At 43.1% G+C, this 63,025-nt stretch overlaps 1 protein-coding gene across 2 annotated transcripts; it reads left to right on the forward strand.

The window, feature by feature from the left end:
- The first annotated feature begins 8,318 nt into the window (after nucleotides 1-8,318).
- TTLL6 (tubulin tyrosine ligase like 6) lies at nucleotides 8,319-51,343 on the forward strand. 2 transcript variants are annotated; one of them, XM_054014045.1, is made up of 16 exons: nucleotides 8,319-8,347; nucleotides 15,141-15,371; nucleotides 16,354-16,394; nucleotides 17,333-17,451; nucleotides 17,573-17,703; nucleotides 18,425-18,581; nucleotides 20,273-20,416; nucleotides 20,958-21,043; nucleotides 22,585-22,810; nucleotides 23,579-23,760; nucleotides 25,034-25,222; nucleotides 25,633-25,789; nucleotides 26,552-26,854; nucleotides 28,835-29,201; nucleotides 29,517-29,730; nucleotides 51,283-51,343. In XM_054014045.1, the coding sequence occupies exons 4-16, from the start codon at nucleotides 17,431-17,433 to the stop codon at nucleotides 51,323-51,325; spliced, it is 2,220 nt and encodes a 739-aa protein (XP_053870020.1). In that variant the 5' UTR covers nucleotides 8,319-8,347; nucleotides 15,141-15,371; nucleotides 16,354-16,394; nucleotides 17,333-17,430; the 3' UTR covers nucleotides 51,326-51,343. The 2 variants fall into 2 exon arrangements, with proteins under 2 accessions (XP_053870020.1, XP_053870019.1); XM_054014044.1 differs by lacking the exons at nucleotides 8,319-8,347; nucleotides 15,141-15,371; nucleotides 51,283-51,343 and adding an exon at nucleotides 31,323-35,238.
- The last annotated feature ends 11,682 nt before the right edge of the window (nucleotides 51,344-63,025 follow it).

Raw genomic sequence — 63,025 nt, forward strand, 5'->3', positions numbered from 1 at the left:
CAGCTCATGGAAATCAGCGTAGCTCCATTTACACCAGCTAAAGATCTGACCCTCTGTTTTTAACTTAATTGGCACAGAAGATCTTGGAAAAAGGAAAGATTCCTGTTGTTAGCTGCCTTCTTAATATGGGATCCAAACCGAGCAGATTGAAAAAAGGAATTTTGATCCTGTGGGAAACTCAGTATTTTGACATTTTGTTTTCATCCTCAATTGGGACAAAAACTTGCAGTAGTAAGACTCCTTGCCCAATGAAAAGTTCTGAAATTTTTGAGTTTGAAATGTCAACGTATTTCATTCTGACATGATCAAAATGAAATCTCAAGATTCCCCAAATGAAATGCTTCATTTCAATTTTCCCCAACTGAAAATGTCACCAAACTTGTTTTTTCCCCCACAGAAAAGATCAACGAATCCCCATTTTCTAGTGAGAAACCATTTTTTTCCCACCAGCCCTAGTACCAAGTTATTTTTTGCTTCCTAGGAAACCCTCCATTTTTACAGACACATGGCTATGATACAGACAGATATAGATGTTATTAAAATCCTGATATCAGCACGTGCTCCTGTTAGACACAATTACCACACCTCTTTTCCCAACTACACTTAGGGTGACCAAATATCCTGATTTTATAGGGACAGTGCCAATTTTGGGGTCTTTTTCTTATATAGGCTCCTATTACCCCCCACCCCCATCCTGATTTTTTTTACATTTGCTGTCTGGTCACCCTACCTACACTGTGGTTAAAACCTGCTTTAGAATCCGAGTTCACAAACCCAAACCATGGTTATTTGAGGTTAGATCCATGGCAGGAATCTGTCTTATGCCCTTTATGCTGTTGATGCCATGAACTGTGCTCCTAGTTCGCCATTCCCTCCCTTTTACACTGGTTGCTGTCACCATCATCTTCCTTCTTGCATGCTCCTGTCATTTCTGCAGGTCTCATCACCTAACAGCGCCTGTGCCATTCCAACAGCATGCAGAGACAGTGGATGCCCAGCAGGGGGGGTTAGACGGCTGGAAGTCTCATGATGGAGCTAGTAGGACTTTTCTGCAGTAAGAAGAACAGGAGTACTTGTGGCACCTTTCTGCAGTAGTGGCACAGATTCAGCCCCGCCCCTGTACAGAGCACAGTAAGGTGCAGCATGCATCTTCTCTATCCTGGGGTAATTTGGCCCCTGCACAGTTTAGGGTATCCATTTGCTGACCTGTAATGTACAGCCCCATTTATATCACCAGTGAATGGGGCCCACGGAATCCTCTCTGATACACTGGTGTAAATTAAGAATAACTCCACTGGCATATACAGTAACTCCTCGCTTAACATTGTAGTTATGTTCCTGAAAAATGCCACTTTAAGCAAAACGATGTTCAGCGAATCCAATATCCCCATAAAAATTAATGTAAATGGAGGGTAGGTTCCAGGGAAATTTTTTTCACCGGACAGAAAAAATTATATACAGCATAAGTTTTAAATAATTTTAAACAATTTAATACTGTACTCACCAACGATGATTGTGAAGCTTGGTTGAGGCAGGGGCGTAGCGGGGTTGGGGCACAGGGGCTTTCCCCACTCCGCCCACCTGGTGCTCCTGTTGGGGGCAGGTTCGGGGGCTTGCCCGCTCCCTGGTTTGAATGCCAGGCAGGTAGAGTGGGGCGAGCCCTGACCCCCGGCTGGAACGCCGGGCGGAGCGAGATGAGCCAAACAATCTTATAACCGAACATTGCGCAACTTTAAACAAGCATGTTCTCTAATAGATCAGCAACCTAATAACAAAACAGTGTTAACCAGGATGACTTTAAGTGAGGAATTACTGTATGTACTTTCTAATTTTGGAGGTGTTCCCTTATTACATTGATAGGTGTTGAGTAAGAGCCTACAGAGAGCAACCCCAAAAAGGCAGAGGAGGAGTTTTCTGCCTGTGGCAAAGTTTCCACCCCAACACGGCCTCTTAGCTGGGGCTGTGGAAACTTTTGTCTCAGTTTCCCACACCGTCCCTAGGCCTGCTCCAGGCATAAGAATGTCCTAGCCCTCAGCCAGACTACTTTACAGAGTCCCTCACTAAAGTCCTAAAGGAATGTATACAACAACCAAATCTTCAGCCCAGCTGGGCTTCGCTAGTAGCCACCTCTCTACAGGTGCTGACATCACACTACCATGATAGTTTCTTTCCTGTACCTGTGCAGAGTTCAGCAGGGTACTTTTATGTCCAACTTTGGTTATATCCTAGAAAGGGAAGGGTGTTTATTTGAAATTTGACTTGGAGTTTGCGGGTCAAATCCACAGTGGGTATAAGTCTGGTCAGCTCTATTCATCTCAATGAATCTACATCAATGTACTGCAGCTGAGGATTTGGGGGTCCAATGATCTGTTCAGGGTAGCAGCTCCTGTAAACCAAGCAAGCCACCCACATGAATGCAGCAATCACCACAGGAACCTAGTGTCAGTATCCCCGCCATATCTCTCTGCCCCCAAAACAATCTCTCTTTGCCCTATGAATGAAATAAAAGTATCCCTCTATCAATTCACATGCTGCACAAATTGTTAAAACCCCCCCCTCCAAAAAAAAGTACAGCAAAACAACCCTAAAATAAAATCAGCGTTTGGCATTTAAAACCTAACCACAGCCACATCTAGAAAAATAAGACTACATCCTTTTGTCCATGCTCCCAATGGGCTATGAAATCCTGGGCATTAGCAAACTGGCCAGGTTTCCACCCCGCCCTCTGTTCTTGCTCTTTTAAAGTTCCTCCTATCTGAATATACAAATAGATTCAGTTTTAACACATATTAAGTGTGCCTAGATGCAACACTGATGAGTATACTATAAATATGCTATACTGTGAGCTCACTGGAGCAGGGACTATTCCTTCCTGGATGTGTGGAAAGAACCTTGCATGTTGTAGATGTGGCCATAAATTATTAAATTATTGTAACAAACATTGATTATTAATAATCAGGGGTCAAATCAGTGATAAGTGATTGAGCTCTGCTTATGTCCCATTGGTCACATCCCCTTCCCTATTGACTCCTCCCCTTTCACCTTTTGTCTGTACGCCTCCACTTCCCCCCGCCGGAGGTTTTGTCTCTCTGTGTCTTTTCTTCCATCTTCCCATTCCCCTAATCACTGGCCGTAGCTAGAAAGAAACAGTGACACTTCTTGGAGGAAGCAATGATGCACACGATGTTGGTGGTTTGTGAGAGTAAGGGAGTGAGGCAGGCAGGGAGAGTATGCCAAAACTTTTCTTCACAGCCCTACTCCAGTGCCTGCAGTCCCCTTCTGGGCATGTCTGTTCAGCCTGAGAAGGCCCTTTTTCCCTGCTTCACTGGGAGTTCTCTCCATCATTTTATTTCTGTTTGTCCTACTCTTTGACTTTCTCCTCTTTCCTAGTCAGTTCTGTCCTCTCCTCCTTGGTCTTTCGTTGTCCTGTTCAGACACACCAGAAATGTATCTGTCGTATTTTCAGACAGCTCATTCCATGGTGGAACATTTCCCAATTTGCATACAAAAAAAACTTTGCTCAAAAATAAAGGGTGCATATGTGCAGTGATCGTTGTCACAAACACTCAAAAGCCAGGAAATAAAACAGTTAAGTCATTAAATGCTAAACTCCATCAACAGCAGCAACATGCTACTAACCCTAACTGTGATCACAGAAAGCATCACACGCTCAGTGATCTCAATTCTTTCAAGAGGGGCCAGAGTTTTTCCTTTATCAAGATACTCTTGGTGCAGGAGAGAGGGAAGGGACCATCAGAAAGCCAGTTGCAGCTTCCCTGATTCTCAAACTCACCTTAGTCCTCATATAAGTTAGAGCAGCCTAAGGGCTGCTGTGATTTATGGCTGTGGTTAAGGTTCTCTAAGGGATCTTACCATATGCTAGCAGAGAATTGCTGTAGAGGGACAGAACCCTGCACCATCTGCTCCGCCACAACATACCCCTATGCTGGAGTGGGGAGGAGAAGAAATTTAAGAGCCAGCTCTGCCGGCTTTATGCAAATTGGGAATTCAAATCTGCTGGAAGACTTCTCAGATGGCCAGCTGCAGCCACATTACATTCCCTTTATGCTGCTTAAGCCATGTAGAGAGGATGGAAATGGGGCTTTGAATCTGGCCCAAATTTCTTATTAAGCAATACACTATATTATCTGCATCAAAAGAGGGAAACCTATTTTGTGCTTACTGTACCTCGGTCACAAAGCAAGCATGTTTCTCTAGAAGCACAATACATTTTTCATAATTTCTATTTCAACAATACTAGCAGACAGAATTAAAAAGAATCAAGGTAGCAGTTAAGGCCAACGTGATAGACGGAGCAATTTGTATAGGTATAACCTATGTTTGGTAAACTAATGTTAATGACTTATATGGAGTTGGTTTGCTTGTTTAGCATCTTATACATATGTGAAATTAATAGTTTATTTCCTGGCTTTTGAGGGTTTGTGTCAAAGGTAGTTGCATGTGGACATCCTACATTGTTGGGGAAACACACACGCACCTTTATTCACCACTGACTTGCACTTTCAGTCATTAATTACTCTTGTGCAAATTGGATGTTAAATGCTACAAAATCAGAATGGTAGCATTTTATTACACTTGCTTTGCACAAGTGTAGGTTACTATGGAAAGTGTAGGAGAGTGGAAATCAGACTCTGTCAAATTTTCAGAAGGGCCTAAGAGATTAAGAGGGAGAGCTGTATGAATAACTGATTTCTTGGTTTGCTGGGAGTTCCGGAAAGAAAGTAGTTTGGAGTCAACCCAAATCAATTTTTTTTTTTCAGAATTTCTAGCAAATTGAAAAGTTTAAAAAAAAATGTTTTGGGTCGAAGAAAATATTTTTTTAAGCTTAAACCAAAATGTTTCATTTCAATTTTGAGCGCTTTTAAATTTTTTTATTTTATTTTAAAATCAAATGGAAGGAAATTTCAAAACAAAAAGTGGTTTTGCATTAAAAAATCAAAATGATTTCAGAATTTTTGTGGGTTTTTTTCCAACTGAAACAATTTGGCAAAATCAGTATGAATTTGTGGAATGTTTGGGTCGATCTGAATCTGCATTTTTTATCGAAAAACGTTTCGGCCAAAATATTTCACCCAGCTCTAGTTAGCAGCCTAAGAGCCATTTTCAAAAGTGACTTAGAGGCAGATTTGTAAAGGTATTTAGATGCCTAAAAATGCAGATAGACGTCAAGTGAGATTTTCAAATACGCCTAAGCAGATTAGGTGCTGCTTTTGAAAATCTCGCTAGGCACTCATCTACATATTTAGGCACCTAAATACTGTCCCTTTGTAAATCTGCTCCTTAAGAGTCTTCGTCCTGTGACTCTGCCTCCTAAGTCACTTTTGAAAATTTTACCCTCTGTGTGCATAGTTATCTATTATTCTTCTGCATATGGTGAAAAACATTCACATGTCACTTTTTAAACATAGAAATGCTCCTGCCACAAGCAATGTAAATAGACAAATGCAGGCAAACAATGGGGGGAAAGGAAAGCAACATACCAGCAAGTGATTGAGTGGTTATGCTAGCCATTCAGCTTGACAGTTCCATTTTAAGACACAGCAAGAGAGATGGTCATTTCTTCACAGTTTTGTATAATATACATCCTCATGCTTAAAGCGATATGATTATTAGAATGCTTATTTCAGGGATCATTTCTATTCTGGTTATGGTAGCTATGTTAGAGATGTACCCATATTTTACCTGCCATTTTTCACAATTCGGGCAAAATGTTGGGTATTGTTGTTCCAAAAGCCACTGGGCATTGGATGTTAAAGGTTCGGAAACTGTTACAGGAAGAAAATAAATCCTAATTTGCCTATGTAGAATTTGGAAAATAAATGAATAAAGGCAGAGATTCTTACTGCTAATGCAGAGCTTCCCCCCCCCCCCCCCCATATTGTTTTCTAAGTACAGATCCCTTTTTTGTTGTACGTCTATGCATTACTGTGGAGGTCCCAGCTGGCACTGAGAACCAATTAAAGTCAACCAGAGCCTGTTTCTCCGTTATCCCGCAGCTCATATTGTCATGTATATCAATGCAAAGTGGGCGTAAATGCCACCAGATCAGAACGGCAGCATTGTACACTCACTTTGCATTGGTATGAACGATGACATGAGGTGCAGGCATGGCAGAATCAGACCCTGAACGTTTGGTCAATGGGAGCAGGAGTGAGTCCCAAATGAAATCAGTTGTTTTCACCAACCAGTTGTTGGGCTCCTCCATTATACTAACAGAGCTGGTTTCTCATTTGTTCCAAACAGCATAATTGAAGCAGAATGGTGCCTAGGCCTTGGACATTAGGAGCACTGTTGGCCCTGTCGTAAATCACAGGTTGTCAAGGATTTTAATGGAAGCCCTCTGAGTGCTGTAAATTTCTGCAGTTTTGCCTGCATTCCCTCCCTCATTTCCATCACAATATCACTCCAGTGGGACTGCAGCCCTGCAGCATGTGCCAGGCAGCCTAGATTGGTAGGGCACAGGGGAAGAAGGAGAAAAAAAATGAGAGAGAAGGGGCGGGGGATTCAGAACAGTTGGTATTGCAGAAGCATCTGCTGGGTGGCCAGTTATAGAGTCACCTGGTCCCCTAGTGGGGGAAGGGCAATTCATCCAGGGGATTGGAGACCGCGGATAATGTAACCATGGAGGCTGCGGGAATAAAGACAGATGTGCTGCAGTTTACACGCCGCTCCCTCAGTCTGCAAAGCAGTAAATCTTAGGCAAACACAAGGCCTCCTCCTTAGCAATGGAGTTTCTGATCCGAGTTGGTTTGGCAGAGTTACTGTATTTGTACTACACATCCTATCTCCTGCTGTTTGTCAGAGAAGGCTTTTCAAGAGGGATCCTTTTACCAGGTTATCCTCCCATAGCCAACCCTAGCTATCGTCAGTGGAAATGTAGGGCCGTATCCTGGTCCCAGTGACAAAGTTCCCCTTGGCTTCCGCATGACCAGGATTTAGCCTTTTAGGGATCGTATTTTCACACAATTGCCACTCTGGTGTGGAGACTTCAAAATACAGTGAAATCCTTAGCAACACAGACCCTAATCTGCAGAACCTGCTGTGAAATACGGCTCGTTCTTTGCCCTTTCCCTCTCAGGAGCTCAAAACACATTACATTATTGATGAATTAGGCCTCACAATTCTGCCTTTCCTCCCTCCTCCCCAGGGACATAGAATATTATCCTCACAGAGCTGAAGGGAGTTGAGCAACGTTGCTCCGAAAGTTTGTGGCATAAAAAGACCTCAGATCTAACATTTATCCTCTTTTTTTTCTTCTTCTTCTTCCCCTGTGCCCTCCCTTTTGCTAAAGGAGAGCGCTGGGGTGAAGGACAAAGGGATTGATGCCACAGTCTCTTGGTTTCAGAGTAACAGCCGTGTTAGTCTGTATCCGCAAAAGGAAGAACAGGAGTACTTGTGGCACCTTAGAGACTAACACATTTATTAGAGCATAAGCTTTCGTGGAAGTGGGCTGTAGTCCACGAAAGCTTATGCTCTAATAAATGTGTTAGTCTCTAAGGTGCCACAAGTACAGTCTCTTGGGAGATTTTAACTTTTCTATTGGTGATCCCGGTCTGAAAAATCTACCTGGGCTTTCAGACTATGGCTATGTCTGCACTTTTGTGGCACTTTGTTGCTATAATTTATGTTGATCGGGGATGTGAAAAAAACACCCCTCTAAATGACATGAGTTACATAAGTGTCAGGCTAAGGCAGTGGTTTAGAAATGGGCAGTGGAAGGGATCCAGTCAGGAGGGGTCTCGTTCCCTGGGTCTGCACCCCCTTCTCTCTGGGCAGAACCTCAGTTGCTGCCCCCCAAATCTCTGGAGAGGAGGAGGAGAGTGACTTATATATATTCAAATCAGCCAGTGCCCTCACAGCTCTGATTGGCTGCGGTAGGTTCAAACCGAGGCCCCGCCCCTGCCTCCACACCCGAGGTAGGGCGGTTGGTGGTGACAGTTTGTCTCGAGCTTTTTTTTGAGGGAGGGAGTGGGACAAGGGAGGGAAAGGAGAGTCCCCGAGAACCTCAACTGCGCATAGGCAGGATGGCACGCGCCCTCACTCTCGGGAGCGCGAGGCCAGAGCGTCCTAACGTTGCCGTGACAACCCCTCTTCTCACCCAATCAGAAAGCTGGCGGACGCTTGGACCAATGGGACTGAAGTATGCAGTGATCGAACGGGCCGGGGGAGTGGAGAGGCGGGGCCGTCGGGGTGTGTTTCAACCAATACGGAGGCAGGAGGTAGTAATCAGGGTAGGCGGGGGGAGGGTGCAGGTTGGTTGAGAGCGTTACGGGGTGAGGCGGAGGAGAGTTGGGGCATGAGGAGGAGAGGAAGGGAGCAGGGCCAGGTAAGAGCGGGGCACCTCCCATTATCCTCCAGTGCCCGCAGCCCCCACCTCAGCGTCCCTCCGGCCCTAGCCCCAGTGCAGAGCCCCCCCCCCCGTCTCCCCAGCGCACAGCCCCCACCTCAGTGTCCCTCCAGCCCTAGCCCCAGTGTAAAGCCCCCCTATTCTTCTCAGTGCACAGCCCCCACCTCAGCGTCCCTCCGGCCCTAGCCCCAGTGCAGAGCCCCCCCCCCCCCGTCTCCCCAGCGCACAGCCCCCACCTCAGCGTCCCTCCGGCCCTAGCCCCAGTGCAGAGCCCCCCCCCCCCCCCGTCTCCCCAGCGCACAGCCCCCACCTCAGCGTCCCTCCGGCCCTAACCCCAGTGCAGAGCCCCCGCCCCGTACCCCCAGTGCACAGCCCCCACCTCAGCGTCCCTCCGGCCCTAGCCCCAGTGCAGAGCCCCCCCCCCCTCCGTCTCCCCAGTGCACAGCCCCCACCTCAGTGTCCCTCCAGCCCTAGCCCCAGTGTAAAGCCCCCCTATTCTTCTCAGTGCACAGCCCCCACCTCAGCATCCCTCTGGCCCTAGCCCCAGTGCAGGGCTCCCCCACGTCGCCCCAGTGCACAGCCCCCACCTCAGCGTCCCTCGGGCCCTAGACCCAGTGCAGAGCCCCCCCCCCGTCTCCCCAGTGCACAGCCCCCACCTCAGCATCCCTCTGGCCCTAGCCCCAGTGCAGAGCCCCCCCCCCCCGTCTCCCCAGTGCACAGCCCCCACCTCAGCGTCCCTCCGGCCCTAGCCCCAGTGCAGAGCCCCCCCCCCATCTCCCCAGTGCACAGCCCCCACCTGAGCATCCCTCCGGCCCTAACCCCAGTGCAGAGCCCCCGCCCCGTACCCCCAGTGCACAGCCCCCACCTGAGCATCCCTCCGGCCCTAACCCCAGTGCAGAGCCCCCGCCCCGTACCCCCAGTGCACAGCCCCCACCTGAGCGTCCCTCCGGCCCTAGCCCCAGTGCAGAGCTCCCCCCCTCCGTCTCCCCAGTGCACAGCCCCCACCTCAGTGTCCCTCCGGCCCTAGCCCCAGTGCAGAGCCCCCCCCATCTCCCCAGTGCACAGCCCCCACCTGAGCATCCCTCCGGCCCTAGCCCCAGTGCAGAGCTCCCCCCCTCCATCTCCCCAGTGCACAGCCCCCACCTCAGTGTCCCTCCAGCCCTAGCCCCAGTGTAAAGCCCCCCTATTCTTCTCAGTGCACAGCCCCCACCTCATCATCCCTCTGGCCCTAGCCCCAGTGCAGGGCTCCCCCACGTCGCCCCAGTGCAGAGCCCCCACCTCAGCGTCCCTCGGGCCCTAGCCCTCGTGCAGAGCCCCCCCTCCGTCTCCCCAGTGCACAGCCCCCACCTCAGCATCCCTCTGGCCCTAGACCCAGTGCAGGGCTCCCCCCCCCATTTCCCCCTGCGCAGATTCCTCTCTATTTCCCCTGCGCAGAGCCCACCCTGATGCAGAGCTCTCCCATTGCCCCCCAGTACTGGAGCAGGGTTGGTGGGACCCCACAGGCCCACCCCGCTGCAAGAGTGAGGAGTGACAGGAAGCAATCCCTTACTTTTTCTTCTTTTCCCCTCTTCTGGGAATAGTACCTCATCATTATTGCTGCTTTCCCTACTGCTGCCAGATTTGAATTGTCCCCTTACCCATTCCTCTGACTGGTGACCTCTGGTGGACAGTGTTGTTGTCAGGATAGGGGTGGAGGAAGGAGAGCAATGCTCCCTAGCAAAGGTAGTGATATGGTGGGCACTGCAGACGTAGGGACATCATAAATATTGTACTAAAAACCCCTTGTCTCCCCTAGACAGGGTGGCTATGTATGCAGCACAGTATCTGACTATGTCTTGCCCTTGCTCTGTCCATTTGTTGTCTGGGACTGCTTGCTGAGGGCCACATAAGTGTTCAGAAACTGCGAAGGCCTATGTGTCTTTGTTAGTGAAAGTCTTACTGGGTGTCACTGTTCTTTCCTTGAGCCCAGTGCCTGTTGTTTATACTCAGTCACTCCCTCATGCCCTCTGTCTCTAGTCCCACTTCTTTACCCAACAATATTTCCCCTTCCCATTCTTCATACTCCTCTCCTGAGGAAATGAGACAGAGGGTAAACAAGGACATATATTGTTCGATAATTTATCCATGTTATGCAGTGACTGATAGTGAAATCTGTGTCGATAATACAAGATTACCTATGGTGTTGGTGAAACACCCCCCACTGTCTGATTAGGCAGAAGTGAACTAAAAGCCCTTTATAAATTACATTACTCATAATAACATTTCTAAAAGTAAGTTTGCAAGTTGCTGCTTGAAGAATCTGTAGCTTCAGTTTAATCTACTCTCCGCCAAGCAGGTGGTGGTTCTGCGTGAGCAATGCAGAATTAAAAAATTGGGATGCTAGGAGAAAATATGTAAATATGTACCAATAATAATCATCCTGAATTATGTGTGTATGTTCAGATACCGCAGAGATGAGTGTGGCATGCGGACTCTGTCAAAAGCCCACTGAAAGAAATGGAAGGGCTCCAATTGACTACAGTAGTCTTTGGATTAGAGTAAAAAAGGCCTGGATATAAAATGTTTTAAAAATAGTTTGATTCAATCAGTTATACTCTATATATAAATAAGAAAAAAAAAGGCTATATGTTACAAATACAATAACATTTCCTGACACATTTTAAATTCAGTGGCCCGGCATCTCTACTCCTTTTCACTTGGTGTCATCATTTGCATCTATGCAAAAAGTGTGAAATGAATGTATAATTCTACCAGATCGTTCACTCGCTGGTGGTAGCATCTTTCATCCACTTTGCGCAGATGTGAATGACTACACAAGATTCAAAGCAATGGAGGATCAGGATCAGTCTCTTCAATTACCTTCCAAGGGTTCAATGTTGTGTATTTGTCCTGCAAACATTGATGTCATCACGAGCCTTCAAAACAGAGTATGATTAGTTTTCAGAGTAGCAGCCGTGTTAATTTTTTAGTCTCTAAGGTGCCACAAGTACTCCTGTTTTTTTTAGAGTATGATTAGTAATGGTTTTAGAAATCCTTCCTTTACAACTTAAGCTGGTGGACCAAATTCAACCCTGGTGTAATACCAGGGACTTTAAGGCTGTCTGCACTAGGGGTTTTGCCAAAATTTGCCAATTGTTAATACTGGTTTAACTGCACCAGTGGTAGCTGTAGTAAAAGTGCTAGAGTAGACGTGACTTCTATGGCCATAGGCATTTTTGATGTCTTATGACCCAGGCTACGTCTTATGATTATGACCCTGTTCAAGTCTTAAATACATGACAGTAAAAATACCAGTGGCCCCTGGTCTGCACTAGTACTGCTGTTTGTTATGCAATGGTACTGAACCAGATATAGTACCAGTGCGAATTTTTTGACAGAAAAGTCTGATGTAGACACGGCTCAAGGGAGTTACAGCAGGGATGACTCAGTGTGTTACAGGGACAATGTCAATTGAAAAGAATTTACCGTATATCAAATTTAATAATGTTTTTAATCTAAGGTGTTGCCAGTAACACAGGAATTATATAGAAATTCCTCACCTGTGTTACTGGCAACACTTTAGATTATAAAAATGAAAAGAATATTTATATCTAATTTATTCTTCACTGTTTTCTTTTTGCATTTATTTTGCAGTCAATTTCATTTTTTTATTTTATTTGTTCAGTAGCATATAGCTGCAATAGTTGTAAACTTTGCAGTGGAACATTTGCTTATCTTTTATGTTGTTTAAATTAAAAGCCTGTTTCCATTGGAATTTTTGGGGGAACGATTGAATCGTAGTTTCTCTTTTGTGAAAGATTGCTAATTATTGAATTGTGCCTTTGCTGGTGGGTCAGTCCATGTGGTTAATCTTCCAGGATTGGGGCTTATACCACGCTTTCTCTTGCCAAAAAGCTACTGCATTTATATTATCTAATAAATAAATAAATAAATAAATAAAATTCAAAAGAACTGTACTGATCTAGGATCATTAAGATACATTTTACACTTTCCTTTGAAAAGCTCTATTTTTTAAAATGTGAGACAATACAAAAAACAATATTCAGGGTTCTCTAACTTGACAGAAGCTATAATGATCTATAGTGGAAAGCCAGATCTAGCCAGTTTATCTTCAAGACGTTTGTGTGTTTCAGTATATTGGTCCTAATTCTGATCTCACTTACATGAGGGTGCCCATAAATAACATAACATAATATATTAGTGGGTTGGTGGTCCTTAATTTTGCATGACAGAGTGTTTGTTGCAGTGTTACAAGGGGATGGGTGGGTTTTGAAAATCACCAAAATACGTATTACGTAATTTATGGACAGCCCCCATCAGTTTTACTCCAATGTAGCTCCGTTGACTTCAGTGGAGTAACTTCTGATTTACATCAATGTGAGTTTAGAATCAGGCCCTCCATGTATATGTGAGGCATTGGCATATTTCACTCTTTCATCAATTGGGATTTGTGTCTGTTATTTTGTCTGTCTGTGACTCCCTTACCCCAGAGACGACTACTAGATAAAAACTGTAACATGCTATTTCTTCTCCATGCTGTGGCCAGAGTTGGTGGGAACCCAATGTTCATTCTGGGCACAGGAACTAGAAATCCAGGTCAAATTTTGTAAATAGATTAAGGTTAACATTTAAAAAGATACTGTCAAATTAAAAGTGAAACATGTTTTTTTAACTATAGATTTGGTTGTGCTACTAATAGTATTTAGATGATTAAATCTGAGCACTTTAAATATACATACAAATTTAATCATTCATATGCTCTCTGCACTTAATCCCCTTGTATTATAGGCAGGCTGGTAGTACCCAGGGCCGGCGCTTCCACTAGGCGACCCTAGGCGGTCGCCTAGGGCAGCAGGATGTGGGGGGCGGCATTTCGCCACCCTCTGCGGAATTTCGGCGGTGAGGGGCTTCTTCCGCTCCGGGTCTTCGGTGGAAATTCGGTGGCGGGTCCTTCACTTGCTCCGGGACCTGCCACCGAAGTGCCCCGAAGACCCGGAGCGGAAAGACCCCTGCCGCCGAGAACGCAGCTTCAGAGGAGGAGCTGCCGCCAATTACTGTGGAGGAGCGCTGCCGCCTAGGGCGGCAAAAACCCTGGTGCCGCTCCTGGTAGTACCACATTATTAAGGTTGCTCAACATTTCCCATTATCAGACTCTGTTTTCAGTTGCTTATAACTTTGCCAAACTTTAACCATTTAGGCTGAAATTTTCCATTCTGGGTATCTGCCTCAGGCTGAATTAAAAAAAATAAAATTCAGCCAACACTTTACAGGCATTTCCAAGAACGAGGCTAATGCAAAACATGTCGTTTTGCCCATGTTAATAAATCCTGTCAATCTTTTCAAACATATTTGAAACCCACCGGCAAAGTGTTCCATTCCCCTCTAGCACTGGTTCACATAGAGGATGACAGTTACTTGTTAGCTCAAATGGCAAAGATCCATGTGGTGGGGTTAAAGGTTGCAACAATGCTGATAACCCATATGGATGTCAATACGCTGCCACATGATGGAAATTGTTTTTTCAGTTTTTTTTTTTTTTTAAAAACCTCAAAAATCACATACACAAAACTACATTAAAAGAACATTATTAAAGTTGCACAGTCAAGCGCTCAACGTTAGGCTGTGTCCTAATTCACCTCCCTTGTGCGTATGCATTACAATAAAATCTTTAATTACATGATCATATTCAATTTTTTCCACTGGTCCCCTGCTTCGTTCAGTTCTTTGTATGTAATAATGGAAATAGATTGGTCAATTTAGCTTTTTCTTTCTGATTGGTTTCACTTTCTGGTTCTCAAAAGTTAGTACAGTGTTTACCACTCACGTGGTAAATACTGCAAGGAATTTTTTAAGTGCAAACAAAAATGATGTTTTAAATAAAAAGAGTGAGAACATTTTTGTTAATATAAAGTTTTATAGAGTTTGTTTTCTGAACCACTTGCTATTTATACTTTAAGAGAAAGGAATCCTTACCTCCTGGAGCATTCTATAAATACAACCCCGTGCTGGAAGGGCAGGGTAGAATCTGTAGATATATGAGAAACATTAACTTCTATATAAAGATTGTTAATCTCTCTTTACTTTGCCAAAGATTTCTGTTTACAGCAGACCCTGATCTGTTAGACTAAGGTTTCACCTGTAGATTTGATAGATGCTGATTCATCTCATCCCTCTGATCATGTGTTAGCACTGAGCTGGCATTCAGATTAGGTGCATATCAGTCAGTGCTTTAGCATTGAATTCTCAAGTCTGAGCAAGACTGAACCTTTAGGAAGAGAGAAAGAACAAGACGTTAAGGGAGCACTAACTCTAATGAGACAAAAGCTATTAATCTTTCCACTGTAGTTTCTTGCAGTAACACTAAGGACCCGCACCAAGACAGCTTCCTGATGTTCTATTAGCATAATATCACAGATAGCAGGAGTTTAGAAATATTCGTCAGCATCAAACAAATCTATTTCCCTGTGCGGAGATGTCATTCAAATGGGAATCACTATTGATAAAAGCAGATACATATATAGGTACATACATATAGGTACATATATTTCTTCTGATCCTGTCCGAATTGGGAGAGAGGCATGTAGGGTGGACTCATGAGGAGGGGATGAACATCTCTCTTCCTAACTTGGGAATATGCAGGGAGTTATACATTATTCTGTTTTATCAGCTGTATTTGAGGAAACAGCTGGATCCATGAAAAGGTTGATGGAACTGTTGCTCATCCTTGTACACTGTTCACTTTTCTTCTGGTCTGTTGTGGATGTTTCCACAGGATGATGGCATCAGCTATACTGCAAAAATATGGATCCTTTGAAGAAGTAGAGCAGGAAACAGAAGAGTCGGATGAGAAAGATGTAACTGAACTAGACTTTTTACCAAGAGAACTAGAAAGAGAAGATAATGCCTTGGATACCATAGACCAGGATACAATGGGGTGTGAAGAGAAGAAAAGAAGAATTCAAGATCCTAACATATCCATGAAAAAGAAAAGAAAGAGAAAGAGGTTAGAAATAACTATTGAAAGGACTGTAAAAGTCCTGAAGAGGGCAGAATATGTTTATAGTCGAGCTACTGAAAATAGAGGAGGGTAATGGGGGGAAGAGATGTTGGAGAACAGGGTGTTCAGAGTGGTGCTATGCAGAAGGGGAGGAACACAGGATTTTTGTAGTGAGAGAGATAGATAAGTGTTGTGCTGGAGTGGAGGGGAAATGAAAGTGTTCTGGTGTTCAGAAAAAGTGATGATTTTAAGTTTTGTAGGCTGTCAGCTACTCAGAGGAGGGACTGCCTTTTCTTGAATGTATAGAAAGAACCTAACAGGTAATAGTTACTACCATAATAAATAATAGTAATAATAGTTATACACTAGTGTTCATGGAAAGAACATAGTTCAGTAGAGCTCTCGTTCTGATGTGAAATGGATATGCTAGTAAGGGTTGCAGAATAGCCCAGGAGAAGAAGAACGTGTACGATCTCTGAGCATAAATATTTTCTGTTAATCCCCATTCGCCCTTTGATCACTTGGCCTTTGGCTCATGACTTTGGGGAATCCCATTCATAGGTTGATTCCTAAATAACCAGTCTTGTTGAGTAACTACGATATCTTTTTCTCGCACTGTAACAGAAAGAGTGCTCTTCCTATAAACTTAGTCACATTGGTTCCATAACTACCGTTTTTCTAGTATTCTGGTATTCTAGTATTATTTTTTATTTTATCTTTACAGGCATTTCTGTAGTGCTCATCACTGAATTCTCTTTCTAGATGCGTAGTTATTTGGTTTGTCTCCAGCAAATAATTTTCTAAGTGACCACTGAGCAAAAAAACAGTGATCAGTCCTGGTGAATAGCCTATCAGATGAACATTTAGATAATGCTTTACATAAATTTATGGAAGTACAACTGTAAAGTTCCCAGTGCTTCCCCATAAAGCATAAACTGGTCCTTGTCTGTATGCCTCTGTCTTTCTGCTTTTTTAATTTTTTTTCCAGATGACCTGTGATAAGTCTGACCAACTGCAAGTATGAGAGTGGTGAGTATCTTTCTCATCTTTCCCAAATGTAGAAGGTAAGCCAAAGAATTGTGACCCAGTTGATTCATGTAAAGAGGGGTACATTTTAATTTGCTCTTAAGAAAAAGAGCTCAGTTTAAAATGAAATTTATTTTGTCATGTGACTTGTTAACTGAATTTTAGTGCTTATGAACATGCCCTAATGAAAGCATCATTTAGAAACCTCATGCAGTCTGGGCAAGCATTGTTCAAGATTCCCCTACTAGTGAAACTCCTGACCCACAGCATTCCTGTTATACCACACATTTGGCACCACATAGCTCTCCCAGCGTATCTCATTATTGACCCACAGCATCCCTGGTATTTTATTACTTGCCCTCTCCAAGCATAGTCTGCTAATGATGCTGAATTGTCTACAGGGACTAGCTTGTGATCATCAAATACGTTTCCCTCATCATGACTGAAGTTAGGCAAGAATTCATATCCATGAACTTTTGCCAATGCAAGATTTGAATTCTTGTCATGGATTTGGAACATGGGGAACCAATTCAAATGGCTCCATTCCACATAAAATGAATCATTTCATGTTTTTATTTCAAGAAGTTCTGCTTTTCACCATTAGTCAGAAAGACCAATGCAACAACAACACAAGCTTACTCCATCTCGCAATTTTTGCTAGCTAGTGTGAAGTTTCTAGCAGCATACTGGAGAGCTCAACTTGTTCAGTAGTCACCAGTGATTGTCCAATTTGTCAGAGAAAATGGATGATTTGGGGGCAGCATATCCATAGAGATTAGAGGACTGGAAGCTGCCACTCAAAGTGGAATTGGGGTCTATAGATGGCTGAGTTGAGTGGTATAACTGAACCACGGTTCAATATCTCCTTCTGAGTCCAAACAGAATTTTCTAAAGTCTACATTTCTAGTATGATTGAAACTGTTTCTTTTCTTACGATGCAGTGCGTCGGGCTGCTCAGCAGTATGGCTTACGGGAAGCAGGTGAGAATGATGAGTGGAACCTCTATTGGACAGACTATTCAGTCTCACTGGATCGGGTAATGGAAATGAAAAGTTACCAGGTACTCAGCTCTGTGAGATGGAGAGGATATTAAATTATTACTTTTTTTTCCCCCCACTGCAAATGAGCTAGAGGCCAGGAAGATGCTTATTATTACGCCTTTTCTCTGGACTTCTTTCCAGAAAATCAACCACTTCCCTGGGATGAGTGAAATCTGTAGGAAGGATCTGCTGGCCAGGAACATGGCCAGGATGCTAAAGCTCTTTCCAAAAGAATTTAACTTCTTTCCCAGGACCTGGTGTCTTCCTGCTGAGTGAGTCTTCCTGACAATGTTTACTGATTGATTTTCCTCGTCTTGCTTCTCTTCACCATCACCCTCACTTTTTCCTCTCATCCTTTATGTCAGCCTTCCTTACTCTGGGCCTGAGTTTCCTCTTACACCAGTGTAAATTGAGAGAAACTTCTTAGAGCTCCATGAAGATGCCCCAAAGTAAAACTTGAGCAAGTAAGAAGAGAATCAAACCCATTATCTTTCTGCTCTCTTCTTTACCCAGAGTAATGGAAAAAGACGAGGAACATTTTCAGAGTAGAATGATGTCGCTTTGAGCTGAATGCAGCAGGAGTGTGTTCATTGGCGATGCAAGCCCCTTGGCAGTGAATGGAATAAAATTCCTTTTACTTTCTGGATGAAGTCCATTGCTGTATTACTCAATGGGATGAGGTATCTTCCCTTGTTGGAAGAGGAGATGATTTCTACATCATATTAAAAGTCTCTTTTCTCTAAAAATCAAGAAAGGGATCATTCCCATAAGACTGTGTGATTCACTCCAAATTTGCGTCTACTGGAAATAAAGGTTTATTGAGAGCTAGAGAACAGGTTGTATTCCTGGCTCTGGAGAGACAGATTTTTTTCTTTGTGATCACTGGTTCTGTAGACATTTGCATTTGTCTGCCAAAACATTTCTAGCATTGGTAGGCTGTGAGACATCAAACCTCAGAATCATGTAATTCTTTCTTTCTTTCCTTCCCTATAGCTACGGAGATTTGCAGACCTATAGCAGATCAAGGAAACATAAGACATATATCTGTAAGCCCGACTCTGGCTGTCAGGGGAGAGGCATCTTCATCACCAGATCTGTGAAAGACATAAAACCCGGAGAGGATATGATCTGCCAGCTCTACATCTCAAGGGTAATCTCCCTATTCCACATACCAAGACTACTGTTCTGTCATTAAACCAGAGTTTAATTCAGCTCAGCCTTGCTTGCCTGTGATCAGCCGGTCATAAACAGCAGTCATTGCCTTTGAATACATGCCCATTGAAATAATCCCTCTTTTGTGTGCCTTTGGGTTCCTAAGTAATTTTTGAATAAGCTTTTTATATAAACTAATTTGCCTTTGCTGGGTGAACCTAACTGGATGAGGGAAATCTCCTTCCTGCTGTAGAGTAAGTTAGCTCTCAAAGATACACAATATTTTCGTAGGCCCAACTGGAGGAGAGAGTGAAGGGATTGTTTGTACCCAGTCCCACAAACCTGTTTATAACCTATCTTACTCAAGAATCTTTTGGTTGACATCTTGGCATTACCCTCTCTTCATAGCGAACATCCACATTCAAGCCTCCAAGATCTCCTGTGTCTTTGGGACACCTATAATCAGGGCCGGCTCCAGGCACCAGCGAAGGAAGCAGGTGCTTGGGGCGGCCAATGGAAAAGGGCAGCACGTCTGGGTCTTCAGCGGCAATTCGGCAGCGGGTCCCTCAGTCCCTCTCTTCCTCTTTGAGCTGCCGCTGAAGAGGAAGCGAGGGCGCAAAGGACCCGCTGCCGAATTGCCGCCGAAGAAGGAAGCGGCACGATTGAGCTGCCACCGAAGTGCCGCCGATCGGCTTTATCTTTTTTTTTTTTTTTTTTTTTTCCCCTCTTCGCTTCGCCGCTTGGGGCAGCAAAAAAGCTGGAGCCGGCCCTGCCTATAATGTTAATACCAGAACCTACGTTTTTACGCTAATATGTTTCATTATTATTCTTTATTACTGATTTTTAAGAGAGATAAAGCATGTCAGCGGAGCTGGGATTCAGAACTACTGGGTTTTATATCTGCTCTTGGTCTGACTCACTGTGCGGCTTTCAGCAAATCACTGTTCCGGGTCTGTTTCCCCACCTTTAAAATGGGGGGAAGCCTATCTACCTCATAGGGTCTATGTGCCGATTAATGAGTCTGTTCAACGCTCAGAACATGTAAAGAACTCTATGATGGATTAGTTTTATTATTATTATAGTGTTGCGGCTGTCCTCAGTACCATAGAATACATTATTGTTCTTATCTTCCCTAATTTCCCAATATTTGAATAACTAAGAAACATGATTTATAAGAGGAAGGTACTCTAGTAAGAATTGATTATATACAGGATACTGGGGTACATGTAAATTGTTGTTTGCATTATAGTAGAACTCGGGACCACAAACAGAATTAGGGCCCATTCTACTGGATGCTATATAACCATATTAAGAACACCTAGATCTATTAAGTGTCCATGACTAGTTCTAATAATGTGATCTTATTAAAATGATCATGCTCTGCATAAGGTTTGCAATTACCCTTATTTGGATGGAATGTCTTAACCTAGATAGTTTCCCAATTTCTAAAATGGAGATAGATAAGGAAGTGTTGTTATCTCCCAAAGGATGCTGTAAGGCTTAATTACTGAATATCGGCCTAGCACTTTGAAGAAGGAAGGTGATGTATATGTGCTAAGTATTGTTATAAGGTTTGCATGTCTTGGTTTTGTTTTTTCATCACCTCAGCCTTGAGTTAATGAGTTACTAATGTTCTTCTTGTACTTCAAACAAACTATAAGCAACTCAGTTTCGTCTTCTCTTTCCCAGCCTTTTATTATTGATCGTTTTAAGTTTGATCTGAGGATTTATGTGCTGGTGACATCATGTGACCCTCTGAGGATATTTGTCTATAATGAGGGCCTTGCACGCTTTGCTACATCAGCCTACTCTGATCCCTCACACAGCAATCTGGTGAGTAAAGAACCCTGTTAACATAAATTAACAGCATTCAAATTCATAACAACAGGAACTAGCTGTTGAAATGAAGTGGCACAGAGAAACAATAATGCTTTGGACTGCTACAATACCTTTAATCTGAGGATCTGCACGCCCTTCACAAACAATAATAATTAAGCCTCACTTCATCAAAGTGATATGGGTAAGGTTATAGATGAATCATCTCACCCACCACTGAAATGCAGCCACCTCTGTGGTAGAATATAGCTAGAGTTTAACAGCACACAGTAACACTACATAATAGTTTCTGGGCAGTTAGGGGCTGATCCTGCAAACACTTACATATCACAATGACTTTACTCATGCAAGTGGTCCCATTTAAATGACTTTAAGACTTTGTTGGGCTCATTAGAGTGATGAGATAAGTACCGCTATTAAATGGCTTGCACTTAAAAAAATTTCTGCATTAAGTAGTGTGACCAGGTATCATCATGTACAGGGAGAGTGAAGAAGGCAGTTGTCTCTCTCACCCTATAACCCACTCGTTTATTTGCAGGAGGATGTCTGCATGCACCTGACTAATTATTCCATTAACAAGCACAGTACTAATTTTGTCCGAGATGAAGATTCTGGAAGTAAGAGGTAAGAGGGAAAGAACATTAATCACAGCCAAGTGATGCTAGTCTGTTCTCATGAATCTTCATATGCATTTCCACACTTTTTTCATATATGTTTAAGAAATATTTCTTTCCATGCAGCCAGTGAACAGTGTATTTTGTGTCATTAGTTATATAAATCATTTAAAGAAAGTCAGATGAGTAACAGTGAGAGGCCAGATGCAGGAGAGAAAAAAGTGAACTCTCCTTCAAATTGGAAATACCAATGCATTTGTTGCAACTGGTGCTTCTGGATTCCATCACTCTGTTTATTGTCCTTGGTGGTTACGTTTCGCTATCTAATGTAGATAAATCTATATATAATGATCAGTCAGGTTTTTTCCCTCTTGCCCACATTTTTCTCCCAGTCTTCCTCTACTTTTCTTTTCTTTTAAACCATGTTTCTAGCTGTTTCTACATAGTACCTTGTCCATTGCACTAGGACTTCAGTGCTATCCGTTTCTTCTTAGCAGTATTGCTCTTTGCCAATAGCTGCAGGAACTCCAGCAGTGCCAATGTTTCTTCTGCAGTGCTCTGTTGGTGCCAGAAAGGCTCCAGTAGAATGAATTGACTTGGAGCAATGCCTTGGTCACTGTCCAATAGTGTATGTCTTCTTTCCATTTCCTATCCTAAAGCCTTGTCTACACATGAAAGTTGTACCGCTCTGACTATACCGATATAGTTAAAGCAGTATAGGCCCCCTAGTATGGACACAGTTATATTGGTATAAAGATGCTTTATGCTGGTATAGCTATTCACATTCAGGAAGGGGGAGGGATAGCTCAGTGGTTTGAGCACTGGCCCGCTAAACCCAGGGTTGTGAGTTCAGTCCTTGAAGGGGCCATTTAGGGATTTGGGGCAAAAAAAATTGGTCCTGCTAGTGAAGGCAGGGGACTGGACTTGATTACCTTTCAAGGTCCCTTCCAGTTCTATTAGATAGGTATATCTCCATATATATATATATATATATATATATATATTATTATAAGGGGAATAATTATACTAGTATAAGGCACCTTTGTACCAGTATAACTATGTCCACACTAGGGCTTATATTAGTATAACTACTATCATTAAAAATCCCACCCCCGCAACAGACGTAGCTATATTAATACAATTTTCAAGCATAGAACTATCCTAAGAACAAGAGGTTAATTAGGACAGTGGTTCTTCTTTTTCATACAGGGAATCCTTTCCCATATATCTGGGATCCTCTCCCCGTCCCTATTAGCAATAGAAAGGCAGGCAGGACACACTTTACTGACATTCATAGTATGCTTGGTTGAGAACCTACGTATTAGTGTGTCTCCCATCCTCAGTGTCTGAGAAGCATTTACACTGATCTATGCAAGAGTTTGACTAACAATTTGTTCTGTTAATCCTTATTTTTTTCTGCGGGTATGTGGATCTCCATGATGCCCAAATTTCTATGCTTAACTTAAGCAGCATGGAAACATACAGAAAAATGCTTACTGTGAACTGATTTGCCATTAATATGGGCTACCAACTTACTTTTTTTCTTCATAGGAAGCTCTCCACCTTTAATAAGTACATGCAGAAGCATGGCTATGATACCGACCAGATGTGGCTGGATATAGAAGATGTTATTATTAAAACCCTGATATCAGCACATCCTATTATCAAACATAACTATCACACTTGCTTCCCCAATCACACTGTGGGTAGCGCTTGCTTTGAAATATTAGGATTTGATATTCTGTTGGATCACAAACTCAAACCCTGGTTGCTTGAGGTAAGAACCACAGCAAAAGTCTCTTAGATCTCATAACATATCCATACCATGAACTGGTATCCTTTTTCACCCTTCCCTTCCTGTGGGGCCAAATTCAGCCAAATGAGTTGCTATCACCAGCCTCTTCCTTAACACCGATTTTTGCCTTTTTCGTTTCTCTAGATCTCCTAACAAAAGTCCATCCTGTAGCATCTCCTACATTATTCCATCAGCTTGGAAAGCTGATGGGTGACCAGCAGAGGGGGTGAGACTACAGATAAGCTAATAATAGTCATTCCCACAGACAGTCACATTGATCTGTAGCCTTGAAATTTAAATCTGTTCCTGCATGTGGGAATCCTAACTTGTGAGGACAGTCTTACTCTTCAGTTCTTTGAACAAAGGAATCTTCCAGGGTTATCCATTAACCTCAATGGGAGCTGCACCTGCTAATACCAGAGCCTGAATTTAGTCCTCACAGCATATCAAATTAATATAAGTTACTGATCTTGCACTGAATAATAAATTGATTCAAGCTACATCACTCTGCCACTTGCACCTGTTTTCTGCCAAATCTATCCCACCCATTATGTCACTTCCAAATTTGACCCATGGAATTCTACTATACACCTGTATCAGACATTGAAGTCTGGCAAGGATCCTTGCCAACGCTGGATTTTGACTGGAATCCCCGGTAATCTAGATTTCAGATTAGTTTAATGTCCTGAGTTGTAATTTCCATTGGATCTCAACTGCAGCAAAGAGATGACATTCTTGTTGTTGTTTCAGGTGAACCACTCTCCAAGCTTCACCACTGACTCCTGGTTAGACAAAGAAGTGAAGGACCAGCTGCTGTATGACACTTTGGTTCTGATAAATTTAGGGGCCTGTGACAAGAGAAAAATCCTAGATGAAGAGAAACGGCGAGGAAAGGAGAGACTCCTGAAGCAATGCCGTTCTCGAGAGACCAGGTGTGTTCTCATACCGCTTCATCTAATTTCCTCAGATTATGTGAGCCATAATTTTAAGGTGACCTGCAAAGAATGTTTTTTAATTAGTTTATTACCCCCCCCCTTTTTTTTTTGCTTCTTCATGGTGTATACAGATGGCCTGCACCGATATTTTTAAAGGTTTTTTCTTTCCTGTTTTTTTAACCTTAAAAATACCAGGAATGTAAAGTCTGGTCTTTCCTGGCTTTGTTGGAGCGCCACTGGGATTTGTAAGGGCTGTTTATTATAAGCTCTTCACAACTGAATTGAAAAAGTGAGGGTGCTGAATGTTTAACAAAATTTTCCTTTATTCCAAATGTTAATTAACATTTCATTGAACAATTCGTTTAAAGTAACAAAAATAACCTGACCAAAAATTCCTTCCCCTCTTGATAGCTCATCTTTCACTTTCTTGGCTGTTCTGATGGCATCATTTCACTCGTTCTTTAGTCATCATAGAGTCTTCCAGCTTAGACAGTTCCCGTATTTTTAATGTAAAAAGCAAGCAAAAAATAAAATACAATTTCAGGCCCTCGTTAACAACCGTAGGGAAACCAGAAAGACCAGCTCATTTTTTTTCCTTTGCAGATAATCTTTAAATGTATGTTACAAGTTATGTAGGAAGATACATGAGAACCGTTCTACATTTCACCAAAACTAAGATGACAGGATTAGGGATGCAATGACAGTGTGAAATGAAAATCACTTCTGCTCTGGAGATTTCTCCGAGCGCTTAAAATGCTGCAGCTGCGCTGCTGTAGTGCTTCAGTGAAGATGCTACCTATGCTGAAGGGAAGGCTTCTCCTGTCGGTGAAGGTACTCCACCTCCCGGAGAGGTGGTAGCTATAGGCTTGTCTACATTACCCGCTGGATCAACGGGCAGTGATTGATCCAGCGAGGGTCGATTTATCGCGTCTAGACTAGACGCGATAAATTGACCGCCGAGCACTCTCCCGTCGACTCCGGTACTCCACCAGGGCGAGAGGCGCAGGTGGAGTCGACGGGAGAGCATCAGCCGTCGACTTACCCCAGTGAAGACACTGCGATAAGTAGATCTAAGTATTCCCCCTCTCCCCCAGTGTAGACCAGGCTTATGTCAATGGGAGAAGCCCTCCCATCGACTGGGAGTCAAGTCAGTATAACTGCGTTGCTCAGGGATGTGAACAATGTAGTTATAGCAACATAAGTTCCTAGTACCAAGCCTGGATCCCACATGATTTGTTAATGGTTATACCTGAATTTTTTTTTTTTCCAGGGCTGAGGAGTATAGGAACTGCCAGGCCACTTGGTTGAAACAAGCTGAGAAATATGAGGAGAAAAACATAGGTGGTTTTCGCAGAATTTACCCCAAATCTGATTTGGACAAATATGATAAGTTTTTCCAGCACAACAATTCACTCTTTCAGGAGACTGCAGCTTCCAGGGCACGAGAAGAACATGCTAGGTAAGGAGGATTTCCAGCTCAGTTTTTATTAGGTAGGGTGGAGGATGCATTCTGAATTCGTGTTAAATAATAATATCCATCACTTACATGGCACTTTACATTAACTGATGGTTCTTTGAGATGGCCCTGTCAGATAGGTAAATGAGTATTATCAATCCTAATCTGACAGGTGGTAAAATGGACACACAAAGGTTAAGTGACTTGCTCACAAATCCATGTCAAAACCAAGATTAGAATTCCAGAGTTCCTGAGTTCAGCGCAGAGCTCAATACTCTGAATCATGTTGCCTCTAGATCTGACCAGACTTGTTCCATATAAGGCAGAATTTGTAGCCAAGATCCAGTCGGTGGGACTGGTATCATCAGAACTATTTTAGAACTGTTAGGACCCATTTGTATCTTTATCTACAGACAGCAGCTACAGGAGCTGCGAATGAAGCATGAGCAAAAAACAGCCCATTTGCGAGAGAAGAAGATAGAGCTGCTGGGGGAGTCTGGATCTGAGAAGATAAAGACTTTCAAACAGAAGTTAGCGAGCAGGGCAGCTACAGCACAAGGATTAAGACAGGTATGATTTAGGGGGAAGATTCCGTTGATTTTTCACTAATTCTCCTGCTTCTTGGGCATGGGGAATAGAAGCCTGAAGGTCAGAAATAGAACATCCACAAGAAAACTAATGAGATGGGATAATAATGGTGATGGGCATATTATATATAAAAAGACTCCACTGGTGTTCACAGACTTTCAATTTTCTCCACTCAAGCAGGTGAGGGACCCCAGGCTAATCATCTACAGTCTTTTCATGTAGGCAAATATGTGCATCCTATAAGCAAATATTGTCACCTAGATCTGGTTGTCACCTTTTGTCAGACATCAGAAGTGTTTTCTAAAAACACTGCTGAAGTCAAGATAACTGGTGCTCAATTCTCCCCTGTCTCTGAGGTCAGCCCGACACTGAGGAGGTCCACCAGGGGTGTGGTTACAGCATCAATTAGTGTGGCCTGTGTGTTTCTCTAACTTTATTTCTGGCATAAAATCTCTGAGGACTTTATGCCAGTGGAGGATTGGTGCAGTGGAGCTCTGCTGTGCCACACCACCAAAATATTTCCTCCTTCCCTCAGCAGCTCACCTATACCAGATTGGTGAGGGGTCATCTGGCAATGGACATGCCTCCCCTAGGCTTATACAAATGGAGAGTTCCCCTCCATAAGGGGAATTCTCCACTGGCCATTTACGGCCAGAATATGGCCCTTTTGTGCCGTTTGGCTCTTCTGGCAACAGTGTTGCTCTTTATTCATATGAGATTTAATTTATTTTTTTCCATTCTCAGCATTATCTGTGTTCGGAGTCAGGACCTGGCGCTCGTCTCCTGCTTCACAGTTTCTCAGGTGAAAAAGAAACAAAAAAAGAATTGGTTAATGGGGAATCAAGCATCCCACCAAAAGAGCACCCCAACGCTCACGAGTATTCAAATGCACCTGAAAAACAAGCGGTACAGCACTGCAGCTCCATGCCAAACTTGACAGTGCAGAACTCAACTAGTGCCCTGAACCAGTACAACTCCAACCGTGACCTGAGGGACCGCACAGTACATGGTCATCACTCTGCAGCAGATATGGACATCAGATTAATAGTAAGTAGCAGAACACTTGTAAGTACGTATTTGTAGTAGTTTGCCTATATTTCTATCTCCAGTCCATTCAAACATCCATCTCAGACTGGAAATGACACTTAATGTGGGCCCCAGAACCAGCCTACAAACTGTCTATTGCCTACTTTGCTTCAGGCTCACTGAAGAGGTTAATGTGAGCACGTGCTCAACTCAATCAATATTAACAGGGGAGAAGGACTGCCAAAATAGAGAGAGAACAGATTAAAGAATATTTAGGTAAATTAGATAAATTCAAGTCATCCAATCCTGATGAAAATCATTATATGATACTTAAGGAACAAGTTTAAGCAATATCAGAACTGTTAGCAATTATCTTTGAGAAATCACGGAGGATGGATGAGATCCCAGAGGACTGGAGCAGGGCAAACATAGTACCTACCTTTAAAAAGGGGAACAAAGAGGACCGGGGGAATTATAAACTAGTCAGCCTAACTTTGATAAAAAACCTGGGCTTGTTTAGCCTTGAGAAAAGAAGACTGAGGTGGGATCTGATAAGTCTTCAAATATGTTAAGGGCTGTTATAAAGAGGATGGTGATCAACTGTTTTCCAAGTCTACTTTTGCTAGGAAAAGTAGTAATGGGCTTAATCTGCAGCAAGGTGGATTTAAATTAGATATTAGGAAAAACTTTCTAACTATAAAGAGAGTTAAGTTCTTGAACAGGCTTCCAAGGGAGGTTATGGAATGCCCATCACTGGAGGTTTTAAAGAACTGGTTGGGCAAACATCTGTCTGAGGTGATTTAGATTTACTTGGTCTTGCCTCAGTGCAGGGGGCTGGACTTGATGACCTCTTGAGGTCCCTTCCAGCCCTGCATTTCTATAATTCTGTTATTCTACAAAGGGTATAATTCTAATGGAAACTACTCTATTATATTAAACAACAGGATCAATATACTGCCCATTCTGTTTACACAGTAGCTACACAATCAGTCCTTGTCAGCAATGATCAGATAAGTCAGACGTCAGAGCGGGACAAAAAATGTGGTGGTAGTGTCCAAGCCAGATCCACCCACAATTTCAAGATCCTCCCACAGTCCCAGAATAGCTACGTGTTGCTACTAAAATCAGCAGCAGTGAAATGGTTAATGTTGACATTTAAATTATCATCATTAGAGTACAAAGTCAGCACCCCATTGAGGTTAATGGGATAGTTTACAGCTTACAAATTTTTCTTCCAAAAGTATATTCAACTGTCATTTGCACCTGCTGAGATGGTAGTTGAATCATTCCTTGGTGCTGTCAAGGTGGCCGACATATAGTTTCATGGGCAAGGGAGCACCCCACTGAGGTTAATGGGATAGTTTACAGCTTACTAATTTTTCTTCTTTTTTTTCTGAAGACTCATTCAGACAACACTACATTATATAAGCTGGACGTTATCTCCTCAATCATAAGAGTTAAAAATGTAGACCTTGAATCTCTGTTTCTCCAAGCCTATGCTTCCCAAAGGAATGGAAGTGGGTGCAAACATGACTTTAAGGCAGTACACGCCCCAGAACCTTGGAACAGCTGTTAGCCTGCCTAGCCTCCAGCATAAACATAGCAACCTCGAGGATTCTCCAACCCATGCTCTGGCCACAGCAGCCCCATTTGGGTCCTGTGATAATATCTGGAGAGCAGTATGCTAAGACTGTCCCTTCCCTCCTCCAGTGTGCCCACTTCACTGCCTCTCTCCTATAGAGACAGATCTGCACTGGCCTGGGAACCCCCATCAACTGGGGTATTTCTGCCCCCTTTGTAGCTCCTAAGCTCCACTACAGTAATGTAAAGGGGGTATTAGCATAAAAGAGAATCAGGCCTTTCGTTTTTTTAAATAATAATCAAATTTCAAATCCAGTAGAAACTGCTGGGGCCACTAGAAAAGTTTTGGTCCTAGTTACCACCAGGCTCAATCTGACTCCTGCCCCTCACTAACTCGATCTTTCTGATTTTTCCCTCCAGCTCCAAACACCAGTGGATTGTTCCAGAGTATCAGATAATCCAATTCATTCTTCTTCAAAACCTTTCCCAACATTGGCTCAACCTCGGACTGCAATCACAACAGCAACTGACGTGGTTTACTGTGACAGCACAGTCACTCAGAACTTGGTGCCATTTGGATGCCAGAGAGAGCAACTCCAGCCCTATGTCAGGGAGAACTTGACCTCATACTCAAAAGTCCATAGACCATACAAAAACTTGTTAGAGCCTGACATAGAAAAGAAACCTATCTTGGTGTCAGAATTCTTCAGCAAACTCAGTTTCACACCGGGGGAGAAGGCCCTAATATTCCCTTTTTGCCATCACCCTCCTCTCATCTATAGAACACGTGAGTGTCATCTTCATGGAGCACATTTGTATTCTATCATCTAAGTGCCTAGTGCATCTCTGTGGAAACACAGGGTGAAAGCCCCAGTGTGCCTCAAACGTACATGGTTATTACAACACAGAAGGAAATCTTAGCATACCCACAAGTCTGTGGGTAAGAATACAGTAGATCTGCCCCTATAGTATTCTTACACTCTGTCCCTCTATCTCTTCTCCTTTTGTATCTCAGATTCAGATACATAGCCATAGACTCTAGGAAAAGAGATCTGGGGTGCGTATTGATTGCAGAATATAAATTGGACTTTTGTTTACACAGAAAGTGCTTTCCACTCCAGGAGAATTCATCTGAGTAGCAGAAACTCCACAGACAAGAGACAAACGAAACTTCAGAGTGCTCAAACAGTATTCCAAAAAACTACTTGTCACCAGTTCAGCCTTCAGGACCTTTTGGTGATCTCCAGCCCAGGTCGAGTGGACCCGCGACCTAGGAAAAGCAATACCCTAACTTCAGGGGATATTCCGACGGGCAGGTAATGGATAGAATCACACTGTTATAATATTGTAGAAGCCAGTAGCACTCTGGCCTGCTTCAGGGAATACTTTGCAGTTAATGGACATTGATCGGTGACGGGTAAATTGCAGTGTGAAATTATGCTGTTTAAGTGGACCTGGTCAGTTTATAGATGTGAGATCAGGTTACTGCAGGAAATCATGTTAGTCACATGACTCAGTCAGTGATATTCTTTCGTCTGAATAATCATTGTATTAGTCTCTCTGATGCTCAGGTGTTCTGTGCTTAATGGTATTGGGTAAAATTTTCAAAAGTGCCTAAGTGCCATTTTCAAAGGTGACTTAGGTACCCAGGTCCTTGAAGGGATATAGGCACCTAACTCCCACTGAAATCAATCTAAAAATCAGTGGGAGCTAGGTGTTTAAATAGCTTTGAGGATCTGAGCTTTAAATGCCAATGTCACTTTTGAAAATAGGAATTAGTCTCCTAACTCACTTAGGGATGGATTTTTAAAGGAATTTAGATGCCTGAATATGCAGACAGACACCTAGTGGGATTTTAAAAAACACCTAGGATCTTTAGGAAAATCCCGCTAGGCACCTATAGGCATCTTTAAGTGATTATATACCTCTAAAAATCTGGCTGTGAGGCACTTCTGAAAATTTTACCCAGCATCTTTTGATAATATATAACACTAAACACATGGGCTCAATTAAAATCCCCTGACATTTTTTGTAACACCAGGGGGTGCTAGATCCAGTCTCCTTTCACGCTGGGTCATTACATTCTGCCTTCCTAGATTCCTGCTGTAGTTTCAACTGGATACATTCTTCTTCACTTCCCTACCTAAAGATTATTGGATAGTGTTGCTAGTGTAGAAAGCTTGCGGCATTTCATTGTGGGGTGACTAACGACTATAAGTTTAGCACTTTGGGATCCTTCAGAATGAAATAGGTGTAATCTACTAATATTGTGATTGTTGGCATTGGTCAGTTTCTGGTATAAATTTGCATATAGGAATAGCGATGAACTCATGCAGTGATCTGGGACAGGGAGGCACAACAGAGAAGGTGCATTCCAGGGAGAGAGAGGGCAGATTTGAGGTTACTATAGCAGTGAGTATAGCCCACAGCATAATTTACAGTAACCTCCCTGTCTAAGGCTGTCTCTGGATTGCGCAACATAATCCTTCACAGCACTGAGTGCTACACTACTCCACCTTTCTCTGAGGGCTTTGAGAGGGGTATATAGGGCCTCAGATATTAGCCTGTTATAGCTCTTGTACCCGAGCAATTCTCCCAACACTTGTAGCTTCTTTCTGGGCCCTATACACTGCTGGAGAGGTGAACAGTGGCTGGAGTGGGGGGCAGAATCGGTCCCTAACTGGCATTATGCAGTGTGATATCTGACTCAAAGCTGATCTGTTTTCTTGGTCTGAACTGTAGCTAGTCTGAAAGTAGAATGTTGAAAATGAGGGTGCTGCCTACTCACACTGCCTTCTTCACTTTCACCTATCATATGTAATGTTAGAACTTCTATGAAAAGTGCTAGGATGAATGTATCTCAGTCCACCTATTCAATGTGTGTGCTGTTGTATTTCCTTCCTTACAGGGCCTGAGCAGAACTGTGGCACTGTTTTGCCTCCTGAAGTCTGAGAGATGCTCACTCCTGTAGACAATCTGTTCATCGGGAACTGACAGAAACATTTTGTTGTTTCTTTTCAAATATACTCCTTGGTGATTGCCTCCAGTTATACAGCTTCCATAGCATGAAACATCAATGTGTCACCAATGACATTTGCATTCAAAAAAAAAAAACCAAACCAAGTCAGGCGTTTGTGGGTGTCTTGATGTGAACCTGTCGTACTGGAACTTGATGTACATCTCTTCCCTTTGGCCATGTCTGCTTACTGCCAACTCTTGTTTTAGTTTAGTGAAAAATTCTTTTATAAGAAGAATTCCAGTGTGATGTCTGCTCTATTCAATTGAACATCAGCCATTAAGGGGAAAATTCCCTGCAGTGAATTTCAGCTGCACAACTCCTAATAATATCAGCTGGAACTGCACAGCTGAATCCTTGCAGCATAATTTGAAAATTTACCCTGAAATGTGCAGGACAAATTTATTTTAGCTAATGTAGAGTGAAGTTCCAGTCCTGACTTTTAACAAGAGTTCAAAGGAAATAAAAATGGGCAGTATAGTGTAGAAGGGCTTTTACTTTTCAGGGCCACAGAAAGCAAAGGCAAAAAGCTGAAACAAAAAGCACAATGGGTACATACTGTGGCAGAGTAGTGAAGATGCTTTCTATATTGACAGAAGGAGTTTTTCCATCAATGTAGATAATCCACCTCTCTGAGGGCTGGTAGCTAGGCCTACATAAGTATTCTTCCATTGACCTAGCTGCGCTACATTGGAGGTTTGGTTGACCTCACTATGTCGCACAAGGCACAAAACTTTTCATAACCCTGAGCGACGTAGCTAGGTCAATCTACATTTTTAAGTGTGGACTCCCCCAAACATGATGCTGCAGGTCTTTAGATTCTGTAGCGTTTGTAGTTTAGATTCTTCCATTCGGAGCCAGTATTTTGCACTTAACGCTCTCAGAGAGTACTCAACCCTCATAAAAATGCCCTTTGTTGGCCCAGTCTCCATCTGATTAGTGGGGACAAGGTCTAAAATCGCTGAGAGACGTTAATTCATTTAACGGGGCTGCTTCTTTTTCAAGTTGTGTTTCTGAACATGCATGTTTGATTATAAAATTCGTAATAGCAATGGCTACTCAGATCATGCTGAAAGCCGTAATACAGAGAGGATGGATGAATGTGGTATGGGACACGAGGGTGAGCAACGTAAGTGCTGCTAGTTAGGAAATGCATTTGTCTATTGGAGATGTGCTAAGATCTACCACCTTTTCATAATGGAAAGTCTTTTAAATATTTGCAGTTGTGAACAAGGAAATCCCCCTAGTTCATTATTAATTATCGTATATAGTGCCAACAACACTGCAGATCTGCAAGAAGGCTCTCGCCCTTCCCAGCGGGCATACAGTTCAAGCATTGATTTCATTGGGAGTTTTACCCAAGTAAGGAATGCAGGTTTAGGCCCTACACTCACAGGGCTAACTCCTCTGCTCTAAACCACCTTCAAGCTTGCACTGCTCTCCAGTGGGGCCTGTAGTGACCTCCAGCACAAATTAAAAAAAAACAAGGGCTGCTCTAAGTTGCATCAGCTTGTAATAGCCCCCAAGGTTCATTGGAGCACACTGCATTTAGGTCTTGCCCTGTACTCGGGGAGGCATGCGGGCCCTGGCATAGAACCAGCTAGTCTAGCTGTAAACCATCTGAGGATTGCTCCACTCCAAGGGAATCCCCAGACCCATCAGCTTTATACCAACTGAGGATTCCCACGGGCCAACGGAATCCCTACTACACAGCTTTAAGATCTCTTTGGACCATGTTCCAGGATTGGTCCCATAGCAACCAGTTCCAAATTATTTCACACATTTTCCTCAATCGGAACAGAAGTGTAAATAAAAAGAACAAGAAGATTTCTCCAGAATAGGGAGGAACCTAGTCTGAGCAAGTGAGCTCTAGATGATAACTACTATTCATTATTTTACAGTGCCTAAAGATGTGATAGAGCCGAATACAAGTAGAAAGAGAGAGGTCCCTGCTCAAAGAATTTACAGTATCATATTAGACCTGACAGAACAACTGGGTATATTTAATAGTATGGAAGGGTGGAGTGAGGAAGATCAAGAATTCCAGCAACAAGACTTAGTTTCTTGAATTAGGGTCATGTAATGGAATTTCTACCAGCAGGAGGAAGAGGTTATTTTCTTTCGTAGTTAATATTATTAGAGATTATAAGCTCCTTTATTGTGGGGTATTACAGAAGGCTATTTTAAGCCTACATAGTCTCTTAATGATCTTTGATCTTTTACAGTATTAAAGGGAATGTTTCAAGGGAAAATATTTAACTATCTGAGAAACAATGTTTCTGTTCTTACAATTGGAAACGTTCAGAGGTGGTACAAAGGGGGGAATCAATGTTTTAACTTCTAATTCCCCAATGCCACCCTTCCTTCGCATACGTTCATGGTCTGATCCAGATTGAGATAGCTGTAGGAAAAGAGGCTACAAGGAAAGCAAGAAGGAACTTCTAGGCCATGATCTTTGCAACAAGCAGTTTCTTTAGAATTGAAAACCTGTCTTCTACATTAGGGTTCATTGGGCGGTTGCTCAGGAACAGCGTCACTTCAAAGCAATCTCTTCCTCAAAGGCATCAACAATATGTATTGAGGCCCTTTCCTCTGGGAGAGGCTTGAATTTGCATGGACTTTTAACATGATTATAACAATCAGGGCAGAGCTGGCTCTCATTAAATGTTAAAGATGAAATTGAATGTTTTGAAAAAAAAATATTAACCATCACATTCCATCCAGAGACTAGCTGTGGGCTTAAAATGCACAAATTAAATACATTTTAAAACAAGATCTTTGGAAATCACATTTCCTTGACAAGTTCTGAGTTTGATTCCAGATTTCTCCTACAAACAGCACTTGGAGTCCCAATCCAGCAAACATATGAGTTTGTGACAATGTGTCATTATTTTAGCTATGGATTTACCTCTCTTATTTGGGATATGAAATAATTTTTAATTTGTTTTTACAAAAGCCTCTAATTCACCATTAAATTATCAGTACAAAACCCCAGGACTATATGTTCCAAGCTGTGAAACCATTTTAAACAGAGCTGTTGAATAATATTTATCAGATAATTATTTGTGATTTCCCCCTACCAATCAACAGATAAATGGTGTGAATTTTTTCTCAATGATTTAACCAACTCTGATCATTAGCAACAGACAGATGTTAAGATCTAAAAGCTACTAATAGGGGCATATTAGAGACATCGATTTAGGGCTGCCACAGCTTTAACTACTTTGCAATGAATTAGATTTGATTAGCTTTTGGGAACAATGGAAAAATTCTTTTAGGAGTGACAGAAAGCTAAGTAGTGTTGAGCCTAGGTAATAAATGCGCCTTTGTTTAATTGCTGGACATTAAAATACTCTTGAAACATCCTCTCAAAAACACTTATTGCCATTACCTAACTAAAATTGACCTGGGAAATGACAAAAATACCCCAGTCTGGACAGTCTCTCCACAAAAGAATTAATGGACACAAATCTGACATCAGGAATCATAATACTAAAAAAACAGTGGGAGAACACTTTAACCTGTCTGGCCATTCAATGACAGACCTGCGGGCGGGTATCTTACAACAGAAAAACTTCAAAAACAGACTCCAAGGAGAGACTGCTGAGCTGGAATTGATATGCAAACTAGATACAATCAACTCAGGATTGAATAAGGACTGGGAATGGCTGAGCCATTACAAACATTGAATCTATCTCCCCTTGTAAGTATTCTCACACTTCTTATCAAACTGTCTGTACTGGGCTAGCTTGATTATCACTTCAAAAGTTTTTTTTCTCTTACTTAATTGGCCTCTCAGAGTTGGTAAGACAACTCCCACCTGTTCATGCTCTCTGTATGTGTGTATATATATCTCCTCAATATATGTTTCACTCTATATGCATCCGAAGAAGTGGGCTGTAGTCCACGAAAGCTTATGCTCTAATAAATTTGTTAGTCTCTAAGGTGCCATAAGTACTCCTGTTCTTTTTCCCAGTCCTCCTGTTAACTAGCTGACAGAGACAAAGGAATATTTGCGGTTGAAAGAGCAAGTTCAGGGAGATGCATTTGGTGACAAAGGATTACACAGCAAAAAATGTAGTATAAAATACAGCATTTGTATTTTAAGCCTATAACTGCATGGCATGCTGAGAGTTTGTAGGTGGTACCTGCCCTGTCAGCAGTGGTTTTGGCTTTTTCTCCATCTGTACTCATTAAAGGATGGCTTGCTAAGGCTCTCTTTCCTTCATCTGCTAGTTCTCTATTGATATATGGATTTGTGATGACGTGCCACCCCTTATTTTGTGTTTAGAGACAAGTTTATTAATCTTATTTAGGCCTATATGGCCAATTAAGTAACTGGTCTGCCTATCCACATCTGCCTTCTTTTTCTGTTCCTTATGAAAAGCCAAACTATCTTATTCGCCACTCCTTGAATTACCCACACACCCCACTATCTTTTAAGATGTTTTCAAGATTGCCAGAATTGCCTCTCTTTTTTAATCATGCATGTAGGGAAAGAAATAGCTTTCAGAGAAGAGTATAACCTGATGACCATTATCATGAAAGATTTGGGATAAGGGCTCAATCTGTCGAACTGGGGAGCTGTCGTCTTAAATCAGCAAAGCCCTCAAATACATGAGTCAGCTGTTACAATTAAGCACATGCTGAAATGCTCTGCTGGATTGGGTCCAGAACGCACAGCACTCTGTAGGGCCCTGTCTGAGGATCTCACTTCGCCTGCCTTGTCCTTAAGACTTTGCTCTTGAGACACACAGGTTCATCAGCATCTGAGCCAAAGGATGGGGAAGTTTTTCCACTGTGAATGCTCTTCGGCAGCTCAAGTAGGGAAGCTGTCTTCACAAAATGAGGATGTTCTCAGCCTTTAGCATTAATTCCTCTTATACTCTCCAACAGCGGTGAATCACATGCAGGAGAGAAACTCACTGATGTCAGATTTGTTCACAAGTGCCTGAATAATGCTTATTTAATACCAGAAAACCAGGAAAATTACACTGTCTACATAATATCTATACAAAAGTTCACTGGCCTCTGATTGCACCTCCTCACCTGTCTGCCCCAGTATATTGCACTATATGAGTTTGCAATATAAAACAATACACCTCTAAAAACAATGTTTTTAAAAGGATCAAAGCCTGCATTGAACATCAATGGGAATTAACCCAGATTGGGAGTTTAGGCATGTAAATGCCGTTGAGGATCTGGGTTCAACCCCCGACCTCACATTTATGCCTTTGAAAGCCTTCTCTGACATTCCTAGCTTTCTGTCTTGGATTTAATTCTATTTTAGGCTGGGATCCTTTCTGAGCCAATACGCTCTCCCATGCAATGAGGAGGGGACATTTTTTAGGCACTGAAAAATCAAAGACACCCCCCCCCCCTCCACACACACACTTTTTTTGGTGTGTTTATTTAAACAGTAAGCAATTGCCTACTATGGTTAAATAGACTGAGACAAATGTATCACTGCTGCTGTAATTCCACTGATCTCAGCAGCATTAAACCAAGGATGAATCTGGTCTATGCCATCCATCAAATGTTGAAGCAGGTGGAGTTACAGCTGTTCAGCCTGGTTGTGAGACAGATGACAGGGTCTGAATGTCAAGGAAAAAAAACTCCAATCCAGAGCCCACCTAAAACATTAACCTTTTTAAATTTATAATACAGACTGATTCAATGTAATTTTGCTACCCTGAGCTTTTCCTAGTTCCTGTATAAAAAATTTATAGTAGAATACCTGTGCCTGGAATTGTCTTTCCTTCCCACCCTTCTTCCCCCCATACATGGAGTTTGTCATCCTATGGCAAGAAGAGAGAGGTGGAGATGAGGGTCATTACAACCCTTGAGGGGACCACTGAGTTGCTTTCTTGATCCTTTCCAATATCTTGAGTCTCAGTGCAATAATAGATGGCAGGGTGAGCTCCCAGTGACTGGTAAAGAGAGGGATATCTGAAATTGGAGAGGACATCAGACCTCAGGAATGGTGGAGGAAAAAATCTGATGTTATCCAAGGGCCTTAGAAATGTCGGGAAGATACTTGAGTACAAAGGGACAGGCATCTGAGACGGTAGAGGGTATGAAATATGGGAGCTCTGGCTCATGTAGCTATATAAAACAGGGCCCAAGAGGGGAGGCCAAGGCAGAGAGTCTCTCTTCCTTTTATCCTTCATCCTTTGGTTCTGGAACCAAACCTGTGTGAAGAAAATGTTTGGGCTTTGCACTTCCCAAGCACTTTCCATGCAAAGCACTTTGTAAACAATAACTCAGCCCCTGCTACGCCACTAAGGAGGGAAACAAGAATTGCTATCAATTTTACAGGTGGGGAAACTGAATCATGGAGCAGGAAATAGCTGTCATGGGGGAAGGGAACCTCAATAAGATGCACCTTATGGATAGAGAGGTGGGCCTAGATCCTCAAAGGTATTTAGGCACCTAACTACAGCTAAAAGCAATAGAAGTTAGGCACCTATAATATCTTTAAAAAAGAACAGGAGTACTTGTGGCACCTTAGAGACTAACAAATTTATTTGTTAGTCTCTAAGGTGCCACAAATACTCCTGTTCTTTTTGCGGATACAGACTAACACGGCTGCTACTCTGAAACCTATAATATCTTTGAGGATCTGGGCCTAAGTGACTTGCTCCATGTCACACCAGTCGTGAACAGAGTGAGGAATAGAACCCGGGTCTCTGGATTCTTCTAGTATCAGGTAATCCCTTGGATCAGCTCCCACTTCGATTTGGGTCCTGCTCTGAAATACCCATGTCATGGGATTTAATCAGTTAATAAACAAGGTTGTCCCTTAGAAGTGATATCAGTACATACTGGTTCCTAGACAAGACATGAGATCCCAATCTTTTCCTCTCTAGGGCCTTAGCCAGACCATTCCTGTCTCAGAGCATACCAGGGACAACAGTTTACCTTGATGGTGCATTCGGGTAGATTCAGAGCACCAGCCAATTTGTACCTCCTGGCCCTGGAAAGGTAGCTCTCCTTGGAATATTCCTGCTCCAATGTCACCAGTTGCTCCCGCCTGAAAGCGGTCCTGTGTCTGCGAACTGGGTCAGCCTCTGCAACTGGGGGAGGCAGCTTCTGGGCCAAACCTTTCTCAGTTGGTTCAGCATCACTGGCTGGGTCTTTGTTTAAAGTCACTCTGGTTTCTCATCAGTGATCCTGGACAACAAACCTGTTCTCTAAAGGCCAGGTTTTAAAAAGTGCTCACCTCCCATTTAGGCCCCTGAATAAAATGGTCAGATGTTTAAAATGCCCACCAAACAGTAGCTCCTGTTGTTGCCAGCTGCCCGGCGGGCCAGATTTTCAGGAGAATTCACTATGCTGGGCGCTGAAATCTTTTGAAAATCAGGCCATGATGGGGGGTGTTGGGAGCTAAGCACCTTGGCTTTTATTGAGGCACCTAAATGGAGCATTCTTGAAAATCTGCCTCCCGGGGGGATGCTAAACACTTCAAAATCTGCCCTGAGCTCTACCGAAAGTTTGGCTCGATGAGAATCACTAAAACAGATCCCCGTGGCGGGTTCTGAGTACTGCTGAAAATCTAGCTACTTCATTTAGCTAGAATTAGCTTCATTTAGAACGAGAACTGGTTTCTTTAAAACCCTATCAGAGACGGTTAACTGCCCCTTTTATTTAACTGGAGGAGAATCAGCCAAGCTCATATTGAAAAGGGAAAAAAAAGCACCATTCACTTGTCTCTGGCTGTAGAGCACATTTTCAATAAGTTTCTGCTCTAACAAGCTGCATCAGTTTCATCTCACTAGTTCTGATGGTTATTGAACAATGTTTAATGTTCTGAAGGGGAGGAGGACATCATTGTTTTTTACAACACTGTGAAATGAATCAGGATGAAATTAGTGTCACTGGGCAGAGTCCCTGCCCTTTAAATTACTTGATCGGCGGGTTAATCAAAAAGGAAATAAAGTTTTGAGGCTGCCCTTCAGCTAAGGGCGAGCGGAGGAATCGGCTGCCTCACTGCAATTGGCAACAGAAAAGGCGGTTTAGAATCTTCCTGCTCACACATGTGGGAGTCCGTCCTGGTCAGTTTCCCAGCTGTGGAATCTGGAATGGAATAAACGTGCTGCATCCCTTTCAAGTGATCTCCCCTTAAAACCAGTGCCAGGAGAAGCTGGTGCCACTTCCAGTTTGAACCTCCTGCAAGGTCTGAGTCAGTGAAGTTTGGGGTCGTGGGAAGGCTGGCCAGTCTGGCACTGCAGAGTGGGTTTTCCAGGAAAAAGGGTTTATAACAAGGGGAGGAGGGTGCTGCCCCTGCCCTTTTAAAGCCCAGAGCGCAATCCACATCCCTCCCCCTGCGCTGCTTGGGCTCTGGGCTGAGGAGGTGCGAACTACATCTGCCAAAATGGCCCAGTTCCCCCACCATTGCCTTGGAAATCAGCCCCCACCTCCTTCTTGATTTCTCTTGTATAAAGTGACTCCCTGCGGCGATAAACCAAACCTCCATTGTGCTGGTTCCTTTGATGTGTGTGTTTTGGAAACAATTCCTATAAACTTCTCTGCCTCAAAAGGCTTTTAAGTCTTGCTATGTATAACTATTGCCTGGTTCTGGCCATTCACCAAAGCAGTTTTATTGTTTTTTGTTTTCACTCCATCAATATGTGTGTGTGTGTGTATATATATATATATATATATATATATATATATATATATATATATATGTAGGTAGGTTGTAGTGACATTTATTAGCTGCCATGTTCTTATAATATCTTCTAGCTGATGAATTATACCAATAAGTGAGTTGGGCAAGACAGAGAGATCATAAGCAATAATGTTCATATGCAGCAATGCTGTCAGCTACACACTCTGAGGCCTTGTCTAGACTAGAGAAAGTTGGCACTGGTGTAACTACATATAAATACCTAATGTGAGCACACTGCCTTGGTAGGAAATAATGTTTAGGCCTTGTCTACACGGGTTTAATTTAACTATTTTTAAATGGATATAGTTAAGCTGGTTTAAATTTCAGTGTGGATGCTCTTAAACCAGTTTAAAGTCTTGTCTTTACTAGGAAAAAAGGTGTGTCCTTACCATCGGCTGGTTGACACGTGGAACCAACTGGAGGTAAATTCCTAGTGAAGACAAGGCAGTTGTAGTTTTAACACCTGTTAGCAGGTGGCAGGAAGCCCTTGGCTCACCCCCTGGAGCTGGGCACTCACATGAAATTACATCTTTGCTAGAGTGTTTTCTTTTTTCCCCTGTGGAGTGGCTTCTTATGGTTTAACTTAAACCTGTTCCCAGTTGACTCTGGCTATGTTGTCACAGAAAAATATGTGTGTTTTTACATTGAGATAACTAACTTGATGTAAATTTCTAGGGAATCATAGAATCGTAGGACTGGAAGGGACCTTGAGTGGTCATCTAGTCCAGTCCCCTGCACTCCAGGCAGGTCTAAGTATTATCTAGACCATCCCTGACAGGTGTTTGTCTAACCTGCTCTTAAAAATCTCCAATGATGGAGATTCCACATCCTCCCTAGGCAATTTATTCCAGTGCTTAACCACCCTGACAGAAGTTTTTCCTAATGTCCAACCTAAACCTCCCTTGCTGCAATTTAAGCTCATTGATTCTTGTCCTATCCTCAGAGGTTAAGAAGAACAATTTTTCTCCCTCCTCCTTGTAACAACCTTTTATGTACTTGAAAACTGCTATCATGTCCCCTCTCAGTCTTCTCTTTTCCAGACTAAACAAACCCAATTTTTTCAATCTTCCCTCATAGGTCATGTTTTCTAGACTTTTAATCATTTTTGTTGCTCTTCTCTGGACTTTCTCCAATTTGTCCACATCTTTCCTGAAATGTGGCGCTCAGAACTGGACACAATACTCCAGTTGAGGCCTAATCAGCACAGCGTAGAACGGAAGAATTACTTCTCGTGTTTTGCTTACAACACTCCTGCTAATATATCCCAGAATGATGTTTGCCTTTTTTGCAACAGTGTTACACTGTTGACTCATATTTAGCTTATGATCTACTATGACCCCCAGATCTCTTTCCTCAGTACTCCTCCCTAGGCAGTCATTTCCCATTTTGGATGTGCGCAACCGATTGTTCCTTCCTAAGTGGAGTATTTTGCATTTGTCCTTATTGAATTTCATCCTATTTACTTCAGACCATTTCTCCAGTTTGTCCAGATCATTTTGAATTTTAATCCTGTCCTCCAAAGCACTTGCAACCCCGCCCAGCTTGGTATCATCCGCAAACTTTATAAGTGTACTCTGTATGCCATTATCTAAATCATTCATGAAGATATTGAACAAATCCGGACCCCGAACTGATCCCTGTGGGACCCCACTTGTTATGCCCTTTCAGCATGACTGTGAACCAGTGTCAAGACACTATTGTTTTTACCCAGATGTAGCTAGTGCTCAACCCAGGTTGTTGTGAGACTTTGGTGCCTAACTGATTTAGGTGCTTTAAAAAAAAACATCCTTAAAGGATCGTTAAACTCATTACAAAATTTCACTGGATCTGTTAGAGGAGGCACCATGTGACATTTGCCTATAAGGAGGATAAGAACGTCCCTACTGGCTCAGACCAATGGTCTATCTAGCCCAGTCTCCTGTCTTCCCACAGTGGCCAATGCCAGATGCTTCAGAGGGAATGAACAGAACGGAACGTCGAGTGATCCATCCCCTGTCCCCCATTCCCAGCTTCTGATAAACAGAAACAGAGGGTGAAAACCACTGCACTGCAGTTTGAAGATGCTGTGTTCTGTAGAAACAATATGAGTGAGAAGAACAGGAGTACTTGTGGCACCTTAGAGACTAACAAATTTATTAGAGCATAAGCTTTCGTGGACTACAGCTTATGCTCTAATAAATTTGTTAGTCTCTAAGGTGCCACAAGTACTCCTGTTCTTTTTGCGGATACAGACTAACACGGCTGCTACTCTGAAACCTGTCAATATGAGTGAGAGTTCCAGAGAATAAAGGATTACAGTAACCCCGTCAGGAGGAAACAAAGGCATTTACCAGCAACTCTAAATCTTCTTCACTAAGCAACAATCTCAGCAGTAATAAAATTGTGGTTTAGTAATAAACGGAAGATCGGCGCCATTGATGGGTCCAATGACGATAAACCACCTGAGCTTTTAATGCTTGGAGGCTGGACTCAGAAATGCGTGATCAAATGAAGTCTTCTGGGTAGCAGCATCACTCAGCAACCACTCAGGGCTGGCAATCAGCATTTGTTGGTACTGGGTTTCATAAATGATAACAGCCCTTGCTTGGCCTCTTGTGGTAGGTGACTGGTCAACATGAAACGTGCCCCATGGTAACATTGGAAGGGCTTTGTTTATCAGGTACCATCTGCCTACCAGCTGGGCTTAGCCCATTTTCTGACTGGCACATGATGGACATTAAACAAATCCGTAACAGTGAAACTACAGCTTGTGTAACCCACACACCTCCTGCGTGTGGTGCTCTGTCCCATCTAGTGGCACCGAGACCACTTAGAGAGAGATTAATGAGTCTGCTCTACCGCTTTAGCTAAGGGCCATGTGGCTTTTAGCTCACACAGTAGTCGAGGCTCATGCATTTAGTTCCAGAGGTCCCAGGTTCAATCCCACCTGCTGACGAGCAGGGTCTGCAGTGTTGCATGTGCACCTCCTTATGGCACAATCCAACTGACACATACATGCCTACTAACAGAAAAGGGGTCTCTGAACAGATAGCCCATGATTACATGGAGGGAAAATTACTAGCCAGATAGATTTCTTTTTTGAATAATAAAATACAAATCTCTTGCTCCATGATCCCTTCAACGTGAAAATTCTCCAAGGTTGGAAACGTGACTTAGGTTTTGTGGCAGCTACTAAAGTACTTGGGAGGGTCTGGGGTTTACTGATGATCATCATACATCCTTAGGCAAAAATGTAGCCCTGACCCTGCAGTCCACTTTGCGTGGATGCAAGGAGTAGCTTGCAAGAGCAGGGTCTACATTTGGCTGTAGCCATTGTCCTGTTATTGTTGTGGTGTAGGAACCGGTAAATGTTTCTATTGGTATCCTTTGGAAACGAAATGTCATGTGGGCTGGATTCTGTTCTCTGATGGGGCAGGCGACTTCCATCATTATCAATTATTTATCCCGAGCCCAAAGGGTGGACTCAGGAAAATGAAAGTCATATGGTAAGCTGGCTGGTTCTCCAACTGTTACATGCCACACTAATGATCCGGAAAATAAAAAGGGTGTGGCATGCCTTTTGCTGCATTGAAAAGCAAGCTGCATTGCAAAACGTTGCTCACGTTTTGTACAGTTTCCATGCAGTTGTGTCCTCGCTCAGTCCTGTGAATTGTGAAGTATTTATTACTATTTATTACCATAGTGCAAACATCCTAATCTAGCTGTCTAGCGTCACCATACACTAATTCCTGTCTATCTAATGACTCTCATCACCCTAATATCTGAGCTTCTCCCATTACTTAACAGAAGTCAGTGCTCTCCCCCACCCACCCCGCCTGCAAAAAGCAGGGTTAGGGCTTTTTATTATGAACGGATCTGTGGGAACTAATGTACTATTGTGGGAAAGCCTGAGTCTGAACACAGTTTTGGATGTTCTTAAAATTGGGCGAATTATTAAAGCACCAGCGGATAGTCAGGGGTTCTGGATATTTTTGTCCTGCTATCTGTCCATCTCAGCTGCTTCCACACTCTGAAACTATCTGAGCCTCAGGGATTTTCCAAAGGCAGTGGTCACGTTAGGTTATTGTACCCAGCTACTGCTGTGCCTCCCTGTTTCAAAATATAGAACTCTTCCTGCATTGCTCTTGGACCCTACCACTCAACAAAAGGCCAACTGGGGCCTCTTGGGTGACTGCTGGGTCACACAGACCTGGGAAACATGCAAGCTCTCAGAAATGCACACACTGCTTGGATGAGTATGACCAGTTCATCACATCAGTCACATTGTTCCTGCCCAGAGGAACTGCTAGAGCAGTGGTTTTCAAACTTTGTATTGGTGACCCCTTTCACACAGCAAGCCTCTGAATGTGACCTCCCCCCTTATAAATTAATAATGGGATGTGTGTTAATTTAATTTACTGGAGGCTCAGGGCTGTCAGTCTCATGGAGCTGACAGCTTACGACCCCCAGTTTGAGAACACCTGTGCTAGAGAAACACTGCTGAAAAAGGAATGTGCATCAACTCAGGGTCCTTCACCAGAAATCGATACATTTAAAATAAAAATCCATGCCCACCTTAAGACGCATGCAGTGCTGGCAGCATCCAGGGTCCATTCAACATCACACTCACATTGTGGTAAGTAACTGTTGATCTGCCTATGAGCCCAGGGGATAGGGAGCAGATCACAGTTCTTGGTGTTAGGGGCAGGTACCCAGGACACTCTCCCCTTGTTGCAGGGACACAAACACAAGGACGACAATCCAGGGACAGCACCTGCAGAGAACTCTACTCAGCATTCCCCCATATTTGGGGTTGGGAAGGAATTTTCTCCAGGGTCCGATTGGCAGAGACCCTGTGTGTGTGTGTATGTGTGTGTTTGCCTTCCCCTGCAGCGTGGGCAATGGGTCACTTGCAGGTTTAAATTGGTGTAAACGGTGGATTCTCTGTAACTTGAAGTCTTTAAATCATGATTTGAGGACTTCAGTAACTCAGCCAGAGGTGTTATGGGTCTACTACAGGAGTGGGTGGGCGATGTGGCCTGCAATGTACAGGAGGTCAGACTAGATGATCATGATGGTCCCTTCTGGTCTTAAAGTCTCTGAGTCTACATCAGTGGTTCTCAGCCTATTTACCATTGTGGGCCGCATATGCAGCTCTCTGTGTGTTATGTGGGCCACATCCACACAATATATATGGCCTGAGGATGTCACATGGGCCGCAGATGTGTGTTAACTGGGCTGCAAGCAGCCTGTGGGCCATGGGTTAAGAACCACTGGTCTAAATCAACTGCACACCATGTGCAATGAGACACCAGTCACATATGCCCTGGAGGTTTTTTTTTAAAGGATGGTGCCAGCCTACATCATGGCTTCAGCTGGGGCAGGAGATCGGGAGGTTATTAAAAGATAGACTAGCCATCTAGATACAGCAGAAATATTGCATATCTCAGCAACAAAGACTGGGCCAAGATCAGGAAGAAAATTAGGTTTTGAGATGATGGAAATTTGCCAGGCTATTTCCCCTGGTCAGGCCCTACCACCCACCACCGCATTGCAGACTTGAGTGAATAGCAGAACCAGCCAGGGGTAGAGGATCCGAGCTGAGGATGCAATGCTATTGCTCATTCAGAAAAATGCAGTTGAAGCTATTGTCAGTCCAGTTTGCTTCATTTACAAATCTGTTCTCTGCTTACCTGGTGAATAGCAGGGGAAGGAGGCAGGGGGCTGCTACAGGGAATGGGCCTTTGTTCAAGAACAGAGACCAACAAGTGAGGGAAGAAACTAAAGAGGAACAAGGCACTCTTATTGGATATATGTAAATCAGCCAACATGGAGACGCCCCCTCTCCATTAAGCCAATGAACAAAAGCCTTGTTAATCAGAGACAAAACATAACAAAGCAGAGTGCCCTCCTGGAGAGATGGCTGGGCTGGGGATTCAGGACAGCTGGGTTCTAGTCTCAGCTCTGCCACTGACCTGTTGAGTGACCGTGCCAAGTCTCTGTGCCTCAGTTGCCCCATCTGTAAAATGGGGATGATGAAATTCCTTGGTCGTCTGGTGGTTTTGAGTCAATAGTGCCATCCTGTACATACACAAGACTGTGTAATAAAGGCCTCTACACAAGGAGAAGGGCCGAAGTCACACAATTGGCACATTTTGTTTTTGTTAGGGTACATGTAGCTATTAGTATCAGCCAAGCATCGGCTGAAAAAGGCCTGGTCTAAAACCCCTTAAAGTCAATGGGAGTCTTTCCATTGATTATAATGGACATTGGATCAGGCATTTAGGGCCATATTTTCAAAAGCTCTCCGCGTCCACACTCAGGGTCAGATTGTTCAAAAGTGCCGCATATAGGGTGCTGAGCACTTCTGTAAATAAGCTCCCATTTGCGGGTGCTGAATATTTTGACCTGATTCGGAGCCATTAAAGCTAATGGGAGCTTTGCCTCTGAGAACAGGGCCAAGTCTCTGAACCTGGGCTACTTTGAAAATCGGACCCTAAATTAACAGACACTTCTCATGGGATTTTTAAGGCATAGTGATTTTTGTATGCTATTGATTTTTAGGCACTCTACAATCTATCGTATAGTAAAAAGAAGGGGTTAAAGTGAGTGTTAAATATGTCGATTTTACTAAATGTCATTCAATGAATCAAAACAGACACAGGTGATAAAAGGGTGAAAGTATGTTTTTCAACAATCCTTATGATAAGAGAGTAAATATAAATAATGGCGAGTATTAGTGGAGAATTTTAGGGTAAAAATTGGATGTTATTTCACTAATAGTGTGTTTGGGGCAGTGTTTGAATTCTAAATTGAAAAAGGGAGACATGGGCCATAATTGCAAACACTTTTAGATACCAATATTTTCTTTCTTTCTTTCTTTCTTTCTTTCCAGGGCCACCCAGAGGATTCAGGGGGCCTGGGGCAAAGCAATTTCGGGGGCCCCTTCCATAAAAAAAGTTGCAATACTATAGAATACTATATTCTCCTGGAGGCCTGGGGCAAATTGCCCCACTTGCCCCCCCCCCAGCAGGCCTCTTTCTTTCTTTCTTTCTTTCTTTCTTTCATAATGTACAGTAAATCCAGAGTTTTTAAAAGCTCTCTCATAATTGAAGTCAAATTTTCTAAGGAGGTCAGCTCCCACATAAGCACCAAAATATTGGCCAGATTCTCAAAAGACCTCAGTACAATTCCATACGGTCACAGTGGGTGCTGGGTGTTTCTGAAAGCCTGCCGGTTGCAACTGTGGGTGCTGAAAAGAATCAGATTTCCTTTGAAAATTGGCCCCACCTGTCTCATCGGCCCAGCTATTAAAAATGAACTGTGACACAAGACAATAAAATCCAGCAACGGGGGAATTCTTGAGACAGAATCCTGTACTGTAAAAACGACTCCAGCCAATGTACAAGCACCTAGAAGGATGACGAGGAGACAGGATCACTTGTGTAAGAAATGACCTTGTATAATTACACCGCCTGATTGTCTGTGACTCAGCAAATTGTCATTGTATTGCCCCACCAGAAAGGAGAGGAAATTGGTTACCTTATAGAAGTAACACATTCTAAATAAACTTAAAGCCCCTCCCCACTGCCACTCTGCATACAGCTGCCTTAAAAACAGCACGTTGTATTTCCATGTCTTCTCCTGTCGCAGTTGGTTTGGGTTTTGCACCCTGGCTGTTTTTCTGAATTTAAAAGACAAAGATTTTGTTTCATATCTTAGGAGAAACTCGTCCGATCTCCTTGAAGTTCAGAACTAAAGGATCCTAAACTGGGAACGGGGAAATATTACCGAAAGATGCGTTACTGCATTTCTATTAAGGTTTCAGAAGGGGGTGAATGATTCATTGGGGGAAAGTGTTGAGTTTTCTCTTCTGTGGGGTCAGTCCACTGGCTTTGACCTGCTGGGATGTGAAGGACTGGGGAAAGGGATAGGGGAGAAGGGTAACTCGGAGCAGCGGAGCTGGAAACTGGCTTTGACAGAAATCGGGGGGAACTGGGAAGCGACCCCCCGGGACTCTGTAATCCGGTGTTCGCCCAACCTGCGGCCGTGACCTGTTTGCCTTACAACCGGTTTGGAAGGGAGGCGGAATTAGAAATACGCACCTGGGGTCGGTGACCCCCTTGAGCGCCTCAGCTCTGCCTTCGCTTTGGGTGCATCAGGCTGTTCGTTTCCCCCACTAAATCCATGCTGTGGGCTTTGCTTACCCGGTCGTTATTTTAGCGACAGCGCCTAGCGCTCTGTATCGCGGTGTCTATCCCCTCTCACTTTCCCCTGCAGGGCAGAAAGGTGACACGTTTGAGCCACACAGTAGCATCGGGGTTCGGTGACCCCCTACGAAGGGGGGAAGATCGTCCCTGATTTTCAAGGGAGCAGCGGGTGAAGAAAGGTATTTAGGTCCTAAAGGAGGCGGTTTGGGGCTCCGCCGTATTGCCGTGGGGAGCAGGAGCGAGTGAGAGGCTCGGTAATTAAAAGGCCCCTCAACTCCTGCTTGCTTCACTCACAGAGAAAGTCCCATTGACTTCCACTAGGAATGACTCCAGTGAGTCAGGCAAACATGATCCGACCCAGACTCAAAGCTGCCAAGAGTCTCCCAAAGCAGGGGGGGGGGTTCCTCATGGGGGGCTTGGTTTGAATAATGATAATTCTGACACTAAGTAGCGACTGTGTAGCGCTTCCAGGCAGGAAAGGCTTTTCCCCGTTCTCCCCCAGCCCGTGCATGCTGCGGGTTTCACCCCTTAGTTCAGCCCCATCGGACACGCGCCCGGGCATTGACTGCGGAGCTTTCAAAGCCTCGCAAACAAAACGTGCGGGGAAGAAAAGAGCCGCTTTCAAAGAGCAAAGGAAGGAAAGAAGGAAGGAATCTGGCCATTGGTGTAACTGCAACAGGGTTCCCCCGCGCGCCTTCTTGGCGCTGCATCCCTACTAGACACAGCGACAAGCGCAGAGATGTATTTGGTTTTGTTTCCTCACATACTCTCCTTATTCATTGCTAGGTATACTTCTGTTTATACACACACATCTCTGTGTAAATAAGAGTCCATAAGGCTGACAAAAGAATGTGATTGTTAGTGGCCGTATATCATTTGCACTCATAATTTAAATGATCTTCACACGCACCCCAATCTCTATCTATCCCCATACACATCTATCTATCTATCTATCTATCTATCTATCTATCTATCCCCAAACACACCAAACTATCTCTCTCTCTCTCTCTCCATACACACCCCAATATCTATCTATCCCCATACACACCAAACTATCTCTCTCCATACACACCCCAATATCTATCTATCTATCCCCAAACACACCAAACTCTCTCTCCCTCCATACACACCCCAATATCTATCTATCTGTCCCCATACACACCAAACTCGCTCTCTCTCTCTCCATACACACCCCAATATCTATCTATCGATCTATCCCCATACACACCAAACTATCTCTCTCTCTCTCTCTCTCTCTCTCTCTCTCTCCATACACACCCCAATATCTATCTATCGATGTATCCCCATACACACCAAACTATCTCTCTCTCTCTCTCCATACACACCCCAATATCTATCTATCTATCTATCTACATACACATTCCACTATCTATCTATCTATCGATTCCATGAAATAGATCATTTTGTTCCATCATTCCGTAACGAGAACTTCCCATTAAAACGAATAGGAATGATAGATAGTAATGATAGATGTAGCCCTAGATTTGGACAACCTGACCCGGCAAGACAACAGCTGAGATCAGGAAGCTATTTTCTTGTTCCCGTTTGGAGAATTGCCTGGTTCTCTACTAGACCAGTGGCTCTCCATTTTTTGTACTGGAGACCCCTTTCACATAGCAAGCCTCTGAGTGCGACCCCCCCCACACACTTATAAATTAGAAATACTTTTTAATATATTTAACACCGTTATAAATGCTGGAGGCAAAGCGGGGTTAGGGATGGAGGTTGACAGCTCGCGACCCCCCATGTAATAACCTCACGACCCCCTGAGGGGTCCCGACCCCCAGTCTGAGAACCCCTGTGCTAGACAGTTCGCTGTAGCCTGACGATCTGGATTTCACTTTGTAGCTTTCACGTGCTATTAAGCCTTTCCAGGAGGGTGTATTGCATTTTGCTGCCACAACTAACCCTTGGTGACGTTAGTCTCAAGCCTTCCTGCAATTTTAATATTCGAAGAGAGAAATTGTCATCTGGGTGTAAAAAAGGAAGTATGAATATGTTCAATGTAGAGTATAGCCAGGATCCGTTATTCACTGGAAGGTGCAATGACAATTAATTCAAACAGCGAAACGGTGTTTGACTTTGCAATAGGAAAGCTACTGGGCTTTTCCCGTTATTTGCAGCTTCCTGAAAATCAATAAGTTAATGCCCCAGCTTGCACAATGGAAAAGCGAACCGGCTGACAGGCTGTATTAGCCAGAATGAGAAATATCACATCCTGATTGCAGAAAACCTGCAGCTAGTTCTAGGTTAGAAAATAGAATGACCCACTTCAAGCCTATCGTGAGAATAATTGTGCCGCCATAGATTGGTAAAAATTGGAGTTGATAATGTCAGCTCCTCCTCACATATTATAGAGAAAAAAACGACGTTACAAATAAAATACCTGTAAATCCAGACAAATACAAAACTGGTCAATGTAGTCAGAAATAGATGCTTTTAAAATATATATTTCCCTTCTATTTTCCTCTCTTTCCCAGTTATAAAGTTTTCTGTAGATTCCCATGTCTGAAAATATTAACTTTCAATATCGGGAGGGTTAGTACAGAGAAGGAAATATTTTCCGGTGAGAGTGAACTGATCCGAAACCTCATTAAAAGTATCTCATTGACTTGAAATGTGCTTTGAATCAGGCCCAGAGAGAGAATGCATTAACCTGTAGAATTGCATAGATCAATATGAAAGGACGAATGTTAAGGAAACACCTAATATTCATGGAGAGAGACTCCAGAAGTGTTAGGACATGAAAATGTAGAAATCTAATTAGTCATCGGATTTTGCTGCGATTCCTTGAAGTGGGATACAGTACAGATTAAGTTAGCAGTGTTCCAAACAGGAGACAGAAATCTCCGAGTCTTTCCTCCCAAATTTCTGGGGAATGAATTGGATATGATCTGCTTTAATCATGACAAGTGTTTTGATCTTTAAAAAAAATCATATTTAATCGTATCTGTTTTTTTTTTCTTTGTAGGAAGCAGGGTTGCTCTGAAAATGACCTCGAAATGATACCATAAAGTATTGCTTGTCAAAAGAAGCTGGTCCGAGAAAAGATATTACCTCGCCCACCTTGTCTCGGGACTGAAATGAAACTGACCAGGGATTCCATTCGGCAACCGGCCAGATGGTTTGACTGGGAGTTTTGCTTATAATCTTACCCCAGATCCTCAATGACAAGAAGCGGATCCTTGTAAATTGTCAGGGATCTGCCCCCTGCCCACGGATTTAAACCAGAAGCGTGATCCGCCGAGGAGCAAGGACTCTTGACTGCTGAAATCCGCACAATAAAGGACGGGAACTGTGGGCAGCCAAATCTAGAATAATTCAAAGGCAATGAAAACAGAACGGAAGCGAAGGCTTCAGAATAACCCCTTGATGCCACGTCACAGCACTGCTAACATACAATCATGCCACCGAACTACCATACAGTGTTGCCAATCATGCCATCTACATACTGTGCAGAAGAATGCGAGTTCAGCAAATGAGGGCTTCTTGCAACTAATATAGAATGGGGGATGGAGGGGGAAAAGTGTCGCTGTATTTATTTAAAATTGCAATTAGGTCACAACTCACCTGGCTTGTTCCGAGTCAGCCCCTAGACCTTTTTGATTTCACTGCAGTCTAAACGAATCGCACTTTCAATTCGATTGCCCACCACTAGCTTTCTGCCGAAGTCTGCACGTTTTCGAGCAGGGAATTCTGGCTCATTACTGACTGGTCCAGCTACCATCGAAGTCAACGGGAAATTCCAATTCAGTTTTAAACAGGAGCAGGGTTGCTATTTATGGCTTCAGCCTTGTGTACCCTAGACCAGGAGCGGTGCTAGCAAAACTGATCTTGGGGGAAAAATAATAATAATTAAAAAAAAAGACGCGCTAAAGTTAACTCGGATTTAACATGAGTTTTAGGGAACAGGACAAATTGTGTTTAAACCCCGTATAATTAGTGTCAGAGCATAAAGGACCCGATCCTGCTTTTCTCCTACACAAATAGCCAATGAATTAAATAAACCAATTTAACGCATTCTAAACCCGTATTTCTTGTGTACACGTATCCAGTTAATTGAATGAATAAATTCCTTCTCGGTATTACTTAATCCAGCACCAGGCAGCTTAAGAAGTAATACTTTTAACTGATTAATGACAACACAGTGCAGGTATAAGCAACTTTAGTCCTATAACTGAAAAGCACTTGTACAATATACCTTCAGAATGAATCCATTACAATGTATAACAACAGTTGTACCCAAAAATTTAAATTGACTTTGTCAAAAGGTAATGCCTAACTCCTGTTGAAGTCAATTGAAGTTAGAGCCTAAATACCATTGTGGGGCTGAATATTTAGGCCCCTAAATACCCTTAAACATTTGCTCCCTAAATCTATATTTAGGCTTCTAAATAAGTGGTCTGGTGTTCAAAGATGCAAAGCGTTTGCAGCTCCCATTGAAGTCAATGGTAAAGTTGTGGGTGCTCAACACTTCTGAAAATTAAGCCAAGTATTTAGGTGCATAGATAAGGATTTCTATGCCTATCTTTAGGCATATATATCGGACCATTTTTTCCCCTGTCTTTATTTGTAAAGTTCCTTGCTTTGGGCATGTCAGAAAAAATAAAAGCACAATTATAATAAACAGTATATTTTTAAAATATAGTAAAATCAGACACCAGGGCAACATAAACAAGGGGAAAGGCTGGATCTGAGATTAACTCAAATTGTGAAAACTTCTGGGAAAAGACACGATTTTAAATAATGATTTGTTATTATTTTGTTCAGTGGCACCTAGAAGCTCCAATCTAGATCAGGCTCCAACCTAGATAAATAGAGACAAAGTATGGGAGGAGGTACAAAGGAAATGACGGGAGGAGGTCACATGGCAGAGCAGAGCTAGGAACAGAACCAAGCACCCCATGGCCCAATCCAGGGGATCATACTACCATTCTGAAGGCTGAGATTCATAGATGTTAAGGCCAGAAGGAACCACTATGATCATCTAGTCTGACATCCTTATATGGGTGCTCTGAGAGGAATGGGCATGGAAAGAGACCTCAGACCACAACAAAAGCTCCCCCACACGAAGCCCTAAGGAGCCCTGATATCCCCTCTCCATGGATGTCGGTGAGTATGAGTAAGGGAGCACAGGGTCCAATTAGGAAGATACTCAAGGAGAAGATCTGCAATATCAATAATCTGTTGTTACCAAGAAAAAAAATTCTCTACTGCAAACAAGTCTGTTGCCAACCTTCACCATGGAAAGTTCGATTGAATTTACATAGGCTGCCTAGAGGGGATGATGTTGGCCTTCGCAACTTAGACCTGGACTATTGTAGTCAATATGAATTTTGGCTCTGTGTTGGACTTCTTGGGGTATGACCTCCACACTGTTTTTTTCTTTAACCACTCTGCAGTCCCTTAGGGCTGAATTGCTCCAGGCACATTTTGTCTGTGATCCTGCTTCCGCTATAGACCTGGGGTATTTCTGGATCAGAAGCCCACTTGCAAGCCTTATCCAACTCCACCTTTGCTACCCAGCCTCGAACAGCATTACCCTTTGTCTCCCAACCGTGCATAGCTCCGTTTACTCCATCTGAGCCAGACCCAGAGCACCCTGTGTGATTGCAGTCCTGGAACGTGTATGCTCTGCCAATTCGCCTCAGTCTTAACTCCAGTGCCCTTGGAATCGCAGGCCTAAGGAGGCTCTTTATCACGCCAATGGTTTTGGTGGTTGAATCCCAAATTCTTTATAAACTCTAGATCACTTTAACCACCAATGGACGGCCGTGAGATGGAATGCAGCAACTGCTTTAAGTGCCCACAGCAACACTACAGATTAAGGCAGGAAGTGGAGAAGAATAATCCCATATCACTCTGACCCTGCAGGGGAAAGTAGAAGGGCAGAATGCAGTTATCTAGACTAGCACTTAACTGGGTCCATAATTGAGGCAACAGCCCTCCCCTTGCCAAAAGTGGCATGAGATCTTTAATAGCTACTAGATATCAAGACCTGGATTTTACATGCTACCTTAGAATCATAGAATCTCAGGGCTGGAAGGGACCTCAGGAGATCATCTAGTCCACCCCCCTGCTCAAAGCAGGACCAATCCCCAACTAAATCATCCCAGCCAGGGCTTTGTCAAGCCTGACCTTAAAAACCTCAAAGGAAGGAGATTCCACCACCTCCCTAGGGAACCCATTCCAGTGCTTCACCAGCCTCCCAGTGAAAAAGTTTTTCCTAATATCCAACCTAAACCTCCCTCACTGCAACTTGAGACCATTACTCCTTATTCTATCATCTGGTACCACTGAGAACAGTCTAGATCCATCCTCTTTGGAACCCCCTTTCCAATGGCACAACATATCCTGCCTCCATCTTGGACCCTGAGTTCAGTAGTGGAAAAGAAAAAGCTCCTTCATCATCAGTAGGATTGTCTTCAGTCCTTCCCCTCCCATCTCTTCCGGCATTCCCCATCCAAGTACTGACCTGCTTAGCTTATTCTGGGGTGTCGTCCAGATAGAAAAGAAATCATAACAATTCATTATTAATAACTACAGCAGTTTGCCCTTACATAGCTGTATTTGATTGTAGGATCTCAAATCCATTTACTAGGATGCATTGGTATGAACACCCTCATTTTACAGAGGAGGACAATAAGGCTGGGAGAAGTGAAGGACTTGTCTGACATCACACAGCAAGCAAGTCATTAGCCTCTTTGGGGGTCTGCTGGTTCAGTCCCTTGTTTTAAACAAGGTGCTAGATCACACTGTCTTCCAAAATAATTATTATCGTTATGGTAGCACCTATAAGCCCCAAACCAGATGCTTCTTACATACACATTCTTACATACTCTGTTCCACCAGCTCACATTCTGTTGTTATTACCCTAGTCTCTGAGAGCTCCAGTCATGGGTCTGGACAGTGGCTGGACTCAATGTTGCTAGGTGCGGGACAAACCCAGAACTCCTCACCCCAAGAAGCTCACAATCTAAGTATAAGATAAAGAGGCAACAGATGGATACAACCAGATGGGGGAGTTCTCATGAGGTGCCCATAATCACATAGCAGGCCCAGCAAGAGAACCCAGATGTCCTGAGTTCCCCAGTCACAACTCCAATTTATGGCCTAGACGTATCATGAAACCACTCATAAAGTCAGGAAGTCTCCAGATATGAACTCTTACCTAGCACTCTGTCACCTATCCCCCCACCCATTCCAACCCCCCAGGTATTCAGTCAGACTGCTGGAGTGGTTCATGAGATTAAAAGAGCAGCCAATGGTGAAGAGCTAGTAATATATGGGTGAGATGGAATAGTTTGTTCCGAAATGTTACCCCCACAATCAGTGGAGGATTTCACCCCCCCCCATGACAATCATAGGAATGTCATATGATGAGATAGGCTGGTTTCCAAACCACAAGAAAAAGAAAACCTCTACTTATAGGACAGGTGTTTTGGGGAATATAGACCATCTTAGTATTGGGGTTTGCGCAGGTATCGATGTTTGTGTTGTTGTCATGGTTATCAGTTGTTTGTGTTGTGGTTGCTGTTGTTTGTGTTGTCATTGTATATGTTGTCAGTGTTATCCGTTGTTTGTATTGTGGTTGCTTTTGTTTGTGTTGTTATTGCTGGATATGTTGTCAATGTGATCAGTTGTTTGTATTGTGGTTGCTGTTGTTTGTGTTGTTATTGCTGGATATGTTGTCAATGTGATCAGTTGTTTGTACTGTGGTTGCTGTTGTTTGTGTTGTTATTGTTGTAAGTGTTGTTATTGTTGTTTGGATTGTTAATGATGTTATTTGTTTTGTTATGAATATGAATATATTTATTTGAGTGGATTGTCGATATTTTATTTTATATATTGACTGTTAAGCGCCGAGAACGAGCTGATCATCTCAGTGGATTCTCAAAACAACACTCTCACTATTCTGCCTAGCAAGGGACAATAAGACGCAGATGTTCCATTTCTCAGGATTGCCCTTTTTTTTGCAGTTTCTGAAAATTGTGGCAAACAAAATCCCTTGTCAAGCAGTCTGGGAGCTCCCCTTGAGTTTCTTTTAAAGGTCAGATATGGCCCGATCCTGCTGCTTCCAGTGAAATTAATGGCAAAGCTCCCTTAGACTTTAATAGGACCAGAATCATGGAGTGAAATCGTGGCCCTATTTAAATCAATGGGATTCTTGCCATTCAAATCCATTCATCCAGGATTTGATCCCTGATTTCTTCCATGCAATCCGCTTACTGTCCCGGGAGGACTGAAAGTTGTAGCATTCAATGAACTGAGAAACCGTGAATTCTTTGTATCAGAGGGGTAGCCGTGTTAGTTTGAATCTGTAAAAAGCAACAGAGGGTCCTGTGGCACCTTTAAGACTAACAGTCTTTCTGTTAGTCTTAAAGGTGCCACAGGACCCTCTGTTTCGTGAATTCTTTAATTCCCCGGCTACGTAAGAACATGGTTAAAACAGCAGCTCTATTTGCAAACGCTGTATCCGTTAATTACGCTGCTGTGAGCCAGCACCAGCTAAACAAATGCAAAACTGGGCTACATGTTACTTTCATTGAATAAAACTCGCATTGAAATCCAGGCGAGCAGCATGTCCTTATTTAGCAGACACGTTGCCCATTCTATACTACGACACAATTTGCAACGTAGCTTACATGAATCCCACACCAGATAAAACTACGTTATAATATACTACATTGCACACATTAATCCACTGGGCACTAATATGTCTTCTCTCTCTCTCTCTCCAAACCGCAAGATTCTTAAATTAGCAACCTCGGGAACTCAACGTGATGAAGAATTAAAGTAATTAATTTAAGAGGAAGAACAGGAGTACTTGTGGCACCTTAGAGACTAACAAATTTATTAGAGCATAAGCTTTCGTGGACTACAGCCCACTTCTTCGGATGCATATATGCATATTCTATATGCATCCGAAGAAGTGGGCTGTAGTCCACGAAAGCTTATGCTCTAATAAATTTATTAGTCTCTAAGGTGCCACAAGTACTCCTGTTCTTCTTTTTGCGGATACAGACTAACACGGCTGCTACTCTGAAACCTAATTTAAGAGGGTATTTCAGGGCTGTGTGAGGAGTTAATGAACCTTCATAAGATCATTAGAGCCCTTGGTTTCGCATTTAGATCGCAAGTGTGTTGACTTTTGAATTAAAAATAATATTTTCAGACCCTGTTTTCCAAATAACAATTAAATGCAACTTCCTCTCTCCTTACGGCTGTTGTGTCTATAGACGCACAAGACCAGTTTCCTGATCTATTTCCCCCTATAAAAGGAGGTTCCTGTCAGCGATTTGAAAGGGTCAAGAGATTGTTAGCTGCCTTGTTAATTACTTGTGATCGATAATTAACAGAGAAATAAAGGCAGTGCTTCTGTAGCCTGGGAAATGTCCCAAAATCTGGGAATTTGTGAAGAAAATGTTTTGAATGAAAATTCCCAGTTTCCCAAGTTGAAACATTTTCCTCACAAATTCCCAGGTTCGGGGAAATTTCCCAAGCTATAGAAGCACTGTAAAAAAAACCTTATCTGGGATTTTTTCACCAGATTTGGGAATTTTTTAGCGCTAGATTGGGAAAAGTTGGCATCACGATATAGAAGCACCGAATAAAGGCTGGAAGAATACGGATGCTGCTGAAACCCTCCAGAATCTCCCCCCTACAACAAGTCAAAGCGAAAACAGAGCGAGTATCCCATGGTTTTAATAACAATATAAGCATGTTGTCCGGCTGCTCAGTTCCTTAGGGATGGCTGGACCATTTTAATTATACTCCTGGGGGGGAATATTTACTGCCTGCTTTAAAGCGGAGGGAGAGGCGCTTTTAGAACAATCATAAACCCAAGAAAAAGTTGGCCTTAAAAAAAAAACCAAGTAAAGGATGAAATGAATATTGGGTCTCCTCAGGAAATGAGAAAAGAAAACTGATCTGTCCGCAAGATCTTATAGCTTGAGATTTTAAAGGTAGATCAATCCACGCCCCTGCATGAGAACGCAGGGACCAGCGGTACAGAGAATGATAGCACAAATGAGCATATTCGTTGCTGTTTTGGAACAGGAAACACGTCAGAATGTCGCGTTCACCAACCACAGCACAGCAAAATCTGGATTCGCTCACGATCCTGAAGTCCGTGTTGCAGGTCAAACTCCCGATGAACTTAATAGACTTGTCATAAGAGAAAATGGTGCGCTCAGAAGGGCCTGATCCTGCAGTCTCTAATGATGCAACTTCTCCCCTGGTCCTGGATAAAGGCTGTTTACTAAGAGGGTTTCTGGTGTAAGGGTGGGGGGGAGTGGGAGCAGCATTGCCGATGTCTCAGTGCGGCTTGCTAAAAAGCCCGCCCCCACCCCGTTTGTTCAGGTTGGTCTCCCAAGAATCTGTGTAGCAGGGGTGGGGGAATTTCCACAGGAAGGAATTCGATGGTTTCTGAATCCAGGCCAACCAAAATAGGGGGCTGCAGACGCCCCGGCATGAATCCCAAAGACAGAGGGTTTTGCAATCCAGGCCACAAATCGATCTCATGAGAAATATTGTCTTTCCCCCATTTCTGGCCTCTCTTGTCTGCGCTCTGTTGGGCCTGAGGACCCTCCCCTGCCCGACAAGGGCTGGCTTTACGCTTGGAGAATTTCTTTCTGCCTTCCCCAGTTTGCTTCGATGGGGCTCCATGAACCACCAGGCCTTTCTCAAGACCTTTGTCCAGTCCACCGCTCCACCTTCGAAGTATGGAAGCGAAGGACCACTCCAGGCAGGGTTAACCCTTCAGGCTTTAAATTGGACTCCCGGGTCACTCACTGGATTTCAGACATTTTCCAGACAAGAAATGGGATACCGCTGGGGAAAGATGGGGGGACCCAGTCTTATTCCTTAGGTGCAATTGATCGCCACCCCTTCCCCAGCAAACACAGGATGGGTGTGTTACGTTCAAGACTGTTAAGCAGTCTACCTTTGACCTTTTAAACATTCTTTCCCCGGATCGCTGTACACCTGCGATGTTTGCACATCCCAATTCCCCCCTTTTACAAGGACCTGTAAATACACTAAAACCTCCTGTGAGCCCGACGGTTTGCTTTTAGTTTTTATTTTCCAATGGAAAGTGCTTCTAAAACATTATTCTTCGGGTTTATCTTGAAGTGCAAGGGAGTTAAAGGGGGATCGTGGTAGTTGATGGATACTAGGATTAGTTTGACTCCTAGACTACCGACCCCGGGGGTCAAAAAATCTCCCAGCGTGCCAGCTCCTAACTGGATACAAGAATGGATGTTGAATCTTTCTATATAGTTTGGACGGGTTTTTCCACTGCCTAAAGATTCCCCAAAGCATTAAACCTTTCATATGCCTTAACTGAACTGAATGCAATTCTCATATGCCTTCACGGAACTCAATGCATTTTCCCATCTTTATTTATTGAGACTCATTTTTTTTCATATATAGATGTCAAAAGTTGTAACGCTCATCTTTGCAAGTGCTGAGGGGCAGTGTTGTTTGTGTGTGTGTGTGTGTGTGTGAGTGAGAGATAGAGAGAGATTTGTGTGGCTAAGGAGTATGGGTAGATTCCTTTTCTTCTCTTAATAGAAAATAGGGGTTCCCTTTTTTCTCGTAATAGAAATAAATAAATACAATTTATTAGAGCACTGGATGAAGGCAGTCACATAAATTCAAACTCATTAAGGTGACTTTAAAATCCACACGGAATGTTTGTGCATCAGTACATGCATTCCCATAAATTCGGGTGAATTAAAAATCCACACGAGTTACCTTACGGTTTTAGGCTGCAGTTTGGAAGTGTCCTAGAGAAACATAAATCACATGGGTCTGACGAAGTGGGTATTCACCAGGAAAGCTTATGCTCCAATACTTCTGTTAGTCTATAAGGTGCCACAGGACTTTTTGTCGCTTTTTATAAATCCCATTGACTTCCACTGAGATTTGCCCTGAGATCGGCGCTTTTGAAAAACAACAACAATGACCATCCTTAATATTTAGATTTGTATTAGAGATTTTCCCCCTGGGCTGTGTTGCTGAGGGGAAGAGATACAAGCTATTCAAGTCACAGAGTTGTGGTGAAGGGCTGCCTGGAGCCTGAGTACAGAATGTCCTGGTTCACCAGCCGGTTATCAGTTATCTAAAGATTTCCTTCAAAATACACCAGCCAATAATCATTTTCTTATTTAAAAAAAAATAATAAAAATATCTCTCAAGAGACGTGAATGAAAAATGCCTCTACGCACCACTGTAAGGAATTTAATTCCCAGTATAGAACTGGGGAAACCGATGCACGAGGGAGGGTAAGTGACCAGCCCAAAATCACAGAGAGAACTATGGCGGATTTATGAACTGAACCCAGGAGTCCCGATTCTGAGCCCTTCCCCCCGCCCCCAAACACTAGACAACGGAGTGCCCAAAATGAACACAGTCCAATAAAATACTCCAATTCCGGCGTTTTAAAGCAATTAACAAGAATCCAATATCCCTGCGCGAAGCAGATTGTGCGTTACAGGAGTCTGTAATATATTATGGCGGATAAAGTTACTATGTGACTGGAATTTGCAGAAAAGGATCGTGCATCGTGAACTCTATGATTTCCAGTTTAACATGTGCAACGAAGCGGCCCTCCGTTCTTCCACCTGCATAAAATTTCATGTTTACCGTTGAAACTGATCTTCCCGCTGAAATTAATGAGGGGGCAAACGTTGCTGTTGGTTACACAGATGTAAAGGGAACTACTCCGAATTTACGCGAGGGACAATTGAGAGCAGAATTTGGCTCGCAGATGAAAGAAAGCAAGCCAGCGGAGGTATTAGATTTGTTTCTCTGAGCACTGTATTTTACTATTTGTTTAATCCACCACAGGCTGGCTCCAAAATTGGGGGGTGTTTCCCTCGGAAATAAGCCAAATGAAACAGCTTGTTTTCCAATTCACTTCCCAAAGTCCAGCTTCTCAAAGACTGAGAAGGGGCTCATTTCCAGGCAACCCATCAGTAGTGCTTCGACAAACACCCATTTATTTCCTGGTTATTCATCACTATTTCAAGTTGTAGCCGTGTTAGTCTTGCATCTGATGAAGTGAGGTTCTTACCCACGAAAGCTTATGCCCCCAATACTTCTGTTAGTCTCAAAGGTGCCACAGGACCCTCTGTTGCTATTTCAAGTTGGAATTTAGTGCATGTTTATTTTCCCCCTTTAGACATAAAGCACAAACCCTCGAGCTAACAGGGGCTGATTAAAAGCCACTTTAAGCCAGTGGAAAGACACTCATCGACGTCAATGGGTTTGGGTCATGTTCATGGGGTCTGAAACTCACCCGTCACACGTAGGTCGCGCCATTGCAAGGGTTGAATGATGGGTTCTGAGTCGACTTCTGGAGTTTCGTGGATCTCGCTTGATAATAGCTTTGCAGGGCGGCTAGGTAAAAACGCACCCAGTTTTTGAGCATTTGTGAGACATGCGTCTCTTTCAGACCCATCCTCGCCCAAAGCGTCGAATAGAACTGAGCTAAACGTTTGTCTATCCGTTTGGATGCTAAATAATGGACCTCCAGTTTGGACGACATCCAGAAAGTGAATACTCTGCCCAAAACCAAATTCACGATCACAGTGTCTTTCCCACGCGTGAATATTTTGGCATGTGAATAAGAATTCCCTCCTCCCGTCGCAGGTTCATTTAATTACTTGTAAAATACAGCTACAGGGGCAGGGAAAAGTGACTGTAACAACAGCAGCAGTGATTTCATTTTGCTTGCATTAAAGGTGAACAAACTGTATTAACTAGTAGCAGAAAAGAACCCACGTTTCTTATCTGAGCAGAGTTTGTATCGAAATTCCATTCGGTTTTATATAAGTGCCTCAGAACGGTACCCCACCCCCAATGGTGCACGAATGATAAGTAAATACCTTTATTCTAATCCTACAGATTTTGTTCCATTCTCTGCTGTGAAGGTTATGTAGATACACATTACTCTAGTCTCTCCATGAGCCGTTATAGTCAGTGGAAAGGCTCCTCTTGGATCAGGCCCTGTGAGGGTTGTGTAGGCTCGGGGAGATTTGTTCTGATCTCTCGTGGCACAGAGAGGAAAATATAATCGGAATGATTCCAATCAATGCAAGTCGCAGGGTGTAACAGTGCCGATTGCATTTAGCACAGCGAGACACAAAACGCTTGGCTTCACGCATTTCTAATTTCAGCCCCGAGTGCAGCATGAACAGAGGAAAAATCCTGCCCTTTCCAGACCTGATACGAAACACACGAGCAACAAGAAACAAGGACTCGACTCAGTTTCGATCCAGTACAAAGATCAAAATTGTGTCGACGGGAAAAGCCAAAGTTAGGAGCTGCAGAAGTTTGACCCTAGAATGAAGTTAAGCCACCAAATTAGCTTTCAAGGAAAGTTGCATTCGATCATTATATAGTATGAAAAAAAAAACACTGATCAGAAGGAACAACGCGGATGCAATATGTGAAAACTAATCCGAGAAAATTTGCCAATCAGTTCTGTATCCCGATTTTTTTTATTCTTAAATCTCTCCTTTCAAGCCACCTTGGTCTTCATTTGATTTTGATGATAAAATAACAGACTCGATAGATCAAAGCCATTTCGGGAAAGGATGGACAGTTTGACTCCTTAATTATTGACATCATAGGATATGTTGGAACAAAAACTCTCAAAGGGCAGGAGAAAAGAAGACAGTTTTTTTTACAGTGAGTTTCAGTTGGAA

Source organism: Malaclemys terrapin, chromosome 25, assembly GCF_027887155.1.
Source record: "Malaclemys terrapin pileata isolate rMalTer1 chromosome 25, rMalTer1.hap1, whole genome shotgun sequence".
NCBI lineage: Eukaryota > Metazoa > Chordata > Testudines > Emydidae > Malaclemys > Malaclemys terrapin.

Bases quoted from the DNA above. Each gene is read 5' to 3' on its own strand.
- TTLL6 (XM_054014045.1), top strand. From the start codon at position 17,431: ATGGAAATGAAAAGTTACCAG. The intron at 23,761-25,033 runs GTGTGTTCTCAT...TTTTTTTTCCAG, and splicing joins TGCCGTTCTCGAGAGACCAG to GGCTGAGGAGTATAGGAACT. The intron at 25,790-26,551 runs GTATGATTTAGG...TTCCATTCTCAG, and splicing joins CAGCACAAGGATTAAGACAG to CATTATCTGTGTTCGGAGTC.